Below are 60,948 nucleotides of genomic sequence, written 5' to 3' on the forward strand. Positions count from 1 at the left end.
TTCTTTTTTTTTTAGTTTGGATTAAGTTTTAGTTTGGATATATGTGTTAATTTAGAAATGTGTGTTCTTGAAGTTCTTTTAGTTTTTGGATATGTGTTTTTGTCTTTGTGTTGTACTGCTGTGGGCTGGGAGAAACAAAATGACAAATAAGTGTTCCTGATTCTTGATTTTATCCTTCATCCATCCATTCCATCTGTCGCAGGGATGCTGGAGCCTATCCCAGCAGTCATTGGGCGGCAGGCAGGGAGACACCCTGGATGGGCCGCCAGGCCATCACAGGGCAGACACACACACACACACACACACACACACACACACACACACACACACACACACACACACACACACACACACACACACACACACACACACACACCCCTAGTGAACGTTTAGTAAGGCTGGGATAGGCTCCGGCATCCCCGCGACCCTGAGCAGGATAAGCGGTTCGGATAATGCATGGAGGGATAATTTATCCTTCAACAAAATGTAAATGACAAGTTGCAAAGGGAGTTGTTCCTTCTCCGATGCGAGGGTCTAAGAACGGGATGTGTTATTGTAAAGCCCACTGAGGCAAATTTGTAATTTGTGATATTGGGCTATACAAATAAAATTGACTTGACTTGACTTAAACAATAGATATGGCTTCAATGATGTGCATGTGTACGTTTACTTCTACTAACATGCCTGTGTACGTCATGGTGTGCATATATTTGTGAAGCTATGCTAGATGCATGCATGGCGGTGTGTCCTGGATAGGAGCGCTGCAAACGCACAGAGAAGTTCCACCAGTCCTTGGCCTCCATCTGCTGGTGTATCTGTGTTCATACACTGTCAAACTAAATTGAGGGAACATTATCAACTCCTTTCATTTTTTGCATGTTTTCATCTGTAGTATTTACTTTGCCATTATTCTAGCATAGGGGATTATGTGGAAATCAAAACCATAATCCCTGCAGTGTTATAGTGCCATGGGCTACAATAAAATTAGAATCCCTACCTCTAATAATGGGGATAAAATAACACTTGCATATAACCCACAGTTTTGTTTTGTTTTGTTTTGTTTTTTTTTCTTCCTGTTTTGTTGGTCCTTATCTGTCTTCAGTTCATTGTCTGTTGTTAATTTATGTTTTTTTAGGGAATTTATGTTGGCAGTGTTGCCACATGGAGCCCTCAACCCCGGCAATATGAGGGCTATGTACTTGACATTGGTGGCTACTGGAACCATGTTTTCAAGGAAAGCAGGGGCACTGGTAACAAATCGACATTAAAGTCCAACCCCCAACACCCAACACCATGAACAGGTGAATTTACATTCAGTAAAGGCAGAATTGAACAGGGAACCTCGAGAAGCACTGGGCTCTCAATGTTGGCATTAATAAAAATGGATGTTGGGAAACCTTGAGAGCAAGAGTCACAGCCATGTACCCTTAAGCAAGGCAATGACACTGAACACACTTTGCACATTCCTTGTAAATTGGTCTGGATACGAATGTAAGATAAATAACTTATATATTAAATAGATAAAGTAGTAGTAATAATAATAATAATAATAATAATAATAATAAAGAACTTACCATCTTTACACCAAGATCTGACAAACACCTACAAAGGATGCATCAGCAACCCAGAAACCTGCCCTGAATGGCTCACAACTGGTACCACCTACCTACTTTCCAAAACAGAAGACACCAAAAACCCTAAAAACTATTGTCCCATCACATGTCTCCCTACAACCTACAAGATCTTAACATCCATCATCACTGGGAGAATTTACAAACACCTAGAAGAAAACAACCTACTTCCCATAGAACAAACAGGGTGTCGAAAAGGGAGCTATGGCTGCAAAGACCAGCTTTTAATAAACAAGGCCATCGTTAAGGAAGTAAAAACAAGGAAGAAAAATATGACAACAGCCTGGATAGACTATAAGAAGGCGTTTGACTCTGTACCCCATGACTGGATACTAAAATATCTTGACATCTACAAAATATCACCCATCCTTATCCAGTTCCTACCAGCAAATATGGACCAGTGGAAAACAACCCTTGTTCTAAAATACACAGATGGGATGTTACATTCAAGGCAGATCAACATCAATTTATATTTCAAGGTGACTCTCTTTCTCATTACATTACATTACATTACATTACATTACATTACATTACATTACATTACAGTCATTTAGCCGATGCTTTTATCCAAAGCGACTTACAATAAGTGCGTTTAACGTAGGAAATCAGGAGAACTACTAGTTATCAGAGGTCATAAGTGCATCTAAACAAGCATCTAAGAGCAAAACCAGTTCTAAAGTAAAAGTACAAGAAAGATTTTTTTTTTAAATGAGTGAATACAGTAAGTACTAAGAACAAGTAACAGGGTAGTAGTTCTTAAAGAGGTGAGTTTTCAACCTGCGCCGAAAGATGGGCAGCAACTCCGCTGTCCTGACATCAGTGGGGAGTTCATTCCACCACTGCGGGCCCAGGACAGAAAAGAGCCGTGACCGGGTCGATCAAAAGCAAGGGCCTCTGAGCGACGGGGCAACCAGGCGTCCCGAGGCAGCAGAGCAAAGTGGTCGGGTGGGGGTGTAGGGTTTGACCATGGCCTGGAGATAGGAAGGAGCTGTTCCTTTGACTGCCCTGTATGCTAGCACCAGAGTTTAAACTGGATGCGAGCAGCTAGTGGGAGCCAGTGTAGGGACATGAGAAGGGGAGTTGTGTGGGAGAACTTTGGGCGGTTGAACACCAGACGAGCTGCAGCTTTCTGAACAAGCTCCAGAGGTCTGATGGCAGACACCACCTTCTCCTCTCCTCTTTTGCATAGCTCTTACTCCACTATCCTCCCTCCTGAACAACACCAGCTATGGTTATACTACAGGTTCATGCACTATTAAACATTCTAGTCTACATGGATGACCTAAAAACCTTTACCAAGAATGACCAAGAACAAACTGGCCTTTTGACCATTGTAAAAGGCTTCAGTGACGACATCAAAATGGAGTTCGGACTAGACAAATGTGCCAAAGCTACATTCAAAAAAGGAAAACTTACCACCACCGAAAACATCCAAATTGACATAGACACCACCATCCAAGACCTAGAACAAGAAGGCACATACAAATCAGTGGGAGTGAATGAAGGGGGCGGGATACAACATGCCAAAATGAAAGAAAAGATCAGAAAGGAGTACTACCGAAGAATACCAATGGTAACAAAATCTGAACTCAATGCACCCAACCGAATGGAAGCCATCAACACCCTGGCTACACCAGTGGTAACTTACAGATTCAACATCGTCGACTGGAAACTAGAACAGATCAGGAAACTATATAGAAAAACAAGAAAAATACTCACCTTAGAGAGGGTGCACCACCCAAAATCAGATGTGGATAGATTCTACCTCATTCTAACCCTAGGCCCAAGGAATGGGCCCGGTTATTATGTTGTATTATGGTATGAAGTTAAAGGAAATTTGTAGAATAATGATAAAAATAATACATTTTATTTGTGGGAGCCTTTCAGAGCCCTCAAAGACACCTTACAGAACAGTTAAAAAACAAAAAACAAACAAACAGCACTATCAGACAGCATAAAATCAAAACGAAGCAGGATAGACAATAAAAAGTGAATACAAGTGATGTGTTGTATTAAAGTGTGTAAGAACTATGTGTCTGCATGTGTTAGTGACTATATTCAGTGCTCGCGTGCCTGTTTCATGTGTGGACCATGTCTGTGGATGTTGATGCATGTGACTTTATGTACAGATGTGAGTGTGTATGTTGTCTCTCTGCATCAGTGAGGTAATGAGGTTCCTACTGTGCTGTCTGATATAATTTAACGAGAGATTGAAGTGTTTGTTTTGTAACTCATTAGCCCATTAAGCAGCTTCTTCAGAAAGTTTTTCAGAACCTTCTAGAGGTGCCCACCTCTCCTAATGAGCATTTACATTGGAATAGAGCTACACACAGATGTGGACGAAGCAAACAAGCACCAGTGCAAAAGAAAACACACACACGCGCGCGCGCGCGCGCACGCACGCACGCACGCACGCACACGCACACACACACACACACACACACACAGTCACTTGTCCAATTAGAACAAGAACAAAACTACAAAGCAATTACAAGCCCATATAAATTTTAGCTTATCTGTAGATTTACATATATAGATACATTTAGTGAACATCAATACATCTTAAAGCATTGGATATCTTTTGACTGTTCTCATTATTTTAACAGTTGTCAGATGATCTCACTTGTTTTGAAGGATTTGAGCGAAATAAGTTAAATTACCGTTTGTTTCCTGATTAATTCTTAAAATAAGTGACATTGACAGGCACCAAGTGAAATTAACTGAAACTTGCAAAATGATCTGCTAGTACGGGGAAATAATTTTCCAAAAAATCCTGAACTAGTCAGGTTTGTAAGTCTGGATATTGGTAAGTATAGCTCATCACCTTCCTATTTCAGTGAAATGCGCAATAACTGAGATAGCAAGACTGTGAGTGAATAGAAAAGGAAGGTGTGTTTCACATCACTGGCTTTAATGAGGACTTAACTCAGCCCTCAAATGTAGACCAAGGATGTACATGAAACTTGAAATGGATTAAGGTTAAAGTATCTTCAGGTTTGGTGATGTAATGTGACCAAAATATTCCCAAAACAAGCTTAATACGTCTGAGTGAAGAAGAAAAAAACTGCTTAGCTTGTCTTGTGCCAACTACACTGTCATGATGAACTCAATTTTCACTGCAGGGGCTTGGCCAGGGTCTGATGACATTAAACTAGACATTGTTCATTTCTGGAAGCCAATTAACCTAAGATGTCTTATGGAATTATTGTTTTCATTCCTTTGACCCACCTATTAAGACTTGAATTAGTGCTAGTGGATTACTGGAGGTGTAGCAGCCTGTCTGTAGGCTGTGAGGGGTCAACCGTGTGTGTGTGTGTGTGTGTGTGTGTGCGTGCGTGTGCGCGCGCGCTGGTTTCACTTCTGGAGAGTTAAACAACAAACGCCAATAGGCTCATTACAGACTTGTAACACAACTCTGCTAAACAGACTTTTATTTCTGTGAGAGCTGTTAAGCTCACAGCTCTCATCTCCAATGCCATTGATAGTTGTTTTTTTTTTAATTACTAGCATGTTGTACTAAACATTTTCATACCTAGTTCTCACAAAGTACATCTGGTCTTTGTATTGCTTACTTCTCAGGAAATAGGAGGGTGAGAGAGGGTGGCCAATTCCAAGAACTGCCATTGAGACACAGTATGTGTATGGAACGGAAAAAAAAAGTTAAATGCGAAGAGCCAACATGGGTGTTCGGGTAGCGTAGCGGTCTATTCTGTAGCCCACCAACACGGGGATCGCCGGTTCGAATCCCTGTGTTACCTCCGGCTTGCTCAGGCGTCCATACAGACTGTGTCGGCGGGTGGGAAGCCGGATGTGGGTATGTGTCATGGTCGCTGCACTAGCGCCTCCTCTGGTTGGTCGGGGAGCCTGTTCGGGGGGGGGGGGGTAGCGTGATCCTCCCAAGCGTTACGTTCCCGTGGTGAAACTCCTCACTGTCAGGTGAAAAGAAGCAGCTGGTGACTCCACATGTATCGGAGGAGGCATGTGGTAGTCTGCAGCCCTCCCCGGATCGGGGTGGAGCAGCGACCGGGACGGCTCAGAAAATAGGATAATCGGCCACTAACAATTGGGGAGTAAAAGGCGGAAAAAAGGGAATGAGAAAAGAGAAGGTTTTCAAAAGTATGAAATATTTAATGTGCTTTGATAGCAGTAACAATGTGTCATGTGTAAATACTTGTTGGACACTTTGCAGTGCTGCAATACAAATGGTTAACACAAAAGAAATGACATTCGTCCCCAGTTCATTAACGGAGCCCATTCTTTTACAAGGTAATTCCCTCACACACTGTAGAAAATGACAAGCGATGTCAAGATTTTCTCATGTTGAGCCTCATTATTTTAATGAGTGATGTATCTTGTTGTAAAACAAATTGAGTTGAAACAAGCTAAATTATATCAAAATATGCTTCTTAATTCAAGAATGGAGCCTAAAACAGTGGAAATCTGAAGATCAACAGAATTACTCCAGTAAAATGTGGCCTACCCAAATTGTGCTTGGGGATCAATAAAGTTTAACATCATCTTCTTAGGCCTAAAAGTCAGTGAAACCAGCTTGATAAGTCTTAACACAAGACAAAAGTACATGCCAACTTGTCATTTTTTGCAGTGCACCCCTATTTTATCTACAAGTTGCTGCAAACAGTATCATCATCAGAAATGTTATCTCTAAGTGAACACTTATACATGTATGCACTTAAAACAACAGCGGCTCTCTCATGCAGTGAGTGGCAGGTTACAGAGGAACACTTGATTACACAAGTTTGACAAACAAAGGTGTCTTACAAGATGTGACCAAAACAGCTACTAGGTGAACAGCAAAACTATGTATAGGCTTGTCTGTAAATGTAGCCTTAGCATGCAGAATATGCTGATAACTTGCACCACAGTGCTCTTTAGGTTTCGTGACCATTCACCTCCCTGGGAAAAGGGATTTTTCTTTTCTTTTTTTGGATTTTGTGATAAAGTGAGAAAAAGAATTTGCAAACTGCAGATAACAAATAAAAAGCAAATTTGTCTAAAATAGTGACTTATCAGCATAAAATATGTCAACAACATACTGCTTTTGATGACACTTAGCTCTGTATGGAGCGTGCATGTGTGTGTGTGTGTGTTGTGTGTGTGTGTGTGTGTGTGCACGCGGGCGCACGCATACATTATAGTTACTTCAGTCGGAATAATTCATCACCAGTTCAGCAAATGAACAGTTAGGTTGAAACTTTTTTTTATGGGGGGGGGGGGGGCATCAGGTCACTGCTTTGGGTAAGAGCAGCTGGGCTGTATCATGGCAACGTCATTTATTCATCAGCGACAGTTAAGTTCATGTCAACGTAAAATTGTGTAAAAATAAAATTCTTAAACCAGCTGGCGGACTGTTGTTGTGTAAACTTCTGTGTGTGTGTGTGTTTGCGTGCGTGCGTGCGTGTGTGTGTGCGCGTGTGTGCACGCATGCAATAATCTCGGGGTAAGAGACATCTTGCTTTGGCTACGTTTTTTTCTTCCATGTAGATCATCTTACACATTTTTAAAACAGCCATGTAAAATCTAGATAGAAAGAATTCAATTATTGGCTTTGAAAGCGGTTTTATGCTCATACTGAAAACTTGTTCTTGTCTCTATTCTTGTTTTGTTTGTTTTTTTTTGCTTTTTTTCACCTTCAAATAAGTGAAAGGGTCTGCCGCTGAAGAAATCTCACTTGTTTCCGAGGGTCACGTTTTGAAATAGCTCTTATTAAAGTGGACATAACTGTAAATGCATCACTCCACCCCTTAGATGTTACTGGATTTGAAATACATCTTGATATGAGATGAGTTGCATTGAAACAATTGAAAACAACCCATTCCATCCATTATCCAAGCCGCTTATCCCAACCGGGGTGGCGGGATGCTGGAGAATATCCCAGCAGTCACTGGGCGGCAGGCGGGGAGACACTCAGGACAAAACAACCCACCCTGGTGAAAGGTTTTTTTTTCATGTTGTAAGAATTTGAGATGTTAACGTTGAAAGTAAGAATTAATCCCTTGATCAGGACGTGTCTGAAGTGTGTTTGTGTGTGTGTGTGTGTGAATGGGTGGATGTTCATACTGTCTGTATTGTGTGGTTTATTCTGCTTCAGAGCCAGATGGGCTAGGTTTGTTGCATAAGGCATCATAAGTACCAGAAGTTTAGACAATCACAGGAGAGTTTTTATGTGTACTTTAATTGTAAATATACCTGAACACTCAATTAACTAAAACTCACCAACCAACCTGGTAACCATAGAGGGGAAAATGACAGATTGTTAGAAAATTCTGTTACTGTCATTTTTCACAAAACGTGGCGAACGGCCTTATTGCCATGGTTCTAACCATAAATTTAAGAAAATAGATAATGGGTTTTGAATTGGTTCCATGTCCGTCAGGGCCATCAAATGTAACATAAATGGCAGTAAAATGGCATCCGGGTGGCATGGCGGCCTATTCCGTTGCCTGCCAACACGGGGATCTCCTGTTCGAATCCCTGTGTTACCTCCGGCTTGGTCATGCATTCCTACAGACACAATTGGCCATGACTGTGGGTAGGAAGCCGGATGTGGGTGTGTATCCTGGTCGCTGCACTAGCGCCGCCTCTGTTTGGGGGGGGGGACTGGGGGTTAGGGTTTGCGTGCTGCCCCACGTGCTTGGTCTCCCTGGCGAAACTCCTCATTGTCAGGTGATAAGAAGCAGCTGGCGACTCCTCATGTATCAGAGGAAGCATGTGGTAGTCTGCAGCCCTCCGTGGATTGGCAGAGGGGGTGAAGCAGCGACTGGGACGGCTTGGAAGAGTGGAGTAATTAGCCAAGTACAATGGGAAAAAAGGGGAGGGGGCAGTAAAATGATGGCCAAGCCGAAATCTGTGTTACAAGGTCTTCCTGTAACAGAAATTAATGTAATCTCAGAGACATTACTGTACCATCTCATAGACCTTTACCGTATTTGTCCAACTATAAAATAGCTCTGTTGTTGACCAAAAATACATAGCTGCAAAAATTAAGATTTTTTTTATTAAAATGTTTGCATTTTTGATTACGGGGTTTTAACTGTTTCATGGAAAGTTGCCCGTGAAATTCACTGAGCTCCCCAAGGGGGGGCATCAAAATTGAAGTTATGTATTTTTTGCAACAGCACAATACCGTTTCAGATAACTTTAGTATATATCACGGTGTCTCATCTGGTTTACGGTGTGAATTACTTCATTTTAAACACTTTGGGACTTCCCAGGTTCTCCCTCACCAACAACGCAGGATCATATATTCCTTCAACAATGTCAAACTTTGGCAATATTGATTTCCCCCAAAGTTGTTCGTGCAAAAAAAGCATACCTTAGTTTTCAACAGTCACGTTTCTAAGTAAAACACTTTCAAGGGGGAAATGCTTTAAATCCTCCCAAAGATAGTTTACTTAGCATGCAATGCTAAGTAAACTATCTTTGTGTGTGTGTGTGTGTGTTTGTGTGCGCGCGCGTGCGTGCGTGCGCGCACACACACACGCACGCACACACACACACCTTGGAGTTCCTGGTTGTAAACTACAACCAGGAACTCCAAGTAAAAACAAAATGCTCCTCTTTTTTGAAAGTGTATTCAATATGGGAAGTTAAATAGCCAGAGTCCATCACACTGTTTAATTAGGTTCTCCTTTTAGGCCTTATGGCATCTGCAGCCCTCCCTGGGTCGGCAGAGGGGGTGGAGCAGCAACCAGGATGGCTCAGAAGAGTGGGATAATTGGCCAAGTGCAATTGGGGAGAAAGGGGGGGGGTTAGACACTTTGATATCCACTTTATTGTGAACACCTGGGCTAATTCAATATTATTATTTAATGTATGTCAGTGGTTTTATATCCAGATAAAAATCAGATATTGTCATATTGTGATGCAACATTTTGTTGTCTAAATTTGTGATAATGGGAATTTATTACCTAGAATTTCTCACAAAATGGGTCTAAAATATTTGAGGAAGTATTAGTTGAAAACTAGTGTTGGTTTGATGGTACTGTTAAGATTACCAACCAGTTCAGTGGGATGAAACTCATGTGGGTTCTTAAATATGGTATTTTTAAACATCTAGGCAGATATTGTGATATTGATGTCTTGATAAATTACCTATGATTTACCATGGTGGTAATATTTTCCATATCGCTCAGCACTAGTTATCAGTAACTGTCTTTGCACACCAATTCCTTTTGACATGATGACTCAGGAAATATTTGCTCATAATCTGGTTAAGTATTGATCATGTATGTCTATGTAAAATATGCCAATATATAAAGTTATTGAAAATGTAAAGCAACTCTTTTGCAATAATGTTCAAAACTGAAATTGTTTGGTGTTGCACACGCTGTGAAACAAGTCCACCTTAACAGAATTTCAATTTAAATAAATGATTTAAAAAATATATATTTAATTGGGTGAGTTCGCTGCTCTAATTTCAAAGTTTCCAGAAACAAATCAAATCTTACCATCCATTTGACCATTTTTTGTTTTTGTTTTTTGTTTTTGTTTGTTTTTTGAGAAACAAGATGTTAAACATACAAGATGGAAAGACCTATTGGGACAGACACAAATTGTAGTGCACCAACACAAAAAATCGCTGATTGGACACACTTAAATTCTATCAAATTTTAAATTCTATTGTTATTCTTTATTGTAGGTTGGCACTAACCCTTCAGAAACCGATCTCTCTCAGATAGCCTTCCCCATGATGAGCAGGCTCATGAGGAAGACCATGATGAAGAAGAGCCACATAAAGAATCGGTCCATGACCTTGGCGACCTTCCTCCACTCCCCGATGCGTATCTGCGTAGTGCGTTGATCCTGGTAGCAGTTGGCGATATACTCGATGTTCCTCTGTAAGCCCTCATGTTGGCACACACACTGGGCTCCAAGTAAGATCTTCTTCCCCTCCACTTCTCCTCCGCCTTGTTCCCCTGGCCCTATCCCTTTACCTTCATCCTCCCCTGCCTGTGCACAGCTTACACCTTTCCCTCTCTCTGTGCATTCTCCTCCTTCTCCCACTCCTACTCCACTTTCACAGGTGCTCCTCGACTCCTGCTCCTTAATCCGACACCCTCCAGTGGCTCCTTCCTCTTCTGAGTGATCGATGCTCACAAACAGGTCTTGCTTCCAGTCTGCCTGCTCAGAGTAAATCTCTCCCGGCTTCAGACGCTCTTCCACCACTGGCTCTCCAACTCTCTTCTCTCTCTGACCTCCCCAGGTCTTCCCATTAACATCCCAGTTCATCCCTCGAGGGTTGTTGCTTTCCAGTGCAGCCTCGAAGTCCTCCTGCAGCGGAGTCTGTGTCTTGGCCGAATTTACACCCACGCAGTTTTCACCAACTTCGTAGACGAAGCAGATTTGGGCCAGGTAGTGCAGGATGAATTTTTGGGCCCATTCTGGGACGGGGCGGGCCTCGGGACCACAATGGTGAATATTCATGATGAAGATAGTCAATGCGGTTGATGCAGTAATCATCGTCATGGTAGCAATATAGTACTTTCCTGTTTGAAAGCGGAAATGGAAAGGATAAATTAGCATGAGCTTGAAAACATTAAAAAAGTCACATTATTAAAGGATGTGGGACATTGTGATTGCACATGACTTGGATTTTGACCTGAAGTTGGCATTTCAGGTATTTAAAAAATAATTCTTACTCCCTTCTTGATGTCTGATTAGCCTATCCTTGGATGCATTGTCCATTAATAATACATGTTTTATGAGATTTGCATTAGGATCATAAAATTGCCCAACTGAAGATAATGCTACTATGATCTAAACGATCATATAATCAGCTTTTGTAGCTGTATTAGTAGCAATGTACTGAGCTGCACAAACAATACCACATACAGTTCTTAGTGCATGTAATGTACCTTTGGCAAATAAAGATGATTCTGATTCTGAATTTATCTATTGTTTTCCCTGAAAGTTGAATCAGTTCTCTGGACACAACATTTAGTGGGAGAGATATTTCATCACTCATCTAAGGGACTGCAGGTATCCCCAACCCTCCTCTGTGAATAGTCATCATCAGCATCAGCATCAGCATCATCATCATCATCAGTTCCGTAACCTATGGAGGTCATAGGAGCACAGCCGATGCCTCAACAAGTCTCTTCCACCATTCCCTATCCATCGCAGCTCTCCCCGCCTCCACTACGCTCATCTGTAGCCATTCTCCAATGTTGTTTACCCTGGTTTTTCTCCGTCTCCCTCTCTTCCTAGTCCCTTCTACCAGGCCTTGCAGGATGTCCTTTGCAAGTGTCCTTTCCATTCAGCAAATGTGCACAGACCAGTTTAATTTCCTTTTTTCTTTACCATTGTCACTAAACTATCATGGTGACCAATAGCTTCCTTAACTCTGTTCAGTGCTTCAATGTTGGTGACGTGTGCTACATGTGGATATTTAACTCTAATCAATGGTCACGATAATTTGCATATGAAACTGTTCGCTGGTTTCAGTTGTGACGCAACTGCCTGTTTCGGTCATTATGCCACTGCATTGTTTATAAAGGTGGGGATACCTGCTGTCAGTTGAGACTGAAGATTCATTTCATCACTTAGATGAGTGATGAAACATTTCTCTCTCAATAAACGCTGTATCCAGATGAACTGATTCAACTTTCTATGATTTTCTTTCCTGGATTATTGAACATGCATAAAGACATTTGATGTTTCATAAAGACTTGTTAAAATTTGTCCTTTTTTTTTTGGATTTACTCCCCAATTGTATTCGGCCAATTACCCCACTGTTCCGAGCCATCCCGATCTCTGCTCAACCCCCTCTGCCAATCCGGGGAGGGCTGCAGACTATCACATGCCTCCTCCGGTACATGTGGAATTGCCAGCCGCTCCTTTTCACCTGACAGTGAGGAGTTTCGCCAGGGGGATTTAGCACGCTATTCCTCCCAGTTCCCCCTCCCCACGAACAGGCGCCCTGACTGACCAGAGGAGGTGCTAGTGCAGCGACCAGGACACATACCTACATCTTTCTTCCCACCTGCAGACACGGCCAATTGTGTCTGTAGGAACGTCCAACCAAGCTGGAGGTAACACAGGGATTCGAACCGCCGACCCCCCATGTTGGTAGGCAGTGGACTAGATCGCCACGCCACCCAGACACCCTGGACTTGTTAGAGTTTAAGTACTTGACACTAAAATTACTATTAGCAAAGAAGAATATTGTTGTTGAGTTCTCGGGAGATCCACTCAATTTCATCCCCAAAGATGGGTACAATTGATGGACAGATAAAAAAGAAGAGCAAAGAAAAAATCAAATGGGTATTCCAGGGAAACAACTATCGGATATTTCAATAGAGAGCTGGAATCCATCACCATAAAACCAACATAGTAACGCTGTATAAAAAACAAACAATCATTTCAGAGGGACCTGTGTCTTTGATCGGTGCATTCTTTGTGGTAGCCTTTAATGTAAAAGCAATCTGGCAACTTAGATCACCCAGGATCCTAACTGGACACATAACTCTTTCGGGACAATCACTTCAGCTAAACACCTAAAATGGTCAACGTAAAAGGTCGTATAGAATGACCTTCACAGAGTCACCTCCAAAGATGGATACGTTATTCTTGGCAGCAGTGAACAGGAACACAAGTATAAGGTTCCTCTGTGTGGGGCCAGCATATTATTGAGCTGTGGTTGCAGTACACTAAATAACTGCAGACAGACCGCATTGACCCCGTGTCTGTCTATTAAATCACGACTAGCCAACAAAACATATGCCAGATATTCACAACCGACCTCGAGGCCAGATACACAAACTGCAGACATAATTACAAAAGCTGTCAAAGACCTCGTCTTTCCAGTAATATAACCAATATCGCTGAAAGACATTGCTGAAGTAATTCTGGTCACCTTTCACGAAAGAAGTAACAGGAAGACAATAGGCAAACATAAATACATGCACTAACACATGCACACTATAACAGACAAAGACATGCATAACAACGGACATAATCATAATGTATTCATAGAAAAACATATACAAACTCCAGCCCACATAGCTACTTTTATAATCTCCTTACAACAAGTTATAACAATTGACTTTATCTGGGATTTGATTCAATATTCATACTGCTGGGAATTCCTCTTTAAGAATCACGTCTAATCCAAAGTATATATTAAACTGAAAGAGAACATAGAGGTCTGCAACCCGACCCGAGCTGGGTGGGGCCTTGACACTGACAGATTTTGAGCGGGGTTAGGGTCCATTTTCTTGTCTAAATTAAACTGAACGTCCAAATTCATTATTCATCCTGCATCCTGCTGGCTGAGTCAGTTAGACGTCTATTGACTACTGTCCTGTCAAATAAAAGCTAAAAATGCTAAAAAGACTCTTTACATTTTTAAATATCAAAGAATGGCAGGTATCAAATAACTCTTGAAGAAGAATGGATGATTTGCATTTCAATTTTCATGTGTGTTATACATGTGAAACCTTTTTTTTTTTATTTCCCCTCTTTTTCTCCCAAATTATATCCGGCAAATTATCCCGGTCATCCCGGTCGCTGCTCCACCCCCTCTGTTGATCTGGAGGGGCTGCAGACTACCACATGCCTCCTCCAATACATGTGGAGTCACAAGCCGCTTCTTTTTACCTGACAGTGAGGAGTTTCACCAGGAGGATGTAGTGCATGGTAGGATCACGCTATTCCCCCCAGTTTCCCCTCCTGCCTGAACAGGCTCCCCGACTGACCAGAGGAGGCGCTAGTGCAGCGACCAGGACACATACCCACATCTGGCTTCCCGCCCACAGAAATGGCCAATTGTTTCTGTAGGGACGCCGGACCAAGCCAGAGGTAACACCGGGATTTGAACCGGCAAGCCTTGTGTTGGTAAGCAACGGAATAGACCGCCACGCCACATGGACGCCCCATATCAAACCTTTTTTATTCACACTGTCTGGTCCAATAGAACAAGGTTGTTTTTTTTTTGTTTTTTTTTTTAGCAATCAGTTGGATTATAACAATGAATTGGCACTCAGTATCAAGCAGCTAGTTGGAGTGCAGACATCACCAGTTCAGTGGTCCTCCTTATTGACAGTGAACAAGTAAATGATAGAAACTAGGAGGCTGTAAAGAATGTAGCGCTATGTGAGACATGGTGAAATATTAATGAACACAGAGCAGTGTAGGTGTAGGAGGAGAGGGAGGGTTGTTAGTGGAGCAGTAGTTACTATTCATTACTGTTTTTATACCATGTAGGGGATGAAAACTTGGATAGGAATAGTTTTTACTCTGTCAGTTAATTTTGGTGGCTGAGCTTGTGACCTGCCTTGTTATTTTGCCTTTATGCCCAAACACACTGAGAACACTTACACAGATAAAGAAGCAGATTAATTCACATACACACACACACACACACACACACACACACACACACACACACACACACACACACACACACACACACACACACACACACACACACACACTTAAGTTCACACAAAAACAAGGACACAGTGCTACGGATGTAAAGCACTATTGTTATTGTGTCCTACCAAGTAAAGACTTAGTGAATTTGTTATTTTTAGATTAAGGCCATGTGTCCTCCAGAGGCCTTCAAAAAAAGCACTTCCTGTATTTTTGTGTAGTTTTTTATAGAGAGGATTTGCTCCACTCTTTTGAAAGAGAGATCAAATGGACCTTATTTAACGTGTTCAATAGGCATGAATCATAAGAATGTATTTCAGAAAAGACTCACAAGCACCTTACAATATGTAGGAAAATGGTAGGATTCATCTGAGAGGGACTTGCGGGGGTGGGGAGGTCGGGGGGGGACTCTGAGCTGATAATTTTTACATTGTACTTGACATTATTAAATATTTTTCTGTGAGTTATTCATCTTCAATTTCAGTTCCTCATTCTTCTCAAACCTTGCTGAAAACATTTTAAAGCGTAACTAAACCCCAACCATTTCAGTGAGTTTGCTGACATCTACAGGTTAAAAACCATCTAAAGGTTAAAGGATGGCAGGCTGGTCTTGGTACTTTGTGACGTTAGCATAGCAGGATAAACACAGCTGCAGCTAATAACATTAATAATGGATCTGTTGGATGTAGGTGTGACTCAGCATTGACAGTACTGTTGTTAATTGTTGGTGCTCATTCTGTCTGTCAGTCAATGTTGGTAGATGGGCTGGGCAGTAGCCTGCAGGGTATTGTGTATTTGATCGTGTGTGTGTGTGTGTGTGTGTGTTTGTTTGTCCGCGGCCAATCTCACAAGCTACTGTACCTATCGGCCTTTTCGATTTTTTATCTATTTTGATTTTATACTCTATTGAGCCCCATGGGGAAATTCTTTCTCTGCAATTAACCCATCCTAGCTGTGTAGCTAGGAGCAGTGGGCAGCCGCCATGCAGCACCCAGGGACCAACTCCAGTTCATCTTTCCATGCCTCGGTCAAGGGCACAGACAGGAGTATTAACCCTAACATGCATGTCTTTTTTTTTCTTTTTTTTTGATGGTGGAGGAAACCGGAGCACCCGCAGAAAACCAACCACAGACATGGGCAGAACATGCAAACGCCACAAAGAAGATGACCTGGGATGACCCCCTAATGTTGGACAACCCCAGGGTTCAATTCCAGGACCTTCTTGCTGTGAGGCAACAGCGCTAACTACTGTGCCACTGTGCCACACGTGCCGCTTTCTGTCACTGCCTGATCTAAGTCAGCCATGCACATGCGTGACTCACATCCACGGTTGAGTGAGATCGGGTAGCAATAGTGTCAAAACCAAGACATTATGTATTTGGGTATGAGTCTTGAAAGTAAACGAGAAGTCGATCATATTTCGCAAGCCAGCAAATCAGTCATTGCAGATCTCAGCACAGGAGAAATGGAGGAACACTGGATGAACCAAAAATAATTTGCCTTATTTACCTTGCCCCCACGTGAAAGTGCCATAGTCTCCAATGTTAAAACACCGCTATAAAAATACACTTTCAAGAGTAGGATTAATTACAGCCACAGCTGGAAATCATCTCAGTAGCTATAATAATTTCCCATAGCTGCCTATGTTTCCTTGCCATTGTTTTATTACTTTAAAATAATTAAAGTCAATCAGCAAAGAAGCCATTCACCTTGATTCATTTTAAATCATGAAAACCACAATGGTTAAACACATTTGAAGTCTTTTAATAAGGTCTTTGAAATTATGATTGCCTGCTCTCTGTCATTTCATATTAGACTTGGTTGCTTTTGTGTGAGGGTCCGCCTAGGAGGCTGCACATCCACAGACTGACAGACAAAACGTTTTATTGGGTAGATATTTTTTTAGCTTGAGTACTGCTTATTAACAACTTTTTTGTGTATGTCCCGTTCAATCAACTTAGGCACTGTGCTAAAGTCTTATAACGGCAGGTAAAACACTTTTTTTTTCTGTCCGTGTGTGCGTGGAAAAAGGGTTTGTCACCAAATTTGAACACGGAAAGGGGAGACTGCACTCTACTGGGTGCACTCCTCTAGTCTACAGCTGTGTTTATCCTGCTATGCTTACATCACAGAGTACCAAGACCAGCCTGACATGCTTTCAGCCTTTGCAAATTGAATGCGTGGGTAACAGAGTGAGGGGGAGAGGGAGGGAGTTAGTTTCTTTCCAGATCCATGAGGAACTTGGCATGTAAAAAAGTACATTCAGAAAGGGACTGTAGTCCACTGTGTTGTGTTTTCTTTTTCTTTTCTTTTTTTTGTGGAAAATTTAAATGACTTGTAAAATGAATAAATGCATGAGAGAATAACCGGATGAATTCCAATCACAATCAAATTCTCTCTTGTCCTCTCACCTATGAGTGGCACACTCTCAGAGGGGGGCATGCTCTCTGCCACCAGCAGCTGAAACACAGTGAGGGCCAGCAGCACAGTGACTCCCAGAGACACCTTCTCCCCAGAGTCCGCCGGCAGGTAGAAGCCAAGTGGAGCCAGGAAGGAGATCATCATGCAGGGGATGAGCAGATTGAAGATGTAAAAAGAGGCGCGTCTCTTAAGGTGCAGTGTGTAGGTGATGTCGGGGTAGGGTTCTGAGCAACAGCCATACAGGATGATGTTCTTCTTGGAAGGCATGCCCTCTACCTAGTTCCAAAAAGGAGAAGGCAGAAGTGTAGGTTTTGGTTTTTGGGGTTTTTTTTCATTAGTTTGATATGTGTAGACTTTTAAGCTTCAGTGGGATGACTTAAAAAAAAGACATTGCCTCAGACAGTTAGTCTCTTTTCTATTGTTGTTGCTCATTTTATTCATTATATTTTTACCTTTACCTTTGAGGCCCTTTGTAATGCTTGTTTCAAAAAAGTGCTGCGTAAGAAAAAACATTTCTTATTTTACTAGCTACTATAGAAATATGACTAAAATATTTTCATGTCACCAGCAACTCCAAAAAGACACACATTACAACACAGACCCAGGCTTGATAAGATCCTGTCCAGCGGAGCCTAATATGGATAGACTTGTTTTTCAGTTTTGTTTGTTATTTAACTGATGACTGTATATTGTAAAGATTAAAAAAGTGTTTTGATAGAAATAGTGATCAAAACAGTTGTACCTATACATTCTTTAATCACGCAATTTTTGAGAAAGTTGAAGTATTGTGAAAATACACTTTTCAAGAGATCCTGAGATAACCAGTCACCTCCCACTCCACGTTGGGGACGAAGTCAGCCAGGTCAGCAGAATCCAAGGCATTGACCAGGTCCATCTGGTTGCCATTGTGCGTCCAGGAACCAAAAGTGAGGCGACACTGCTGCAAGTCGAAGGGGAAGAAGGCCACATCCACTGAACAGGAGCTTTTGGTGATGGCCGGCTGGTCCCACATGATCTGGCCATCGTTACGGATCACCACGTTGGTCTCCATGGAGCTGGAGAACTGGTCGTCTGCACTGCGGTGTTTGTGTGTGTGTGTGTGTGTGTGTGTGTGTGTGTGTGTGTGTGTGTGTGTGTGTGTGTGTGTGTGTGTGTGTGTGCGTGCGTGTGTGCATTTGCATGTATTTTGTTTATGTATATTTTTTGTGTGAACATGAATGTGTCAGTGTGCATGTTCGTGATGGGGAAGAGCAGATGTGGGTGATAGTAGGGGAGTGAGAGGCAGCAGAAAATATTCAAAAACAGTGAGGGATGGAGAAGAGTAAGGGCGGCCAAGAGGAAAAGCAAGGCAAATTAAAAAAAAGAAAAAGAAAGAAAGAAACATGGAGGTTTAGTATATCGGGAAGGCCATAGTGGTAAGCAAAAGAGATGGGGATGAAGTGATTTTGATTCTTTATCGTGATATCTAGCAGACACACAGAACCATGCCACGCTATGACAATCATCTTAAAAGTCTCCAGCCCTGTAACAGCCAAGGAGGTTTGCTGTAGAAAAAAAAAGAACTGCCTCCAATAAAAGGACCCCTTCAAACCAGCCAGTTACCTGTTGTACAGGACGATGTCAGGTCTCCAGACATAACTACTAGGTATGCGGATAGTATCAAGGCCATCATAATCCTCCTTCTTCCAAGTGAGGTAGGCATCTGTCCACACTTGGCGGATCCATAAGTAGGTGGTCAGAATCTGGTTCCGCTCATCCTGGTAAAAGGATAAAACTGGTTTTATGTGGATATCCAGCTGACATCAGTACTATAAAACTTACACCTTCTAACTGGTTATTTGTCTATCATTTCTTTTACTTTAGTTTGGCTGAAACTGAACTAGAGTTTTATAGGTTGAACAGTGATGCAGGATTCATTTGATTTTAAAGGATAAATCTTTTTTTTTCCCAGCCCAGGTTTTATTTTCGTATATTTTGCCATCATGCATATTGGTTATGATATCATTTTTCTCACCTGCTTAATTGGGGAGATTTTGGACATGGCAACACCGCTGGAAACAGCTTCATAATGGTGTTGTATGGTGCCACAGAATACAAGTATCAGACATGTTTCAGCAAGTCCAATTTAACCCAATTAAACCACATATTTGGAAGTGAGAGCAAAAGAGAAAGTTGAACATTATTACCAAAAATGCCCAATATTATCAATGGTCGCAATGTTGATGTTGAGCTACCTCCTGGTTCAGCGTGCAGGAATGACCATCCTACTTACCGTAGGTAGTAGTAACTATGTCTTAACTATCCAGCCAGCCCATTTGAGAAGTCATCGATAATGAGAAACAATGTACACAGTCTAACTGAAACCCAGCCACTGAGGATGCACAAGCCAGTGCATCCTTAGCGCCGGTCCCAAGCCCGGACAAATGGGGAGGGTTGCGTCAGGAAGGGCATCCGGCATAAAATCTTTGCCAAATCAAATATGCGGATCATAGATAAGACTTACATAACGGATCGGTCGAGGCCCGGGTTACCAACGACCGCCACCGGTACGGTTAACCAGCAGGGTGCCGGTGGAAACTATGCTACTGTTGGGCGAAGGAGAAGGAGAGGGGGAAAGCATGTCCAGAGGCAGCTAGAGAGGAGGAAGGGTAGACATGTGGAGGTGAGAGTTGGAACTTTGAATGTTGGCACTATGACTGGTAAAGGGAGAGAGCTGGCTGACATGATGGAAAGAAGAAAGGTAGGCATACTGTGTGTGCAAGAGACCAGGTGGAAGGGGAGTAAGGCCAGGAGTATCGGAGGTGGGTTCAAACTCTTTTACCATGGTGTGAATGGGAGGAGAAATGGGGTAGGGGTAATTCTGAAGGAAGAGTATGTCAAGAGCGTGCTGGAGGTGAAGAGAGTGTCAGACAGAGTGATGAGTATGAAGCTGGAAATTGAAGGTTTATTGCTGAATGTTATCAGCGCATATGCCCCGCAAGTTGGGTGTGAGATGGATGAAAAAGAAGAATTCTGGAGTGAGTTGGATGACATGGTGGAGAGGGTACCCAAGGAGGAGAGAGCGGTGATTGGAGCGGACTTCAATGGACATGTTGGTGAAGGGAACAGAGGTGATGAGGAGGTGATGGAAAGGTATGGAGTCAAGGAGAGAAATGTGGAAGGACAGATGGTGGTCGATTTTGCGAAAAGGATGGAAATGGCTGTGGTGAATACATATTTCAAGAAGAGGGAGGAACACAGGGTGACATACAAGAGTGGAGGAAAGTGCACACAGGTGGACTATATCTTATGTAGAAGGCGCCATCTAAAAGGGATTGGAGACTGCAAGGTGGTGACAGGGGAGAGCGTAGCCAGGCAGCATCGGATGGTGGTCTGTAGGATGACTTTGGAGACCAAGAAGAGGAAGCGAGTGAAGACACAGCCGAAGATCAAATGGTGGAAGTTGAAGAAGGAAGACTGTTGTGTGGAGTTTAGGCAGGAGTTAAGACAGGCACTGGGTGGTAGTGAAGAGTTGCCAGATGGCTGGACAACCACTGCAGCAATAGTGAGGGAGACAGCTAGGAAGGTACTTGGTGTGTCATCAGGACAGAGGAAGGAAGACAAGGAGACTTGGTGGTGGAATGAGGAAGTACAGCAAATTATACAGAGGAAAAGGTTGGCAAAGAAGAAGTGGGATAGTAAGAGAGATGAAGAAAGTAGACAGGAGTACGAGGAGATGCAGCGTAAAGCAAAGAGAGTGGTGGCAAAGGCAAAGGAAAAGGCATATGGTGAGTTGTATGACAGGTTAGACACTAAGGAAGGAGAAAAGGACTTGTACCGATTGGCTAGACAGAGAGACCAAGCTGCAAAGGATGTGCAGCAAGTTAGGGCGATCAAGGATAGAGATGGAAATGTGCTGACAAGCAAGGAGAGTGTGCTAAGAAGGTGGAAGGAATACTTTGAGGGGCTGATGAATGAAGAAAATGAGAGAGAGAGAAGGTTGGATGATGTAGGGATAGTGAATCAGGAAGTTCAGTGGATTAACAAGGAGGAAGTGCGGGCAGCTATGAAGAGGATGAAGAGTGGAAAGGCAGTTGGTCCTGATGACATACCTGTGGAGGCATGGAGATGTTTAGGAGAGATGGCAGTGGAGTTTCTAACTAGATTGTTTAACACAATCCTGGAAAGTGAGAGGATGCCTGAGGAGTGGAGAAGAAGCATACTGGTACCGATTTTCAAGAACAAGGGCGATGTGCAGAACTGTAACAACTACAGAGGTATAAAGTTGATCAGCCACAGCATGAAGATTTGGGAAAGAGTAATAGAAGCTAGGTTAAGAGGAGAGGTGATGATCAGCGAGCAGCAGTATGGTTTCATGCCACGAAAGAGCACCACAGATGCGATGTTTGCTTTGAGAATGTTGATTGAGAAGTATAGAGAAGGCCAGAAAGAGTTGCATTGTGTCTTTGTAGATTTAGAGAAAGCTTATGACAGAGTGCCGAGAGAGGAGGTGTGGTATTGTATGAGGAAATCAGGAGTTGCAGAGAAGTATGTAGGAGTGGTGCAGGATATGTATGAGGGAAGTGTGACAATGGTGAGGTGTGCGGTTGGAATGACAGATGGGTTCAAGATGGAGGTCGGATTACATCAAGGATCGGCTCTGAGCCCTTTCTTGTTTGCAATGGTGATGGACAGGTTGACGGACAAGATCAGGCAGGAGTCTCCATGGACGATGATGTTCGCGGATGACATTGTGATCTGTAGCGAGAGTAGGGTGCAGGTTGAGGAGAGCCTGGAGAGGTGGAGGTATGCACTGGAGAGAAGAGAAATGAAAGTCAGTAGGAGCAAGACGGAATACCTATGCGTGAATGAGAGAGAGGACAGTGGAATGGTCAGGATGCAAGGAGTGGAGGTGACAAAGGCATTTGAGTTTAAATACTTGGGGTCAACCGTCCAAAGTAACGGGGAGTGCAGTAGAGAGGTGAAAAAGAGAGTGCAGGCAGGGTGGAGTGGGTGGAGAAGTGTGTCAGGAGTGATTTGCAACAGAAAGGTACCAGCAAGAGTTAAAGGGAAAGTTTACAAGATGGTTGTGAGACCAGCTATGTTATATGGTTTGGATACATTGGCACTGACGAAAAGACAGGAGGCGGAGCTGGAGGTGGCAGAGTTGAAGATGCTACGATTTTCACTGGGAGTAACGAAAAAGGACAGGATTAGGAACGATTATATTAGAGGGACCGCTCAGGTTGGACGGTTTGGAGACAAAGCAAGAGAGGCAAGATTGAGATGGCTTGGACATGTGTGGAGGAGAGATGCTGGGTATATTGGGAGAAGGATGCTGAATATGGAGCTGCCAGAGAAGAGGAAAAGAGGAAGGCCAAAGGAGGTTTATGGATGTGTTGAAAGAGGACATGCAGGTAGGTGGCTGTGTGACAGAGGAAGATGCAGAAGACAGGAATAAATGGAAACGGATGATCCACTGTGGCGACCCCTAACGGGAGCAGCCAAAAGTAGTAGTAGTAGTACACAGTCTAACTGAGGCACTAGGGTTTTTTTTATGTTCTTGAAAGAACAGGTTTAAGAATCCTGTTCATTGCACCATAAGGCACCATTGTAAAGCTAAATTCAGTGATGGTCCCATGTCTAACATCTTGAAAATGAAGCTGGTAAGTGAAATTATATCTTAAAGGGTAACTCAACCCGAAAAATATTAGATAGTTTACTTACATCTACGACTTAAAAGCCATCACAAGGTTAAAAACATGCCGGGCTGGTCTTAGTACTCTATGATATAAGCAAAGCAGGATAATAAAATGAATAATGGGTCCGTTTGATTTAGGTGTGCCAGCACACCTATCAGGATTGACAGGCAGACAGAAACAGCCAAAACAAACATACGTCGATAGTACCATCAGTGCGGGTTCTTTGGCGTTCCTAAATCAACTGGACCCATTATCAATTTTATTAGCTGCAGCTGTGTTAATCCTGCTATGCTTATATCACAGAGTACCAAGACCAGCCTGTTGTTTAAACCTGTGGAATTCAGAACCCTCACTAAAATTGCCTAGGGTTTAATTACTCTTTAAAGTTGGGGGTGGGCAATTTTAGAGAAGTGAGCAATTTACTTCCTGTAACCCCTCCCTCCAAACGAGCTTTCATGCCCGTGCCTGAGTTTGCCTGTCATAACTAGCAAATTCATTTCTTAATTATACACTGTAGAAATTGCAGGAAAGTAGAGACAGACAATTTTTCTCACTGACTACACAAACGTGTGTGTCATTTATTTTTATGTACAAAACCACAGCGAGAGCAACATGGTGCTGCTCCAACAATCATAGTCATAGCTCCACCCTGTCAAGCTGGAAACACTTTCTTAAAGTGATTATGGTGAATTATGTCCATAGAGTCCGTTACATACACTCCCCAGAATTTACCATAGTAGAAAAAGTCAACATGGAGGGGGGCAGATGGCCCGGCCACAACGGCTTCCCCGAACAGGTGTGAAGACCGGGGTGCTCACAGGAGGGGCACTTAGGGACCCTGAGGTGGTGTCGGGGTAGGGTGGGGGGTGGAGGAACCTTAGAGGGTCTGATTGGGGGGTGGGGGCAGGTTAGGAGGGCGCCAAAGCCGTGGGGGCTGGGGAAGTCCAAAAGGTCGGTCCAAGTCCAGGTGAGCCAGTTTGAGGCGATCCACTGAAATACACTCTGGCTTGTTGCCAACTTCCACGATGAAGTGCTTGTTCCCGGTGTCCAGGACACAGAACGGCCCATCATAGGGAGACTGCAGTGGGCATCGTGGTGGATGAAAACGTATTCTGCCGACTGCAGACTCGCGGGGATGTGAGACTCTGGGAGACTGTGTTGCGAAATGGGGACTGGTGTGAAAGCTCTGGTGTTATCCAAGAGCATGGTCCATTGATGGGCTGCAGACCAGGGAACCATGGGGTTGGGGGACGAAATCCCCTGGAACTGGTAGCGGCTGTCCATAAACCAGTTCAGCAGACGAGGACTGGAGGTCCTCCTTAGGGGCGGTCCAGCGTGACGCACGGAAGCCTGTTGACCCAGCTGGTATCCTTGAGGCTGGCCTGAAGAGCGGCTTTCATAGAGTGATGAAAACACTCACACAACCCACTGGCCGGTGGGTGGTACGTGGTGGTGCAGTGGCGCTTCACCCCTATGCGCTCTGCATACTATGAGCCCTGGTCCGAGGAGAGGTCAGATGGGTGCTGAACCAGGCAACCCAGGTCCCGATGAATGCCTGGGCTACGTCAGTGGATGTTGGCGATGACAGTGGTATGGCTTCTGGCCATCAAGTGGTCCTGTCCACCATGGTGAAGAGGTAAGTGTAACTGTGGGAGCGGGGCAGGGGGCCCACTACGTCCCCGTTTATGTGGTCGAACCTCCTTTCGGGCACTGGGAAATGTGCCATGGGGGCTCTGGTGTAGCAGTGCACTTTAGAACGCTAACATTCCATGCAGGAGTCAGCCCAGTCTCTCAGATCTTTTCTGAGCCCGTACCAGATGAACTTGGCTGCCACTAGTCTTTGAGATGGCTTTTTACCAGGGTGCTAGAGGCCATGGGCAGTGTCGAAAACACACCGCCTCCAGCCAGTGGGAATGATGGGCTGGGGCCGACCTGTGGAGACATTCCACAGGAGCGTGGTGTCAGCGTCATCGAAAGCCACATCCTCTAACTGCAGCCCTGTGACAGCCATCCTGAAAGCCTGCATGTCTGGGACGGCAGCCTGGTCAGCTGCCATGCAGGCATAAGTCAAGACCCAAGCGGACGGCCACCGCAAAGACTTGGGAGAGGCAGTCAGCGACGAGGTTGGTTTTACCAGAAACATGCTGTATGTCCATGGTGAACGCAGAGATGTAGGAGAGCTGTCGTTGCTGGCAGGTGGACCATGGCTCAGCCACTTTGGCCATGGCGAATGTCAGCTCCTGATCAAAGGTGCTATACTTCCGTTTGCTGGGGCATAACTGTCAGCTGAAGAAAGCGAGCAGCTGCCAAGCACTTTTCACCCACTGCTCATGCACTGCCCCAACTGCTAAGTCCGAAACGTCTGTGACAATGATGATCAGAGCCTTGGGTGACGGGTGCGCCAGCATTGTTGCACCAGCCAGAGCAGTCTTAGCATCCACAAACACCTTGTCCCTCTCCGCAACCCAGTCCACAGTGTGTTTGGTGGCCCTGCCTTTCAGGGCCTCATACAGGTGTCGCATGAGTTGAGCAGCTTGGGGGATAAAGCGGTGGTAAAGTTCCCCTTACCAAGGAACTCCTGTAGGGACTTGACTGTGAGTGGTCACGGGACATTCACGATGACGTCCGCCTTTGACGGGAGGGGTATCGCCCTGCCTTTGGTGACTCAGTGTCCGAGGAAGTCGATGGTTGTCAGCTCAAACTGACACTTGGCTGGATTGACGATCAGCCTGTGCTGGCTGAGCTGCTCGAAAGAGTCCGTAGGTGAGACAGGTGTTTCGTTTCGGAGGTTCTGGCGATGAGGATGCCATCTAGATAGATGAAAACGAAAGGCAGGTCCCGTAGCACTGTATAAGGCGCTGGAATGTCTGTGCGAACAGCATGCGCAAGAACTCGAACAGTCCAAATGGGGTGATCACCACCGTTTTGGGGACATCCTGCCGGTGGATGGATACCTAATGGTATCCACGGACGAGGCCCACTTTGGAAAAGATTACTTTTCCAGCCAGATTGGCAAAAAAATCCTGGATGTATGGGACTGCGTAGCGGTCCAATGTCGTTGTATTGTTGAGTCGGCAGTAATCACCGCACGGGCACCACCCGCCGCCAGGCTTCAGGATGATGTAGAGGGGTGAAGCCCACAGGCTGTTGGAGGGGCGAATGATGACGAGATGCTCCAAATTCTCGAACTCCTCCCTGGCAGCGGTGAGCTTGACCGGGTCGAGGCGTCGAGCCCGAGCTTAGACTGGTAGGCCAGTGGTGGCGAAGTGGTGCTCCACTCCATGCTTGGTGGTGGAAGATGAGAGGGTGGGCTGCGTGAGCACCGGAAACTCAGCGAGAAGCCGGAGAAAATCGTCTGTGGCAGAGAGCATGCTAGACAGTCTGATGGAATTCGCTGCACTGAGAGTACATACATACGAGCAGAAAGTGACAGCATTGATCAAGCAGCGGTTTTTGACATCCACCAGCAGCCCATAGGCGCATGGGAAATCCACGCCGAGGAGGGGTCGGCCACTTGTGCCGTGAGTAAGTCCCAACTGAACCGCTGTCCTCCGAAACACAGCTCCACGTACCTAGTGCCATCAGTGCGAATGGGGCTGCCGTTAGTGGGAGCTATATCCGCTGGACAGGATGTCTTCTCTCCATGCTGGCAGGACACTCCTCTGCGCGCCCGTGTCGCACAGGAACCGCCGTCCAGAAATTGTGTCTTGGATAAAGACCAGCCTGCCAGTTAGGCCGACGCACATGGCCACTACTGAGTGCCGGCCCGCCGCGCTGAAACTGCATGGAGATCGGCACCGCTTGGTCTTGGGTCCAGACTTTGCGTGGTAAAAACACAGGCCGTGGTCTTACCGCCGTTGAGGAGCTGCTGCTGCGGCGGCAACTGTTGTGTCTCCAGGCAGTGGTGAAAATGTCTGGGCAGGAAAAAAACGCGGTTGAGCAGCCAGGAAAATATTATCAGCCTCCTCGGCCAGAGCACGACAATCATTGATGGCGGTCTTGGCTACAGCAGCCCGGACCTGAGAAGGCAGCTGTCACATAAACAGCTGGATGAAGAGGAAGATGGGCTTGTGCTCTCCCAGGAGATCCAGCATCCTGTCCATAAATTCAGACGGCTTACTGTCACCGAGGCCTTGTATAGAGAAGAGCCGGCTGGCCCGCTCAGCGTCAGAAAGTTCAGAAGTTTTCAGCAGGTGAGCCTTGCGTGTCTCGTATTTATCCTGCTGCGGAGGGTTTTTCAGGAGGCTCACCACTTTGGCTGCTGTTGAACTGCTGAGAGCCGCCACCACATAACAGTATTTTGTGGCGTCCGCGTTGATTTCCAGCAGTGCGAACTGCGCTTCTGTCTGGGCGAACCAAGCCGAGGCGGACGACTCCCAGAACTCCGGCAGCTTGAGAGAAACTGTATTAGTCGTCATGTTCACAAAGAGTTGTCTCTGGAAACGTCCAGCAGACAAACGTCAGGGTCACCAATGTAGAAATTGCAGGAAAGTAGAGACGGACAATTTCTCTCACTGACTACACGAACGCATTTGTCGTTGGTTTTATGTAAAAAAAAAATCACAGCGAGAGCAGCATGGCGCTGCTTCAACCAATCATCGTCGTAGCTCCACCCTGTCAACCCGGAAACACTTTCTTAAAGCAATTATGGAGAATTATGTCCATAGAGTCCGCTCTTGCGACAGGCATGGGCACAAGTCCATGAATACTGGGATGGCATCAGTCTTGACAAACGGTCTGCTATTCAGGAAAAAAAACCAGCCGCAGAATACTTTAACTGACCAATCAGAATCGAGTATTCAACACAGCAGTGTAATAACACTAGTTATTTATATTCTAGGGTTAGTGACGCTGTCAAGATTACATCTAGTTTTTTTTTTTAATCAGGCACTGATCTGAATTTTAAATTCAAAGTTACAATGAAAGCAATAATAGAAAAGGGTTCAATTCCTACATAAAATAGATTTATCAATTGATCCCAGGTGAAAAACTGGTTCATTAGCGCAGTCAAGAATAGAAAAAGATCAAAATCGACAAGGATAATTTAAAAAAAAGAAATTAAAGTTCAAGAGTCTGTTTGGTACTAATTAAATCTTAAGAAGTTATTTTCAGTACAACCAACAAAAACTAGGGTTGGTTTTTTTTAAGCGTCACAATAAACCATGTGTGAAGGGTACAAGGGTGACAAATGGACCCACAGGTGCCCTGAAAGCTGTTGTTACCATGTCAATAATCTGGGAGAGGGTGATCTGTAGGGTGACATTGATGATGTGGTCTGTGTCCTCCACAGGCCTCAGCGCACTGGTGTAATTGGAAAACAAGTCATTCAGCAGCTTTTGAGCGTAGCGTCCATGAGCCCCCAAACTTACTGCAGATTGGAGAAGAGAAGAAGAATGGAGAGAGAAGTGTAAGTGCGTGTGTGTGTGTGTGTGTGTGTGTGTGTGTGTGTGTGTGTGTGTGTGTGTGTGTGTGTGTGTGCAGTAGTGTAGTAGAGGGTATACATACGTAGGTATACCCTCCACCAAGCAACCAGGCTTTTGAACAAAGAACATTAAAGACACTAAGCTTATTGCCGGACTGACTGGTACTGACCTATGGTTTTCAGTGGATCATCAGTTTACACACACACACACACACACACACACACACACACACACACACACACACACACACACACACACACACACACACACACACACACACACACACACACACACATAGCTTGGCATACAAACAACTACACACACATACACACATTTATTAAGGCAGGCAGTGCCTACAAACACTATTTATTATTATTACTACTGATTTTTTGTTCTGTTTTTGTGTTTTGTTTTTTTTTTGCTATTTTATTGCCATTGTTGCTGCAGTGTTGAGGAGCCAAAACACAAGAATTTTACTCTCTTGTACTTGTACAATGAGACATAATAAATAAAGGATATTGAATCTTGAGGTGTACAAATTATACCCACATCTTTTTCTGTCAATTTACAGTAAAATCACCTACCAGCCAAAAAAGCTATTGATATAGTATAAAGGAGGGTTTATCCACTTTCTCCTTAGTGATCTATCCATCCAGGTCGCAGTATGCCTCAACGACCACTACACTACTGTGTGTGTTTGTGTGTGTTTCTAATAAGTGATAGAGCTTAAGGATGTGCCTGTCACTGCCAGACAGATGTGCTTGAAGATAACCAGGAAATTGAAGAAAACATATTGGAGATAAAGTGACATTAATAAAGAATGCATCTGATTGCCTTACTAAATTACACACAAACATCAGATTAAATGAAATGAAATACTTGCAGCTATTTTGTAAAAGTTATAGTGTAGCACCATTATAAACTTTGTAACTGATCTCAAAATGGGCTTCTTTCTCTACCTTTTCCATAGTGTTTTTCTCTCTTACCCTCCTCCTCCCTCTCTTCCCGTCCTCTGCTTTTTGGATTTTAAACACACACACACACACACACACACACACACACACACACACACACACACACACACACACACACACACACACACACACACACACACACACACACAAACACACGTCTCATTGTACAAGTACAAGAGAGTAAAATTCTTGTGTTTCGGCTCCTCAACACTGCACAAACAATGGCAATAAAATAGCAAAAAAACAACCAAAACAGAAAGAAAAATCAGTAGTAATAATAATAAATAGTGTGTGTAGGCCATGCCTGCCTTAATAAATGTGTATGTGTGTGTAGTTGTTTGTATATGTGTGTTTGTGTATGCCAAGCTACGCCTGTGTGTGTGTGTGTGTGTGTGTGTGTGTGTGTGTGTGTGTGTGTGTGTGTGTGTGTGTAAACTGATGATCCACTGAAGACCATAGGTCAGTACCAGTCAGTCCGGCAATAAGCTTAGTGTCTTTAATGTTCTTTGTTCAAAAGCCTGGTTGCTTAGTGGAGGGTATACGTATACCCTCTACTACACTACTGCACACACACACACACACACACACACACACACACACACACACACACACACACACACACACACACACACACACACACACACACACACACACACACACACACACACACAGGTGTTAGTACAAGCTCATAGAGAACACATCTCCCAGCTCAATTAACCTGGAAATCACCTCGGCTTCCTCAGATTGATCAGACAATGCCTGACAGTCACACAAAAACACACAGGCCAGATGACCAGATGACCCCCTCTGAATCCTTCGGTGGTTTCCCTTTAGGTGACTTTTTAAACAGCAGGATGGACTGCCTGATATAAATGCTTCTTTTTTTTCTGTATGGTATCTGTATGAATTTGGTACAGTTATTCATTGTTGCTCTTTTGTGTTTTACAGTGAATGTTTGTTGGCATGCCAAATTTGCCTACAACAATTTGTTGAACTGAATTATATGAAACACAATGTAATTTTATTAAACTGGACTGAACAAAATTTAAGCGGATTAACTTGGCAGACTGATCTGATCTGAATTAAATAGAAATGAATTCAATTGAATTTCTCCAGAAGCTGAACAACGTTAATTTTCTTTCAACATTTTAAGTCATACCAGCACAACAGTACACACACACACACACACACACACACACACACACACACACACACACACACACACACACACACAAAATCAAATATCTGATCGTTTCCATGTTAGGACTCATTTGTGATTCCTCAGAAGCATTACATACATTATGATTATGTAGGTTGGTTTGTTTTCATTGAACAAAAATGTATGTTTTTATCATTTACAAGGGTCATAAGAGATCAAATAAACAAAGATTTTGTAAAAGATAGATAAAGAGTGTATACAATATGAGGCGTGTGGTTCACTATGTTTGTTTGGACACTTTTGTAAAAACAAAACCAAATTTAATGAGGTCTTGCCCATTAAACTGTTGGTCTTGCTGTGAATTTATCGGGGTCTCTGGTTCAAGACTTAAAGCTGCCAGGCAAAGATGCTGCAAAGAGAAAGTTCCCTCTGGATTTTGGAAATAGCATTAAGGACTATGACCTTCTGCTGTGGCAAGACTGATCACGACCTCATCCTGACCGGGACTTGTCATCGTGTAAAACCTGCCATATGATTTTAGGGGTCTGAAATGAGATACCCACTGAACAAGTGATGCCTTTGCTTTCGAAACAACTTGTGTCATGAAAGAAAAATATGTGATGGATTACTTTATGAGTTACAATTCATCTTTTTTCTTTTTTTTTTCTCCCCCCCTTTTTCTCCCCCCCCCAATTGTACCAATTACCCCACTCTTCCGGACCTTCCCGGTCGCTGCTCCACCCCCTCTGCTGATCCAGGGAGCGCTGCAGACTACCACGTCTCCTCCGATACATGTGGAGTCGCCAGCCGCTTCTTTTCACCTGACAGTGAGGAGTTTCGCCAGGCAGACGCAGCGCCTGGAAGGATCACGCTATTCCCCCCAGTCCCCCCCCCCCTGAACTGGCACCCCGACCGACCAGAGGAGGCGCTAGTGCAGCAACCAGGACACATATCCACATCCAGCTTCCCACCCGCAGACATGGCCAATTGTGTCTGAAGGGACGCCCGACCATACCGGAGGTAACACTGGGATTTGAATTGGCGATCCCCGTGTTGATAGGCAATGGAATAGACCGCCATACCACCCAGACAGCCCGAGATGCATCTTAGGACCTACATTTAAACAAGGACTCATCTATCTTTTCAGCTGATCAATTTAATAAAAAGTAACAGACTAGCAACATGAAATGAGAGCATCTGTGAATAAAATCTTTTAACTGTGTTCATTATTTCATCACCTTCCTTCCCTTCCTCCTCTTCCCCTCTCATCTCTCATTCCTTTTAGTTCATTTCCTCATTATGGTATCTATGGTTATGAGAAACTGAAGAGAATATCTTCACAATCGTCACGAATCTCCTTGCAATGTGAATTTCAATTCGAGGTCGGGATTGACATACGCAGACAACGGACAGATCTCAAGGTAGGCGGGAGGGAGGGAGGGAGGGAGGAAGAGTGATTGAAAGAGGGCTATGAAAGAATAGAGGTGAAAGCCTGAGGTGGACAGAATGCCTGAAATAAATTATAAGAAGAAAGAATGAGGATGCTTGGGAGAGTGAAACTTGTGTATGCGAGGGATACAGGTAATTATTAAAATCTGTGCTAGGAGACAGGAGAGCAAGGTGAAAGAGGAGAAAAGAGATGGTGGGAGGAGGAGGAAAGAAGATGAAGCAGGTTGCAATGTTGCAGATGGAGAGAGAAAAGGAGACAGAGGGAGGGAGACAGGGCAGGAGAAGGACAGAAGGACCAACAATGTGTGATAGGAGAAGAAGAGATGGGGAGAGAAGAGGACAGAGTGTGAAGAAAACAACGAGAGGAGAGACGGTATGAGAAGAAGGAAGGATGAGGGAAAAGGAAGTCAGAGAGGATATATTGAGGGGATGGAGGAGAGCAGGATTGCAGAGTGGAAGAGGTAGGAGCAAGATAATTATTGAGTTTCCTTTATTAATCCCCTTTGGGAAATTCATTTACTGCAGATTAACCCATCCTAGCTGTGATCTGTGTAGCTAGCAGCAGTGGGCTGCTGCCTTCATGCTGCATCCCGGAGACCGACTCCAGGTCTTTCCCCATTGCCTTGGTCAGGGGCACAGAGAGGGATGGAGGGTGATAAGGCAGGAGGTAATTGCAGAGAAGCTTAAGGAGATAACAACTGCGTGTAGAAACCTGACCAAATGCAACATCCCGCCCAGCCTGCTCCCGCTCAATTCATCTTGCTTATTTTAGTCTATTTAAGTGAATGGTGGACAGTTTTGCAGAAATCTGACCTTCTAATGAGCGCTGTCAAATTAGAGTCACATGAAAGCATCTGAAAGTCAGTGTAGTATATTTTCCTGTGACTGACATATTAAATGACAGAAATAGCCAGATTTTCTCCATGTCGTAAACCCCATGTCTCATGTATTTTTCCACCATTGTGAAATTTATATGGTATGCTGCTCTCAGGGTCACAGGGATGCTGGAGCATATCCCAGCAGTCATTGGGTGGCAGGCGGGGAGACACTCTGGACAGGCCACCGGGCCATCACAGGGACGGCCCACACACACACGCACGCGCACACACACACGCGCGCACACACACACACACACACACACACACACACACACCTAGGGACAATTTAGTATGGCCGATTCACCTGATCTATATGTCTTTGGACTGTGGGAGGAAACCGGAGCACCCGGAGGAAACCCACGCAGACATGGGGAGAAGATGCAGAGTCCACACAGAGGACGGCCTGGGACGACCCCCCAAGGTTGAACTACCCCAGGGCTTGAACCCAGGACCTTCTTCATGTGATGCCTTACAGACTAATTAAGACTGGTTCAAAGAGTTCTCCAATTTTTTAAGACTTCAAAGACCCACATCCAAGGATGTAAGGTAACACTCACCAATTTGAAAAAGGACAGGGACAGTGTCTCATTTCCACCAATTTATTTTGGCCAAAATAAATTGGTGAGTGCTACCCTACATCCTTGGATGTGGTTCTTTGAAGTATATGTTTTTTGGGTTTAGCACCACAGTTAAGTTTCTTTTTGGGGAGGTGCATCCAACTCCTCCATTCCAATTTTTTAATGTCTGGCTTTAATGTCTGACTTTTTTGTTACTTATCAGATGATGTTTCATTTGCATTCATGTTCCTTGCTAAACCATGCTGAATTTAAAGTGGCACATCTGAAGACAGCTGAGCTCTTCTCCCTCCAGAGTGATGAAAGTAACTTTGCGAGTTACTTTACAAGTTACTTTTGTAAACGTGTAACTAAGTGTGTGGGTTGTTGAAGAGGGATAAAATGTACTTACATGGTTGTTGGTCTGAATCCTCTCGTTATTGTTCTTCTTATCTGTAAGTGTCAGTCTGCTTACTGCGCAGATTGAGTCCGTCCACAACTTTAAATGGTACAACTTTGAAGTTGGTGCTGAACAACTTAATCTGATCTAATTTTAAAATACTTATTATATGACTTCAGCGAGCTGGACCTCTGTAGCTCTACATTTTTTCTGATAAGAAAGATTAAATCAGAGCAACTTTTTTTGGCCCTGTAGGGAAACATTGCAGCAGCACACTGAAGCAGCACAGATGACAGTCAAAAGGATGACAAAAGGCAGTGAAAAATGTAAAAATACTGTCAAAACTATACATACTAGCCATGTGGCCATAATGTCCACTTTAACATTTGTTGACCTAAAACACTGGCAATTGTTTCTGGGTTTTGAGCCATCGTGTGTTTGAAGAAAACATTTTACCATCCTAGCTCAACTTCAAATATTTCATTCAGGACAGTCGGCGCAAAAAGTTCATCTTCACAAGTCTTTGAATTTGAACTAGATAAAAAACAAAAAACAAAAAACCACACATTTTTGACAGAAGTGAAAAATAAGAATTGTGAGTCATGAGATGACTCCAATTTCTCATCCAATGTGAAATCATGCTTTTAAGATTTTTTTTTAAAACATCTTGAACCAATTTCGACTATATTCAAAACTAGCGAAAAAATTAGAGATGGCAAGAAAGCGAGAGAGAGAGAGAGAGAGAGAGAGAGAGAGAGAGAGAGAGAGAGAGAGAGAGAGAGATATGGGTGCTCATCTAAAAGTACAAGCATACAAGCACCTATATAGCTTGTTTTTGGGTTTTTTTCCTACTTCCTCCCTGGTAAAAAAAGTCTGACTCCTGTCATAATGAAATTGAGCTTTTTATGGATGGACACCCCTACCACACACCAAAACTCTACAACTTGTCCGATGTTTTTTTTTCCCCTTACAACTACCCATGAAAAAAATGTTAAAAAAAGTTTTGAGCATTTCTAATATTCAGTGCACACAACTGACTAGTGAAAGCTGTCTGACATTTACCAAATTCTGAGATAAAACCAGAAGATGTAAGTAGCCTACGGTTTTGGTCAAGCTCACTTATTTGGTCGATTCACAAGGTCAAAATCAGGCATCACAGATTTTGTTTTTTTTTTATCTGACGACTGGTAACTCAGCCCATCTCAATTCAGTGCTTAACCGATGTTTTGACGACTCAACAATGACTTTTTGATTTGACCAAGCATATTTTATTTTTGGAGACAGGACTCGGGAGATGGGGGTGAAGCACCGCAGCATCCACAGTGCTGGTGCCTATGCATGGATGTGTGTCTGATTTCGGATCACATATGAATCCATAAATCTACAAACTGTAACTGAAAAATATGCCTTTCAATGAGAGATGTCACATTATATCAGGGTGTCTGTGAATGTTCTCATTCATCCAGGTCATGGTTATCCAAAGGAGTTGAAAGGAATTGCACTTGACTCAACTTCTTTGGATTATATCAGGGGTTCCCAAATTGTTTTCATGATGGGATCATGTGTGGATTCTTCTCCTGGATCACCACCTTGTTGTGGTGGAGAAGCTTGCATGTACCAATGATTCCAAGAGCTATGCTGTTCGGAGCTTGGCTCCTGGTAGGGTCACCCAGGCAGATAGGTCAAGGGGGAGGTTCCAGATGAAGCGCAATCCAACAAAGACCTACACTGCGGAACCGGCGGAAGATGTCTCCAGCTCACAACGGCAGTAAAGGCGGATGAAGGCTGCAATAGAGGGTGGCCCCAATTGTCTTGGTTGTCCATGCCATTGGACTCTGGTCACCCCCTGCCAAGGACAATGTGGTGGCTGCAGGTACATCAGCCACTCCACATAAAAAGCTGTCACACACAGGCAATCTCCCGCAAGGATACCACAAGGACCTAGAGGGAGGACAGTCACACTTGACTCCGACTGACCGCTGATGATGATGATGACCATGGGTGGATTACCTAATGGGCCTACAGGGCCCAAGGGCTCAGGGGCCCCTAAGCCAGAGCCTCTGTGTGAAGTTGCTGTTATTAACTGTACATTTATTGTCGCATAATCAAAGGGCTTAGTCATTTATGTCAATAACAGAGCCCCGAAAGTCCTACTGAACAACTGAAGGAAACTGCGGGTGAATGCATGTCTTAGTTAATATGCTGTTGGCGTTAATTGTGTGTATGCACACTGTAAATCCTGTTGGGGGGGGGGGGCTTTTACGCATCCATGTCTAGGGGCCCATTGTCTCATAATCCACCTACGGATGTGACCTGCCTGCCTCAGGACCCAAAAAAAAAAATTTACATCAACATTATATTAATGATTATTAACACAATGGCCAATCTTCTCTACATTGTTCATTAATGCAGCACTATTGCTCTTTTCGGTCTGTCATGATTAGATGTAATTGTGAAGGCATGTCAACATTGAACATGATTTTAGTTTCACCAAGATAATGAAAACTAAGATAGGTAGGGCAACACAGAAACTAACGGCAGGGTGGCGTAGCGGTTTATTCTGTTGCCTACCAAAATGGGGATCGCTGGTTCAAATCCTCGTGTTACTTCCGGCTTGGTTGGGCGTCCCAACAGACACAATTGGCCATGTCTGTGGGTGGGAAGCCGGGTGTGGGTATGTGTCCTGGTCGCTGCACTAGCGCCTCCTCTGGTCGGTTGGGGCACCTGTTGGGGGGAAGGGGAACTGGGGGGAATAGCGTGATCCTCCCACATGCTATGTCCCCCTGGCAAAACTCCTCACCGTCAGGTGAAAAGAAGCAGCTGGCGACTCCACATGTATCGGAGGAGGCATGTGTTAGTCTGCAGCCCTCCCCAGATCGGCAGAGGGGGTGGAGCAGCGACTAGGATGGATCGGAAGAGTGGGGTAATTGGCTGGGTACAATTGAGGAGAAAAAAAGGGGGGGGATCCAAAAAAAAAAAGAGAAAGAAACTAACAGCTTTTATGTAGTCCGGTGTCTACGGTAAAGGTGTCATGGGTTGCAAACATTTTTAATTCTCTGTCTCCAAACAAATGGGGTCTATTGTGGACATCTCTCACAACCTATCTGGCTCACTGATGCCCCCCCCCCCACTTGTGGGCCACAACCCATTGTTTAAAAACCCCTGTATCACATCCCACTGCTCCTTCGCATCCAAAGGAGCCAGTGGAGGTGGTTCACACATCTTATTAGGATGCCTCCTGGGCGCCTTCCTTTGGAGGTTTACCGGACATGGCCAACTGGGAAGAGACCCCAGAGTAGACCCAGAACTCGCTGGGACCCTGTACAAACTCCCCATTGCGCTACTCGTGCCATTGGTGGCACGGTAGCGCAGTGGTTAGCGCTGTCGCCTCACAGCAAGAAGATCCTGGGCTCAAACCCCGGGGTTGTCCAACCTTGGGGGGGGTCATCCCAAGTAATCCTCTGTGTGGAGTTTGCATGTTCTCCCCGTGTCTGTGGTGGGTTTCCTCCGGGTGCTCCGGTTTCCCCCACCATCAAAAAGACATGCATGTTAGGGTTAACACTCCTGTCTGTGCCCTTGACCGAGGCATGGAAAGATGAACTGGAGTTGGTCCCTGGGTGCTGCATGGCGGCTGCCCACCACTCCTAGCTACACAGCTAGGATGGGTTAAATGCAGAGAAAGAATTGCCCCATGGGGATTAATATAGTAAAATTTTTAAAAAAATCCGTCGATATCATAGGCCTTTAGGTCATGGTTCACTAGAGCGTCTTACAATGTATTGTATGTATTGGTTTAACATTTTTATTCACATTATTACATTTTTGGATGTGAAAATATATTTGTCATTTTGTATGTTTTTTTTATTTTGTGTGTCTGTGTCTCCACATTTTGTGTATGTGTGTGTGTGTGCATTCGTATGTGCATTTATGTGTTTTAGTCCTTCTGTATGTACGTAAAGGTGGGCCTGGACAGCTTCTAACCTGTGTTTAACCCGTGTGGTCATTTCGAGGTGAAAAGGCAGCTGAGGTGGGTCAGGTATTATTCTAGACTGCATCTGAGCATTTCAAATATGTAACCAACTCTGGCTCATTCAGCCTTAGTTGCTCAGGTCAAGCCATGCCTATTTACGGAGTCTGGGTAGCGTGGTGGCCTATTCCGCTGCCTACCAACACGCGAATCGCCAGTTCAAATCCCCGTGTTACCTCCGGCTTGGTTGGGCATCCCTACAGACACAATTGGCCGTGTCTGCGGTGGGACGCCAGGTGTGGGTATGCGTCCTGGTCGCTGCACTAGCGCCTCCTCTGGTCAGTCGGCTGGGGCACCTGTTCGGGGAGGGGACTGGGGGAATAGCATGATCCTCCCATGTGCTACGTCTCCCTGGGGAAACTCCTCACTGTCAGATGAAAAGAAGCGGCTGGCGACTCCATATGTATCAGAGGAGGCGTGTGGTAGTCGGCAGCCCTCCCCAGATCAGCAGAGGGGGTGGAGCAGCGACCGGGGCAGCTCATTAGAGTGGGGTAATTGGCCAAGTACAACTGGGAGAAAAGGGGGGGTAATTAAAAAAAAAGTCATGCTTATTTACAAAGCCCTTTCAGTAAACAGGTTAATCACCAATTGCTTCACAAAAGAGGGGAGGAGGGGCACCGGATTGTGTCTATGAGCAGCCCACTCCCATCTGCATTTTGACTAGAACAGGAGAAATGCTGGGAAATATGAGGACACTGGAATTGATCTGAGCCCCAGTATAGGGCTTCATGTGGTTCAGTGGACAGTCTTAACCATGACATCATCCCTGGACACCACCCGCTTTTAAAACTTCATAAATGCTTCTTTGTTTTTGCTCAACAGCATAGTACACCCTCCAATAGCTGCCTGCAAGTTATAGCACAAACACTAGCCTCCATTCTTTGCAACAGAACTGGAAGGAGCTAAGGTTGGTCCTCAGGGCTTCTAAGAAACAGAGTTTGGAGGAGATGAAGGTCAGATTGTTGCGGGGTCACTGAAGTGCTCGAATAATGCAAAGGATCGAGCCACAACCAAGTAGATGGTTAGAGGGTGTACAGGGTTTGGGCTTAAATAAAGTATCATAGCTGTGTGTGGACAGATTTAAATCCTTAGGACACAGCAGAACTTTATGCATGATGAGATGATGATGATGAGATAAGATGAGGTGAACATTAGTCACCCAACCACTACCACATAGCAGTGTTTGGATATTGGGGACACGGCATCAACTGTAATGAAGAGTTTGGACCATCCCATAATCCTGTGAGCCCCATATAAAGCCTCCGCTCTCGCAGAAGTGTCCATGAGTAAGACGAGGAATCCTTTTTAGCTCACTTATAAATGTGATACATGCATCAGATGAAAGCCTAAAAAATCTGATATTGGCTGATGCTATTGAGCTCTTTTTTCTTCTTTGGGTCTCCTGGGTGTCGGGATATTTATATGGATCCAAAGACTTACAGATTTGTAAACTGGCTATAACAAAAGCTCTTTCACTGGGACGAGCCACAGAATTGCATGAACCAGACAATCTGCAGCAATAACCGCGAGCTCAGCGTAAACAACAGGCTGGAGAAATTAAAAGATTAACATCAACAACGACTAACACTCACAGCGAAAAGAAAAAAGTGCTAATTTAGAGGAGGGGGAAAGAGGAGAAGAGTGCTAAAGAGAGGAAGAGAAAGGATAGAGAGAATTTGACTTGCAACATGCCTTGCACAAAAAAGGAAAGAGTACAAGATCATAGTCAGCTGGCACATTAAAATCTTGATTAATTGTCATATAAGAGAGAGAGAGAAAGCAGGAAAGACGGAGTTGCACTTACAAATAACGAAGTGTGCAAGTTATTGGACACCAGTTTCTTAACCTTCAGATAGGAAAAAAACCTGTTGTATTGCTTTACTGAAAGCGAGAAAAAGACAGAGAGGGAGGGAGAGAGAGAGAGAGAGAGAGAGAGAGAGAGAGAGAGAGAGAGAGAGAGAGAGAGAGAGAGAGAGAGAGAGACCTTGACCTTTAACCAAGCCTTTAATGTTCCAATTCTTCAGTCACATCAAGATAACAACACAAAAACTCGTATACATAGTGGAAAAACAGAACAGTTGCCATACACAGTGAAAACAAAAGGATACACCTTCCCCCTATTTCCCCTTTTTTCAAAGATTAAGAATAAGCACTTGGCCTTCCACTGTGCACAGCCCATCCCCATGTCCCCACATAGAAATAAATCCTTCCAGGTTTGAACTAAGTTTGAAAAAAATGAACTCTATTTTCAGCCGAGCAGCCGCTAGACCCCTGAACATGAGCATGGCGTCTGTGGACCCTGTGCCTTTCATCTTGTTCTGTCTGCTAAGCCAAATGCTCATTTTCGCCTGTCCTATCAAAACATTAACCAAGGTGACACGTCTGCACTGTGCTGCCATGTACCTCGGACCAAAGACAAACAGGCTGTCTGCAAGAACCTCTCCTAAACCTCTGAGCCACCGCTGCAGTACAGAGAAAAGAGGGCCCAACCTGGGACATCTAAGCCATAAGTGCTGTAGGGTTTCCTCATCATTGCAGAAAGCGCATCGACTCCCTACCCTAGGATCAAAGTGTGCCACATGTCTGTTCGTAGCCACAGCCCCATGTACCACCCTCCACTGTAGATCCGCAGTGCGTTTCTCAATGGGGGGTTTGTACAGGGTCCTCCAGCTGCCCCTGGGGGATGAGCCTGGTGCCAACAAACTCAACCACCTCGACTCCTGCACGCCGGCTAGTGATGTTCTGTTGAGAACCTTTACAGTGACTGTGTACAAGGCCTTCTGTGACGTGCTTGAGAGGTCATGTAGTTCTGGCGTTTTGAAGGACAGAATGGCCCCCTTCACTTCTTCCTGCTCCTCCACTGCCGCACGGACTGACAAAGATGGAAAGACAGGCAGCATAGCTGGCTGATCCTCTCCACACTACGCTCCTAGTGCCTCCCTGGAGAAGCCAGGAAGTGCACTGATCACTTCTCCCAACAATCTCTCCATCAAACGAAGAGATTTAAAGCCAGTCTCTTGGCTCAAAATGCCCGCCGTCTTCCACTGTCCTCCTGATCTGAGACACGCTAATTTTGTAAGTCCAGCTCTTATGAGGGATCTCTGTACACTTACGGAGCTGAGCATCCTGCAGTGTATCGGTGGGTTATGGAACAGTGGTTCCTCCCCTACACTGCCATAGAGCTGGGAGTAGTCCCTGTTGGTGCGCAAGACGGTTCCCCAAGCGCGGAGAACAGATTGATAGAAGGGTGTTGTCATGAAATCCATGCCAGCCAGGTCCAGAAGGAACAGGTGCTTGTTATAGTTCAGGTTCATGACCCTCCGAAGCAACACAGATGCTGTTTCACTCCAAAGTCGCTGGTCATGGTATAAAAGGCGCTGCACAGTTTGAAGGCGAAAGGCCATAATGCGACTGCGGAGGTCAATCAGGCCCTGGCCTCCTTCTAGCACTGGTAGGAACAGTACAGCAGACTTGGTCCAGTGAAAGCCTCCCCAGAAGAAGTCCACCAGCGTCTTCTGTACTTCCCGTATGAGCGTGTCCAGAGGTTCTACAACTGTAAACTGGTGCCAGAACATCGAGGCAATCAAGTTTTTAACAATCAAAACTCTCCCCCTATAGGACAACTGAGGCTGGATCCAAGTCCATCTAGACAATCGGGCACTGACCTTTTCAGTTAAACCCTCCCAGTTTTTGCTCAGGAAGCGGTCACTGCCTAGAAAGACACCTAGGCATTTTATCCCTTCTGTATTCCACTGCAGCCCCGCAGGTAATGTAGGCTTTTCTCTATTATTCCACTCCCCCAGCAAGAGACCCTCGGATTTTGACCAATTGACTTTCGCAGAGGAAACTTGTTCGTGTAAGGCCAATTTCTGCTTGAGAAATTGTACATCGTTTTGGGGTTGTTATGAAAACCGTGACATCGTCAGCATATGCTGATACGCTAACTGCAGTGGTTATCTTCCCTGAAAAGCTTAGCCCTGGGAGCCCCTGCCTGAGCTGAAATAAAAGTGGTTCAATGGCCAGGGAGTACAGCATCCCAGATAAGCGACAACCCTGTCTTATACCTCTCTTAACAGAGACAGGTCGGCTGAGTCCACCTCCTACCTTCAACAGAACACTGGCTCCGGAATACAACAACTTGATCCAGTTAACAAATTCATCCCCAAAACCAAAACCTTTAAGTGTTTTGAACAGATAGCAATGATCAATCCTGTCAAAAGCCTTCTCTTGGTCTAAGGAAAGCAGGCCAACATCCAGCTCCTGGAGCTTAGATATGGCAATAATGTCGCGTATCAAAAAAAGATTATCCTTAATTGTACGGTCAGGAACACAGTACGTCTGGCTGTAATGTACAACCGTGTCCATACACTGTTTGAGTCTATTTGAAAGACATTTTGAAATGATCTTATAGTCAGTACACAACAATGAAACTGGCCTCCAGTTTTTCAGTAGGACAAGATCTCCCTTTTTTGGTAGCAGTGTGAAGACAGCCCGTCTACAACTCAAAGGTAGAGTTCCAGAGTTCAAACTTTCTTTAAAAACATCATGTAAGTCTCGTCCAATTAGAGTCCAAAACGTCTTGTAGAACTCTGAAGGAAGTCCGTCAACTCCAGAGGCTTTGCCACAGCTGAGCTGCTGAACCGCCACAGATATCTCATCAAAGGAGGTGGGGGACTCCAGCAAAGTCACCTGTGTTTCACCCAGCTGAGGCAGTCCCTCCAGTATCTCCCCCACACAGCCAGAGTCACAGGTCTCCGCACTGAACAGGCTGCTGTAGAAGTCTATGGCCAACTTCCTCATCTCTGATGGATCAGTTGTAATTGCCCCACTGGGAAGTTTGAGGGGCATCATCACATTGTTCTTTCTAATTTTCCTCTCGAGTTTAAAGAAAAAAGAAGTTGGAGCATCTGTGTCTTTGATGGTGGCAATTCGGGTTCGGATTAAAGCACCCTTTGCTCTCTCATGTAGGAACCTACCTAAAGCCTTCCTCCTACTTTCCCAAGTGCTGCTGTTACCATCATGTCCAATAATTACTTCGCCTTCTAATATCCTAATTTCTCTTTCTAATTCGTCAAGACAAAGTTTCTCCACACCGAGAGTGTGTTGTTCGTATTGCTGACATAAAATCCTAATTTGTGTTTTTCCTACCTCCCACCATCGAGCTAAGCTCTCAAAATCCTTCCTCCTCAGCCTCCAATGACTCCAGAAGTCAGAGAAGAACTGACAGAAGGCTTTATCCTGCATTAGCCGCACATCGAAGTGCCAGTGGGAACAGTGTCGAAATTGAACTTGTAAAGAAAAATCTGCCACTACTAAATGGTGATCTGAAAATCCCACAGGTGATATTGTGGACTTAATCAACCTGTTGCTGTATGTTTGATTGAGGTAAATCCTGTCCAACCTGGCTGCCCTCACACTACCCTCCGCAGCTTTTACCCATGTGTACTGCCTAGCTGTTGGATTAAGTGTCCTCCAAACATCCATAAGGTCGTTTTCTGCAACCACAGTGGACAGAAAAGAAGCTGACGGTGGATGGGGCTCTTCTGAGTTTCTGTCAACTGTAGGGTGTGTAGTGCAATTCCAGTCTCTTCCCACCACTATGATTGAGCCACTATTAAATTGTTTGAATTTATCCCTCAGTTTGCTAAACAATCTCAAGCGATCAGTGCCTGTATTATAAGCATACACATTTATAAACACAAATGGTATTTCTCGGATTGTTGCCTGAACTACTTGGATCCTGCCCTGCTCCACTTCACATGTCAAAACATTTGTTAAAAGGAGGCGCTGCGAGAAAAGAACAGCTACACCTGCACTAAAGTTGGTACCATGGCTCAAAAAAGCCTGGCCTGCCCAACTCATTCCCCACTCTATCTCGTTGTCTATAGAGCTATGTGTTTCCTGTAGGAAGAGCACATCTATATTCTTAGCTCTAATCAGCTCAGCTACCACACCTCGCCTAACTCTATCCCGTCCTCCATTAATATTTAGACTCCCTACTCTCAAACCGTCCATTAACCCAGCCACTGAGGATGCACAAGCCAGTGCATCCTTAGTGCCGGCCCCAAGCCCGGACAAATGGGGAGGGTTGCGTCAGGAAGGGAATCCGGCGTAAAATCTTTGCCAAATCAAATATGCGGATCATAAATAAGACTTACATACCGGATCGGTCGAGGCCCGGGTTACCAACGACCGCCACCGGTACTGTTAACCAGCAGGGTGTCGGTGGAAACTATGCTACTGTTGGGCGAAGGAGAAGGAGAGGAGGAAAGCATGTCCAGAGGCAGCTAGAGAGGAGGAAGGGTAGGCATGTGGAGGTGAGAGTTGGAACTTTGAATGTTGGCACTATGACTGGTAAAGGGAGAGAGCTGGCTGACATGATGGAAAGAAGAAAGGTAGGCATACTGTGTGTGCAAGAGACCAGGTGGAAGGGGAGTAAGGCCAGGAGTATCGGAGGTGGGTTCAAACTCTTCTACCATGGTGTGAATGGGAGGAGAAATGGGGTAGGGGTAATTCTGAAGGAAGAGTATGTCAAGAGCGTGCTGGAGGTGAAGAGAGTGTCAGACAGAGTGATGAGTATGAAGCTGGAAATTGAAGGTTTATTGCTGAATGTTATCAGCGCATATGCCCCGCAAGTTGGGTGTGAGATGGATGAAAAAGAAGAATTCTGGAATGAGTTGGACGACATGGTGGAGAGGGTACCCAAGGAGGAGAGAGCGGTGATTGGAGCGGACTTCAATGGACATGTTGGTGAAGGGAACAGAGGTGATGAGGTGATGGGAAAGTATGGAGTCAAGAAGAGAAATGTGGAAGGACAGATGGTGGTCGATTTTGCGAAAAGGATGGAAATGGCTGTGGTGAATACATATTTCAAGAAGAGGGAGGAACACAGGGTGACGTACAAGAGTGGAGGAAAGTGCACACAGGTGGACTATATCTTATGTAGAAGGCACCATCTAAAAGGGATTGGAGACTGCAAGGTGGTGACAGGGGAGAGCGTAGCCAGGCAGCATCGGATGGTGGTCTGTAGGATGACTTTGGAGACCAAGAAGAGGAAGCGAGTGAAGACACAGCCGAAGATCAAATGGTGGAAGTTGAAGAAGGAAGACTGTTGTGTGGAGTTCAGGCAGGAGTTAAGACAGGCACTGGGTGGTAGTGAAGACTTGCCAGATGGCTGGAAAACCACTGCAGAAATAGTGAGGGAGACAGCTAGGAAGGTACTTGGTGTGTCATCAGGACAGAGGAAGGAAGACAAGGAGACTTGGTGGTGGAATGAGGAAGTACAGCAAATTATACAGAGGAAAAGGTTGGCAAAGAAGAAGTGGGATAGTCAGAGAGATGAAGAAAGTAGACAGGAGTACAAGGAGATGCAGCGTAAAGCAAAGAGAGAGGTGGCAAAGGCAAAGGAAAAGGCGTATGGTGAGTTGTATGACAGATTAGACACTAAGGAAGGAGAAAAGGACTTGTACCGATTGGCTAGACAGAGGGACCAAGCTGCAAAGGATGTGCAGCAAGTTAGGGCGATCAAGGATAGAGATGGAAATGTGCTGACAAGCGAGGAGAGTGTGCTAAGAAGGTGGAAGGAATACTTTGAGGGGCTGATGAATGAAGAAAATGAGAGAGAGAGAAGGTTGGATGATGTAGGGATAGTGAATCAGGAAGTTCAGCGGATTAGCAAGGAGGAAGTGAGGGCAGCTATGAAGAGGATGAAGAATGGAAAGGCAGTTGGTCCTGATGACATACCTGTGGAGGCATGGAGATGTTTAGGAGAGATGGCAGTGGAGTTTCTAACTAGATTGTTTAACACAATCCTGGAAAGTGAGAGGATGCCTGAGGAGTGGAGAAGAAGCATACTGGTACCGATTTTCAAGAACAAGGGCGATGTGCAGAACTGTAACAACTACAGAGGTATAAAGTTGATCAGCCACAGCATGAAGATTTGGGAAAGAGTAATAGAAGCTAGGTTAAGAGGAGAGGTGATGATCAGCGAGCAGCAGTATGGTTTCATGCCACGAAAGAGCACCACAGATGCGATGTTTGCTTTGAGAATGTTGATTGAGAAGTATAGAGAAGGCCAGAAAGAGTTGCATTGTGTCTTTGTAGATTTAGAGAAAGCTTATGACAGAGTACCGAGAGAGGAGGTGTGGTATTGTATGAGGAAGTCAGGAGTTGCAGAGAAGTATGTAGGAGTGGTGCAGGATACGTATGAGGGAAGTGTGACAATGGTGAGGTGTGCGGTTGGAATGACGGATGGGTTCAAGGTGGAGGTGGGATTACATCAAGGATCGGCTCTTAGCCCTTTCTTGTTTGCAATGGTGATGGACAGGTTGACGGACAAGATCAGGCAGGAGTCTCCATGGACGATGATGTTCGCGGATGACATTGTGATCTGTAGTGAGAGTAGGGTGCAGGTTGAGGAGAGCCTGGAGAGGTGGAGGTATGCACTAGAGAGAAGAGGAATGAAAGTCAGTAGGAGCAAGACGGAATACCTATGCGTGAATGAGAGAGAGGACAGTGGAATGGTCAGGATGCAAGGAGTGGAGGTGACAAAGACATCTGAGTTTAAATACTTGGGGTCAACCGTCCAAAGTAACGGGGAGTGCAGTAGAGAGGTGAAAAAGAGAGTGCAGGCAGGTTGGAGTGGGTGGAGAAGTGTGTCAGGAGTGATTTGCGACAGAAGGGTACCAGCAAGAGTTAAAGGGAAAGTTTACAAGATGGTTGTGAGACCAGCTATGTTATATGGTTTGGAGACAGTGGCACTGACGAAAAGACAGGAGGCGGAGCTGGAGGTGGCAGAGATGAAGTTGCTAAGATTTTCACTGGGAGTAACGAAGAAGGACAGGATTAGGAACGATTATATTAGAGGGACCGCTCAGGTTGGACGGTTTGGAGACAAAGCAAGAGAGGCAAGATTGAGATGGCTTGGACATGTTTGGAGGAGAGATGCTGAGTATATTGGGAGAAGGATGCTGAATATGGAGCTGCCAGGGAAGAGGAGAAGAGGAAGGCCAAAGAGGAGGTTTATGGATGTGGTGAGGGAAGACATGCAGGTGGCTGGTGTGACAGAGGAAGACGCAGAAGACAGGAAGAAATGGAAACGGATGATCCGCTGTGGCGACCCCTAACGGGAGCAGCCGAAAGTAGTAGTAGTAGACTCTCAAACCGTCCATTAAAAGAAGAGAGAAAAGGAAGGATAAGACAGTGAAACCTTTCCAAGAGAGAAAAAACACCTTTTGTGTATCACATATATTTCAGTTTTGTACATGTAAAGGAACCTTTCCTCGCTTTTCTTTCCTGAGTTTCGTAAGAATCTTCTTCAGACGAAACCTCTTCTGCTTACTGAGCTCTTCATATCCAGCTGTTTTTCTAATTTTCATAACAGAGTTAACAAACCTGTCCAAATCTGAGAAGAAATCTGATACATCCACAGACTGTCTGCCATAGGTTTCAATCATTAATCTCTTTCAATGAGTATGACTGCTGATCACCTTGTGACACAATATCAGCAAACTGAGATAGGCTATCATCCTCTAACATGTCCTCATCTTCATTTCCAGCGTTTTCACAGCGTGACTCACCTGCAGGAACCTGACTCTCAGCCTCGGCTGGGTGACTGTCTCTCGCTGGTTCTGTCTGTCCTTCGTCTCTGCATACATCCGCATCCTGTGTATCAGTACCACTCAGATTACCATCATTTACAGTATTGCTGTCCTGCTCAGTTGTTACATTTCCTTCCGTACCAGGTTGCGGATCACCGGTTGCGGTATCTCCTGCCGCCTGCCGCGCCGTTTGCGGGCTACCGCCCTCAGCGGCGCCGTCAGTCTGATGCTCGCCCGTACTGCTGCCCGCTGTGGGCTCCCTGTGCGGGCGGGATGAACGTTTGTGGCCGCACTCAAAGCACTTCATGCTGCCAGAACTCGCGTACAAAGTGTAGAAGCCATGTTCGCATTTGACCTTAAATGACACTTGTAGATGTTCTGAGAGATCAATTAAATACATGAAGGCCTGTCTCCGCAGGGAGTTAACATGCTGCAGTCTGGCGTCGCCACAACCCAGACGGACTGTTCTGAACCCGCCAGCAAACTTCCCGAAACGACCCAGTTCTTTCTCAGTGAACTCGTTCGGGATAAACGGAAGCCCGCCTGACACGGTAACACGTGTCGACGGCACAAACGATGGCGAGACGGCTACAAACAAATCGTCCAGTACCAGGCCCCTCTCCACCAACAGGTGGACTAAACGCACCTCTCGGAGAAAAGCCACCACGGCTTTATTCATCCGAGAGCCGTAGGTGATGTTCTCATAACCGACCTGTTCTCCTGCAGCCAGGAGAACCTGTTCGACCGTGTACCGTGAGTCGACCACGACTCTAACCCCGTGTCTGACAGACAGGGGAGGCGAGCCCTCACCGGGGAGGGGCGCCATATTGCACACCACCAAACTCCCACCAGCTACTCCAGTCACTTTCCAACAACCAACGACGAAGTAAAATTAAACTTTCCTCACCTCACCATGTAGAGAAGAAAAGAAAAGAAAAGAAAAGTGAAAGCAGTAGAAAACAAGTGAATTAATCCAAAAAACACGCTCAAGCTCATTCAACGCCCTCACTCACGCTGACGCACCCAACCTTCCCGCATGCAGTGCAGAGAGAGAGCGAGAGAGAGAGAGAGAGAGAGAGAGAGAGAGAGAGAGAGAGAGAGAGAGAGAGAGAGAGAGAGAGAGAGAGAGAGAGAGGCAGCGATGTTATTGCCTTAAGATCTGTAAAGTGTAACCAATCTGATCATTAAATGAATTAGTGGACCCAAATGTGTAAACACAGGTCCAGACTGGCAATCTGGCAATTTTGACAGACATCAGAGAAGCCGATCCAATTTTTAACTGTTCTGGACCGTCCGGCTCACCTGCTGCAAAAAAACTATATATACAGAAATAAACTAACATAGGAGGCGTTCAATTTGGCTGAATCATCAGAACAAGCGATATGGGCTGCTTCACTTAGACAAGATGACTGACACGATGCACTGAATAAAAAGAAGAAAAAAACCTCCTACAACCACAACACAGGAATCCAGCTAGGCTAAAGGCTATCATAAAAATAATGTAAAGGTGAGTCAGTCATTGGGTCATGGCATGCTATGATACCATGCAGCGTTGGCTGCTGCATAACGTTCATAACCAACATGCATTTTGTGTGTGTGTGTATATATAGTATACACACACACATACACTTTGGGACATCCAACTCAAACCTGAGTTTAATTAGTATGAATTAAATGCATAATGTTAATTAAGAGTCTATCAAGGATCATTTCTGTTCTACTGTGATTGGTTACAGGCTGTGTTGATCAGTTCTCTACTAGTTTATTCTTTCACATCTTCCGTTTTTCTCTTCTCCACCACCTCTCTCCATCTCTCTCTCCCTCTCTCTCCGTCCTCTCTCTTGCTTACCATCTCTACCATTAATGCTCTTTGCACTGCTGCCACATTTCTAGTTGCTTTCTCTTCATTGCAAACTTTTTTCATCTACTCCTGTCTTCCTCTCTTTACTCTTTCTCTGTCAGCTCTTTTAGTCCCAACAGTCTGTCCTTCCCTCTGTCTTCCCATTCACTTCTTTCACTTTCTATTGCTCCTCCTCTCTCCCACGTTCTCTCCCTCCCGGGCTCTCTCAGGCAGCTGATGGAGAGGAATTTGCTGTTAAAATGCCTTGGTGAACTCGAGAGTAAGATTAGTCAGCGTTTCCTCGTGTGGCATCAATCCAATCAGGAGGAGAGAGATGAGAAAGGCAGAGTAGTTGAGGGGAGATATTGGGAGGGGATGAGAGGTGATGAGAGGTGAATAAAGTTAAGGAGGGAAAATAAAAGAGGAGAGTGAAAGGCAAGACAAGAGGTGTGATGGAGGGGGAGGGGGGTTACAGTCTTAGTGTTTAAATCTCTGTTCATGCCAGCTGGCCCATGCTGTTTATTCTGCGGCACACCAGCACACACCACTATGATCACCACCATTATAGAGAACATGCACACCAACAGCAAATGGACAACCCATAAGAGCAGATGGCCGTCATCACATGCATCATGGCTAAGCGTACAAAGGATAAAAGCATGTTGAGTAAGGCCCGTGTGTGTGCATGTGCATGCGTGCATGCATGCATGCATGTGTGTGTGTGTGTGTGTGTGTGTGCATTATTGAAAGGTCTGCAGTAGGGATGCAGGAATAACACATTTTTCACCACCAGGGCCATTTTCTTGTCCAATCCAAACTTTCAAGCATCATTTGTTACTGAAATCTGAACCAATTCATTACTTTATTGAATGTGCAGTAAGACCATTTGTTTGGGTGCAGTGGACGAAATATTTGAAATCAATTTTTTTTCTGCATTGAACAGATCTGAAATCGTTTTGCATTGATAAAAAGCCAGAATATACTCCCCTAATATTTTTTTTATTTCTCTACGGCTCTGGGTATCGGTTTCTAGCAAGTGGAGACATTCTGATGCTGTTGCAGTCGTTGATGATTGACTATATATAAATGCTAGCAATGCCTCCTTAGTCTGGTGAGATGTGGGTTAGACTGCGAGTGATGAATGGAAAAAGAGAAGAGAGAGGAACGATGCAAGGGAGCGAAGGGGAAGGATGGGGAAGGAGAGAGTAAGGGGGCATGACCAGATACAAGGGTAAAAGGTTGTGTGAATTTCAGCCATCAGTCCCACCATGCATGAGTGTGGGGGCAGAATGGCTGAGATAATCCATCTGGGTTTTAATCTGGACTCTGTTTAACACAATCATAGTCATGTAAAACATCATGGCCACCGGCGCCTCCAAAGACCTCACTTTTTATCATCCACTTTGTATTTGGGGCGGCATGGCTCAGGATGTAGAGTGGGTCGTCTAATAATCAGAATGTTCCTGGTTCGATCTCTGGCTCCTCCATAGAGTGTGTTGAAGTACCCTTGAGCAAGACACTGAACCCCTAACTGCTGCTGATGAGCAGGTCGGTACCTTGCATGGCAGCCTCCTCCATCAGTGTATGAATGTGTAAATGTGAGGCATACATGGTAAATCGCTTCGAGTGGTCGGTAGACTAGAAAAGCACTATATAAAAATTCAGTCCATTTTATCCTACTGCTTTTTTCAAACTAAGTGGTGACTTATATTTCCCTCTTATGGGCAGGATGAGTTGTTAGAGCCTTTGAAATGAGCCAAAAACGTCACGGGAATGGGAAAACTGACAAGATTTTCTTAATTACAAAAATACAATTGACCTATAATATGATATTTCATTGTCACCATAGGTGGTTTATCTTCTGTCTTGCATCTATTGCCCCCCCTCCTCACTTAGCCCCACCCAGCACAGTCCAAACAGAGGGTCAGCTACAGATCAAAAACCCTGGAGATGCTTGAGATCCAGTGTGTTGCATAATGATACTTCAACAGCGCAGACTAACAAGGGGTCTTTCACCTAGGTCCTATGCTTGGAGGCCAGTATCACTACACCAACCTGCTGCTACTTTGGGAAAGAAAAAAAAAGTTGTGCTTTCATCTCTTTCCTACTCTCTTCATCTTTCTCAGTCTCCCATACCAATATAAATCAATGAGATTCCAACGCTTTACCAAATGCACACACACCTCTTTCTATTTTACCGTCTATCTGCTTGTAGATCAATGACAATCCAACCATGGCATGGGTGATTTGGGATATAAACCACACAGAGCCAATATCTCTTGAGTGAATAAAAAGAGTCTCTCTCTCTCTCTCTCTCTCTCTCTCTCTCTCTCTCTCTCTCTCTCTCTCTCTCTCTCTCTCTCTCTCTCTCTCTCTCTCTCTCTCTCTCTCTCTCTCTCTCTCTCTCTCTCTCTCTCTCTCTCTCTCTCTCTCTCATGCGGGTAGCATAGCGGTCGATTCTGTTGCCTACCAACAAGGGGATTGGTGGTTCGAATCCCCGTGTTACCTCCAGCTTGGTCGGGCGTCCCTACAGACACAATTTGCCATGTCTGTGGGTGGGAATCCAGATGTGGATACGTGTCCTGGTCGCTGCACTAGCGCCACCTCTGATCGGTCGAGGCACCTGTTGGGGGGGGACTGGGGGGAATAGTGTGATCCTCCCATGCGCTACGTCCCCCTGGCAAAACTCCTCATTGTCAGGTGAAAAGAAGTGGCCGGTGACTCCACATGTATCGGAGGAGGTATGTGGTAGTCTGCAGCCCTCCATAGATTGGCAGAAGGGGTGGAGCAGTGACCGGGACAGCTTGGAAGAGTTGGGTAATTGGTCAGACATAATTGGGAGAAAGGGGGGGGGCTGATTAAAACAAAAAAAAAGTGTGTGCATGTGTGTGGTTAAGGAATATCGGGATAAGTAAGGATAGCCCAGCCAGTCTTCACTTTAAAAGAATGGGTGGTTTTAGTGTTATGGCTTAGGGTGTAGGCTAGAATTAGGTTAAGGTGTATAGTGGTAAGGCTTATATGAGTGTTCTTGCCATTTAATCTGAGATGGATTGGATCTTATGACCAAATGGAAGCATTCATAGACATAAAAAGTCATGCCACACTGGCTCTGTCCTTTGTAGTAGTTTGCACCACCATGGTGGCAAAAGTAGAAAAGCCATAATTCTTCACGTACCAGCCTCCAGTGTGTGATTTTCCGCAATTACTCTAAATGATCACACATTTGGCTGTCTTGGCTTGTAAGAATGCATCTATATTTCCTTTTCCAGTTGATGGCCTCTGTTCACATCTTCATGCTTAAAATCTTATGGCCAACTAGTCAAAATGAATCTTTTCTAGAAAAGGCAGGCTTAGAGCATATCTAGCATCTGATCAATAGCATTCATATCACAGTTACAACTAATCAGTCAGGGACCATAAATGCAGCGAAAGGATAAAAAAAAACCCTCTGTGTACCATGACTTTCTTAGAATGTCAGAGACAAACGAGCACCAGTAATCAGATAAACACATACGTATCTGTGTGACTCGATGTATTTCACTGTGGTTTGATTTCTGGCAATCTATTGTTTTTCTACTGTAGCGAATTTGGGGGGCAGCCGCAGGAACTGCTACAGCCGGGACACGAACTCATATCTCCTGCACCGCGGGCGACAATGTTAACCAGTCGACTGAAGGGTCTGACCCGTTAGCCAAGGACTACCGAGCCCATTCATCCGTGATCGTTACACTACTTTAAGCTGTATCACCTTTTACGGTGGAATCAGGTCAAAGGGGTGAGGAAATTAGTACAAACAATGGAAGGTCCTCCCAAGTATCAATACAAGTATCTGTGTATTTGGTCCAGAGGACATCTCCTGTCTTTAACAATTTAGAAGGCTATCACAGAAAGTTGAATCAGTTCATTCGGACACAACGTTTATTGAAAGAGAAATGTTTCATCACTCATATAAGTGACCTCTTCAGTCTCACCTGACTGCAGGTATCCCCACCCTTATAAACAATACAGTGGCATAACGCCTGAAACCAACGATCGGTTTCATATGCAAATTACTGTGACCACTAACTAGAGTTACAATGGCCATGTGTACACACAAAGGATTGGGAATGGTTGCAATCACAGCACTGCAAGATGGTGACAGATGTACTGTTCTGAGACTGAAGAAGACATTTTGGTGAGTGATGAAAGGTTTCTTTCAATAAATGTTGTGTCAGATGAACTGATTTTAACTTTCTGGGTTTCTTTACCTCAACTCCTTTGGATAACCATAACCTGGATGAATGAGAACATTCACAGACATACCTGGACTACTGAGCATGCATCAAGACATTTTGACAAATTTCGGCAAGGATTGCCTTAAATTTGTATACAAGTACGAGCGAACAGCGCATAAAATGGCAGACTACAGGAGCCACCTGAGATTCAACCTCAGGTGCAGACAGAGTGGGATTACACCCAAGAGCCTGCCAATGAGATCTCTGGTCAAGGGCCACCGAGCTAACAAGGTCCTCCAGAAGGCTCAGAGCCAGCTGTTGAATGAACGGGTGGGATGAGTTCGACCTACTTGCTGCATGCCAGAGACATCGGTACACAACGGATGGCACCCTCAACAGCAGACAGAGGGACAGAAGCCAGACACATGCCAGTGACGTGGACAAGTGGGTGAAGAATCTGTCTGACAGACAACTCACCCAGGCGAAGAAAGACATCCTTGCCAAGGGGCTGAATTTTGCCGTCACGCCAAGGGAAATCCTGCTAGTGGAACTGACTAGGTCACTTGGATGAGTGGTGAAACATTTCTCTCAATTAACATTGTGTCCTGATGAACTGATTTAACTTCCTGTGATTTCCTTACCTGGATTACTGAGCACACATAAAGACATTTAGAAGCCAGTCATTGGTGTCGAGAGAACTTCCTTTCTCCTCTCCATACCCAGAGAGGAGTTTTAACACTAATTATTTTCATACAGATCAGAGGTCTCCCTTTGTTGTAGATTCATGAACTACCAAACATGACAGACAAGAGCTCACTATGTTCATATTTTTGGTATTCAGCTGATGTTCAAAGTGACTTGCAATGCATGAAACAGTAGAATAACAAGTTTTATTTGCGAGATCACCACCATTACAAACAACCAGTAGTGAGGAAGTCAGTATCAGGGCCACTTCATGCAGACAATATTCCTTACACGCCAGAATCATGTAAAGAGATGCCATATGAGAGACAAGCAAGGAAATGAAAGAAACAGAGCTAGGGAGGGTTTTTTTTAACAATCAAATAACAGAGCGAAATATGTAAGGAGAAGGGATTAGCTGACCTGTCATTAAGAGCAGTGACAGTATTAGTGATCTTTTAATCTCACTCTCTTGGCAAACAATTCAAGGAACGAAATGGGAATAAGGTTGTGCGCTTACTGCATCTCCCTGACAGTCTTAAAAGATGTGTGCTTGTTAGTATATTGTGTTTAGATGTAGCAAATAAATTCAATAAATCAATTTATTATCCATAAAGTAGGCAAAGCAAATAAAAGGTCATTGATAGCCCTCTCCAAATTACCTCTCTAAATTTCACTATTCATTTAATGGATGGATATTTTTATCTGTAACTGGACAAATCTAAATTTCCTGAAGAAAATGCATGTGCTTGCTGCATCTGCAGCTGTAGCTTCTGGTGACTGATCAAAGTTCAAAATCAATGGAAATTGAATAATGCATTCAAGATATAAGGTAGTGTTTTAATAATTGCCAAAAAAGTGGAGCTATTGGCGCCATGCAGAAATAAGTGTTAACAATAAAAATCTAAAATAGCAGAATTTTATTTTTTCATAGGCACAAATGGGCATGGCCTATATTAGTCAAATCAGCTTCATCCATGGAACCCACTGTACAAAATTGTTCTTACATTCCTAACAGTTCACTAGCCAAAATGTAAAATTCTTAATAAACGACCACATGGTAGCACTATTGACTACATGCTTTAATACTTTCAGCACATCTCCATGGGCACCCATGTATGCCATGATTACTTTAGCACATATAGTATTTGAGATATTAAAGAATATACACACCTCTCCCATAGACGGCATTCAAAAATAGCAGTAAAATATTCATATCTCAATAACTGTAACAGATATCAAAAAGTAAAATAGCCACCATGACACACACATGCTTTAAATATGAAAACTGGAATGATGTGCGAGTAGATGTGAATCAAAAATAATGTATGGAAGAATAAAAAAAATAGTGAAGATAGCTAAGTGTGATTGCTGCAATTTACTACAGTAATTACACAATTATTGCAACATATATGTTTTCACCTGGGTTTGCTGTGACCAAAAAGGGGGAGGATTTTTTTTTCCTTTTTCTTAACTGATACTTGACCTGGGTACCTTTCACTAAAGCAACAAGTCTCACCTGGAGACTACTGGGCAGGGTGAGGAAGTAATAAGTAATAAATAAATAAAGTAATAAGTAAAACCCAGTGCTACGATGTCAAAAAAATTTCCAAAGGAAAAAATAACTTCTTCCCCTGACTCTTTCTCTCTAATATGAGGAAAAAAATGCAGCCATCGATATTCACTCCCAAAGTTCACTCTCCGACGTTTTCATCATCACATCATTGCTCGTTCCTGCCACATCAGTGCTATCTCATGACCCATGAGTCAGCTCATCCAATCAGTAGTGATATAAGACTGACGTAGAGCTTGTAAACCCACCGACCACGCGTAATATGGCACACTTTTTTCAAGTGAGTGGTCAATTCTACTAATCAGAAATAATAAAAACATGAGCCAATCCAACCCCAGCTCACTAGATCCAAAATAAGCATACTTCAAACATGCTTTGCTTTTATATTACTCAACCCGAAAATATGTCATTCAAAACTCGAAAATAGGATCCCATTAAGATAGCGTAGCTAAATAAAAGACTAAAATTAAAATAAAAAAAATGGAATTAAGATGAGTAAACTACTTATTTAGCAGCATTGGCTCTGCTCTCCTCTAATGCAACATTCACCCTTTCCATTGAGAACAGGCTTCAGAGACCAACCCTCTTGCGACCCCCTCCCTCCTCTCTGGTCACTCAAAGCTATGACCTTATTTCATTCCTCGCCCTTATCACTCAGGGGCAGAATGAGTAGTAAACAAATGCTTCTTTCAGTTCTGCATCTACAGGTATAATGAACCCCAATAAACCAAAAGCTGGACACATGAGGGTGACTGATAACCACTGTTTTCACAGTCCTGTTGTCTGTGCGCGATTGGGGTTAGAAAAGTACAGTCGAATTAGTTTAAATACCTTACAAAATGGGGTTACCTTAATTGATCATGCAAAATAACTGATTCAAATGCAGTTCAAATGATGGCAGGTAACTTATCTTTGATATGATAATTGTTCTTCAGACTGGATCGCCGATATTTGAAACGTTACACCAATCATTCAAAACATTAAAACCACCTGCCTAATATTGCGTAGGTGCCCCTCGTGCCACCAAAACAGCTCTGACCTGTCGAGGTATGGACTCCACACGACCTCTGAAGGTGTCCTCTGGTATCTGGCACCAAGACGTTAGCAGCAGATCCTTTAAGTCCTGTGAATTGTGAGGTGGGGCCTCCATGGGTTGGACTTGTTTTTCCAGCACATTCCACAGATGTTCTATCGATCGAGATCTGGGGGAATTTGGAGACCAAGGCAACACCTTGAACTCTTTCTGATGTTCCTCAAACCATCCCTGAACCATTTTTGCAGTGTGGCAGGGTGCATTATTCTGCTAAATTCGTATTCCCTGATACCATTGCCATGAATGGGGTGTACCTGATCTGCAACAATGTTTAGGTAGGTAGTACGTGTCAAAGTAACACCCTTATGCATGCTAGGACCCAAGGTTTCCCAGCAGAACATTGCCCAGAGCATCACAATGCCTCCACCAGCTTGTCTTCTTCCCATAGTGCATCCTGGTGCCATCTCTTCCCCAGGTAAATGGTGCATACGCACCCGGCCGTCCACGTGATGTAAAAGAAAATGTGATTTATCAGACCAGGCACTTTCTACCATTGGTCCATGGCCCAGTTTTAACGCTCACATGCCCATTGTAGATGCTTTCGCCCATGGACGAGGGACATTATGGTAGGGCTGAATAATTTGGGAATCTAATTGGGATTTTTTTTAGACCAATATTGCAATTTAGTATGCAATTTTTTTTCAAAGTTCCTTATCTTCTGCGTTATCCACTAAACACAGCAATAAATCATTCTAGAGTATGACCAACACAACAGTCAACATATAAACTGCTCTAGATGTTATGATGAAATGAGATGAATTGATGAATGAACTGGTATGAATAACATAACTTTAAGTACTGAATTGTAAAAAGAAAAACCTTCAATCACAGACTATTGACTGATTTAACTTCAAGCCTTGTAAACAGGTGATATAATTATCATGACTTTTTAATAAAATCTGAAAGAGGAACAACACTACAGAACAACAGGCCTGATGTGAACATTAATATGAAAAATAAATACAAATCTTACTAATCTCCAGGCAGTAACGGTAGCAAATCACACAAAGTGCATAAACATAAAAAATAACAAATCTGTGGCTCTAACACTCCAAAAATATTTAGATAACTCAAAGTTGTTGTAATAATATGTAAACATGTGAATTGCACTTTTTAATAAAATCTAAAAAGAAACACTGTGTGAACATTCATATAAATATTAAACTTACTGATATCCAGTCAGTAACAGTAACAAGCCACACAGCCTAAAGTGTAAAGGAGTATGGTTCTGCCGGCCACTGTCATCCTACTATATGGTTCTCAGTAACTCACAGGTTTTTTGCTAGGAAAACCAGCATATCGACTTTTCCTGGTTTTAATGAGGAACGAGTACAAGTTACTGTATTCCCTCAAGTGCTAAACAAACATTCTGATGGGGAATTTGTGGCTGGTACACAAAGATACCTGTGGGCCAACTTGCTCAGTCATGGAAAGTTGATCTTGTGCAATTTCCACCAGGCCAGGGGATCTTCATCTCCATCAACGGAAAGGGTCATCAGGTAACTATTCAACTCAGCCTCTACATCTTCAAGTTGCACAGGCAAAGCAGGAGATGCCACACTGGTCTTAAAAGAGCTGCCGACAGACTTCTTTGCTTTTTCTTTTTCTGCAGAGGGCTTTGCACTTTGAGGCTTTGAAATGGTTTCAGTATGGGACCTCTCCTCCTGCCAGATTACAGCCATTAGTTTTGCAATAAATATACACTCACCGGCCACTTTATTAGGCACACCTGTCCAACTGCTCGTTAACGCCAATTTCTAATCAGCCAGTCACATGGCAGCAACTCAATGCATTTAGGCATGTAGACATGGTCAAGACGATCTGCTGCAGTTCAAACCGAGCATCAGAATGGGGAAGAAAGGTGATTTAAGTGACGTTGAACATGGCATGGTTGTTGGTGCCAGACGGGCTGGTCTGAGTATTTCAGAAACTCCTGATCTACTGGGATTTTCACGCACAACCATCTCTAGGGTTTACAGAGAATGGTCCGAAAAAGAGAAAATATCCAGTGAGCGGCAGTTCTGTGGGCGAAAATGCCTTGTTGATGCCAGAGGTCAGAGGAGAATGGCCAGACTGGTTGAAGCTGATAGAAAGGCAACAGTAACTCAAATAACCACTCATTACAACCGAGGTATGCAGAAGAGCATCTCTGAACACACAACACGTCGAACCTTGAGGCAGATGGGCTACAGCAGCAGAAGACCACACCGGGTGCCACTCCTGTCAGCTAAGAACAGGAAACTGAGGCTACAATTTGCACAGGCTCACCAAAATTGGACAATAGAAGATTAGAAAAACGTTGCCTGGTCTGATGATTCTCGATTTCTGCTGCAACATTCGGATGGGAGGGTCAGAATTTGGCGTCAACAACATGAAAGCATGGATCCATCCTGCCCTGTATCAACGGTTCAGGCTGGTGGTGGTGGTGTAATGGTGTGGGGGATATTTTCTTGGCACACTTTGGGCCCCTTAGTACCAATTGAGCATCGTGTCAACGCCACAGCCTACCTAAGTATTGTTGCTGACTATGTCCATCCCTTTATGACCACAGCATTCCCATCTTCTAATGGCTACTTCCAGCAGGATAACGCGCCATGTCATAAAGCTCGAATCATCTCAGACTGGTTTCTTGAACATGACAATGAGTTCACTGTACTCAAATGGCCTCCACAGTCACCAGATCTCAGTCCAATAGAGCACCTTTGGGATGTGGTGGACCGGGAGATTCGCATTATGGATGTGCAGCCGACAAATCTGCAGCAACTGCGTGATGCTATCATGTCAATATGGACCAAACTCTCTGAGGAATGTTTCCAGTACCTTGTTGAATCTATGCCACGAAGGATTAAGGCAGTTCTGAAGGCAAAAGGGGGTCCAACCCGGTACTAGCAAGGTGTACCTAATAAAGTGGCCGGTGAGTGTATATATATATATATATATATATATATATATATATATACACACACACACACACACACACACACACACACACAGAAAGAGAGAGAGAGAGTGAGTCAGTATAACATTGTCAGTGTCATGATCAAGATTATTGTTATTGTTGCTATTATTAGACTTTATCTTAACTTGGTTCTATGTACGTCTTGCTGACCATTCCATTTCAGTCTTCAGTCGAGTCTTAATGGCAGGGATGTAGTCTGCGCTGATGTACTGTTTTTTGAACCTCGGATCCTGAAATGATATGACATCCAAACGCTCTGTGGTGTCAGAGTCACTATATTTGTCACTGAGGTATGTCAGGACCTTGGTTTTAATCGACCTAGACAGGTCAGTGTCCTCATCATCTTCAGCCAGGACTGATGTGGCCAGAAGATGCAGAACTGGTTTGAGGTAGGAGATGCTGACATACTCCTCTCCAGAAAGAGCATCAGTAAATTCCTGGAGAGGATGTAGCACCTTGTGAATGGACTCAAACACGTAAATATCCTGCCAGGTTGTGACGAGGGGGCGCGTATTTCGACAATACCTGGGATATGGCTTTGGTCTGTTCCAGCACTCTTGCAATAAATCATTTCTTTGGATCCCCATCTTGTTGGGCACTCAGTTATGAGGGTATGCTCAGGAAGAGTTACCTCTGCGCCTCAATGATTGCTGCCTTCTTCTTCCAACTGTGGGAGAAGTGCCCCGCCAGCTTTTTGCACAGCCCTGTTGCTTGTGACACTGTCATTTTTCATCACATTTTCTGGAAGAAATTTAAAAAATAATGGTGTAATTTATACAATTTTAAGTTGTGTTACCAGGCTATCACAAGTACACACACACACACACACACACACACACACACACACACACACACACACACACACACACTAGAAAAACAAACTTAATCTTTCACTCACTGTTCTTAATCTTTTGCGTTCTCTTCTCTCTCTCTCTTTCTCTCTCTCTCACACACACACACACACACACACACACACACACACACACACACACACACAGAA

General features: G+C 44.4%; 1 protein-coding gene across 1 annotated transcript; it reads right to left on the minus strand.

The window, feature by feature from the left end:
* Positions 1 to 10,148: 10,148 nt before the first annotated feature.
* LOC130116360 (neuronal acetylcholine receptor subunit alpha-9-like) lies at positions 10,149 to 60,535 on the minus strand. Its single transcript, XM_056284277.1, has 7 exons — positions 60,088 to 60,535; positions 28,348 to 28,493; positions 19,047 to 19,201; positions 18,274 to 18,520; positions 17,435 to 17,720; positions 10,662 to 11,137; positions 10,149 to 10,601 (listed from the first exon to the last, which is right to left on the minus strand). The coding sequence occupies exons 1-7, from the start codon at positions 60,533 to 60,535 to the stop codon at positions 10,323 to 10,325; spliced, it is 2,037 nt and encodes a 678-aa protein (XP_056140252.1). The 3' UTR covers positions 10,149 to 10,322.
* Positions 60,536 to 60,948: the final 413 nt, after the last annotated feature.

The sequence above is a fragment of the Lampris incognitus genome, chromosome 8, assembly GCF_029633865.1.
Source record: "Lampris incognitus isolate fLamInc1 chromosome 8, fLamInc1.hap2, whole genome shotgun sequence".
Lineage (NCBI taxonomy): Eukaryota > Metazoa > Chordata > Actinopteri > Lampriformes > Lampridae > Lampris > Lampris incognitus.

What these genes read in the sequence shown, in the direction of transcription:
- LOC130116360 (XM_056284277.1), bottom strand. Translation starts at nt 60,535, where the DNA reads ATGGGGATCCAAAGAAATGATTTATTGCAAGAGTGCTGGAACAGACCA. An exon ending in AATGGAATGGTCAGCAAGAC is followed by an intron (nt 28,494 to 60,087) that starts GTACATAGAACC and finishes TCCAATCTGCAG; the next exon opens with TAAGTTTGGGGGCTCATGGA. An exon ending in TCTCCCAGATTATTGACATG is followed by an intron (nt 19,202 to 28,347) that starts GTAACAACAGCT and finishes TCCTTTTACCAG; the next exon opens with GATGAGCGGAACCAGATTCT.